The 72,089-nt window shown below is 44.5% G+C and overlaps 1 pseudogene; it reads right to left on the reverse strand.

Moving 5' to 3' along the window:
• Nucleotides 1–11,408: 11,408 nt before the first annotated feature.
• Nucleotides 11,409–41,659, reverse strand: LOC132521559 (alpha-globin transcription factor CP2-like; annotated as a pseudogene).
• Between the last annotated feature and the right edge of the window lie 30,430 nt (nucleotides 41,660–72,089).

The following is a 72,089-nucleotide window of genomic DNA, read 5'->3' on the forward strand; positions in this document are numbered from 1 at the left end:
AGGCACAGGTTCACACCCTCTGAGACTTATCATTATAATGTATTCGGGTTTGACTTCAAACTGCCAGCAGCTTTGCTGGAGGGTTTTTCTGGGTGACCAGAGTGAGTTCTGCCCACTGTCAATGTTAGACTCACAACCCCTGAGAGCATCTCTTAGCTGATGGGTGAGGGGAGTGGGTGTTTAAATACGCCTGGCTTCCTGTGGTGTGTGCTTTCCGGAGGTCCAATCACCCACAGTGGTGGCTTGTTTGAGAGCACACCCGTTAAAGGCAGTCCTCCCTGACTTGCCCCACTTCTCCACTCCCCTGCTGAGGTATCCTGGAGTTACTTCCCAAATAAGCTCCTTGCACTTAAATGCTTATCTCAGGCTGTGCTTCTGGGGGAACCCAAACCAAGACAATTCTTCCTGAGAATGACCGTTCACATCAGCTGAGGTAAAGGAAAACAAGGATAAGGGCTTTTGCACATTCTTGCATTGAAATGTGATTATAATCATGTAAATATTGGCTAATATGGTCATTGTGCTCCACGATTTGTAAAGTCCTTTCAAATATAATCAAGAAAATTACCTTGAGAAGTAGATTTTATTTTCCTAATTTTATAGAACTATTGGAAATTCAGATAAATGAAGTACTTTAACCAAAGCTAAAAGGGAAAGAAAAAGTTTGCAGCCTGTGTAGCTTTGGGGCCAGGCAATGGAGTGTGAGGGATGGAGAACGGGAGTCCCAAGCACTGGGGACTTTGTCACGGGTCCTGTCTCTTAATGTTGCTTCCCGAGTGGACAGAGTTCACCTCTGATCTCTGTTCAGCCTCAGGAACTAAGTTTTGTTGAGAGTTGGTTCAGCATATAAAGTAGGCACATCTTGTATCCCATTCTGCACACCTCAATTCATGAGGTTCTGAAGGACATTTCTCTACATGGATTTACTTCCCTTTGGTCCTGGATTTTAATTTGGAATATACAGTCTCTCTATTAGCTATTAGGGCTGCCGTAACAAAATATTACAGACTGGGTGGTTTAAATGACCGAAGTGTTTTCCCACAGTTTTGGAGGCTAGAAGTCGGAGATCAGTGTGTCAGCAGGTTGTTTGTCCTGAGGTCTCTCTCTTTGGCTTGTAGACGGCCACCTTCTGCTGTGTTCTCACATGTCTGTGTCCTAATCTCCTCTTTTTATAAGAACACCAGTCATATTGCATTAGAGCTCACCCATATTACCTCATGTCACCTTAATTACCTCTTTAAAGGCCAGTCTCCAAAAACAATCCCATTCTGATGTACCGAAGTTAGGACTTCAACATAGAAATTTTGAAGGAATGCAATTCAGCTTATAAACAGTCAGTGTATCAACAGATCAGGGGCCTGGAATTTCAATTCTGTTTGGAAATTGGACCTCACCTTTTCTACCAGCCTTATTGGGTTGGAAGCAACTTAGTAGCATTGCTTCATTAATTCCCTAATTTTTAAAATCTAGCAGATACCGATTATGCATCTCCTATGTGTCAGATCCCATGAATGGAAGAAGAAACATGGTTGATGAAGGGTCATGATATAATTAATGGGAGAGGGAGACCTGGTGATGGAGGGTGATAGAGCTCTATTGGGCCATGTGGAAAGACAAGCCCCTTCCTTTTCTCTTCTCTCTCCACCAGGTCTGTATGATTCCTACATGCAGCCTTCCTCTAAGTGTTCTTGTCCCTGGCCTGCCATATCCCTTCCTGCCACGCAGAACGTTTCAGCCCCTTTTCACCCGTGAGCCAAGGTCAGTAGAAGTGAGGCTCTTACACTGCCAAGAGAAGTCAGAAGTTGGTAGAACTTCTCCCGGGGAGCTGCAGGCAAGGCCCGAGGCCAACAGCCTAATGGGGCTGAGATAAAAACTGGGCAGCAGCATTGGTTGACCTCAGCTTTGGGGCCTGTGAAAGATTCCCTGTTGGGTAGGATGAAAGCTACAACGTTGTTCTGAAAAGGCATGCTGGGCCTAAGCAAAGGCAGCAGGATTTTCTCTCAGGGAGTCTGAAGATTTGATTTCATGTTGGGTGTCAGTTATGCTTAGAGGATGGCAGGAGTTGAGCCCTCTGTGAGGTCAAGAAAATGGAAACGACACTAGGTTTTTCACAAAAGGAATTTAATATGGGGAGTTTTATATACAGGTCTCGGAGGGCAGTAAAGGAGCAGAAAGGAGACACTGAGGTAGGACAGAGGTGAGTATGTAAAAAGCACTGTCCACTGCTAAGGATGGAGGGACAAAGGGAGAGACTGGTGTTTCATAATCCACTGGGTTAGGGTTAGGGTTAGAGAAGGGGCCCTGCACAGCCGGGTGTACCCCAGCTGGAGCTGATGCCTTTGAACCTTAGAAGCTCAGAGGATAGTCTCTGGGATGCTCAGAACTCTGAGCAGAGACCACTGCCTTGTTGGCACCTGGAGGGGTGACAGCATGGTGGGTTCTGTATGTGCCCAAGTGAACCAAATGCTGGAACCACCTCCGCTGCTGAAACGAGGGCCCTTCCTTGGGCAATACTGGCTGGACCAGCCAGCAGAAGGACAGAGCACATCTCTGCTCCCCGACTCCCATCTTCTGGTCTCCCTCTAGCGGCTACCTGTGGGCAGAAGCCAGCTGACAAAGGAAAAGTGCTGTTTGCAGAGTCCCAGTCCTGGTGTCACAAGGTAGAGGGTAGAGGGTAGATTTGGAGGAGAGACCATTCCTGAGTAACTGGCATAGGCCTGGACAAGTCCAGCTCTGGGGCTGAGCAACTTGACTTGTTGCTAAGGCTGAGTCTCTGTTACTCAAGGACCAAGCCAAGGGAGATCAGAACTGCAACCTGAAGGTCAGCCTAGGAAGGAGTTTTCTGGTCCAGTGAGAGGAATAAAGATTTAGGCACCACCTGTTGTGGGTTCCCATGCTACCCTCTGCTCACCCACAGTGTGGAGCTGTGCACAGTTTTCCGTGCCTCTAAGCCCCCATTTCTTCATCTATAGCATGTAATCCTAATGTTCTCCTTTTAGAGACGTGTGTGAAGTGCTAGGCAGAGGGTCTGCCCCCTGTTTTCTGTTTACTTGTTTTCACACTTGTGTGGACAGGGAACGTTGCCTGCAGTTCCAGTTCCACAAGGATCGAGCCATCAGCCACTGCAGCCACTGCCCCAATGGTGCACCCTGAGAGGCATTCAGAATGGAAAGAACCAGGACGCATTCTTTGCTTTGGATATTGGCCCTAGATGGTAAGATGCACATCTAAGCCATAATTTCACTGAGCCCAGACTCTTGCATCTTCCCATACATAGAAAAGCACTAAAATCATTTACTCGAGTTGTGTGATTTTTGCAATTAGCAGTAATTTTTTGATATTCTCGTAGTACAGTTTTTTCTATTTTGCTTTTTTTTTTTTTAGTGAAAACCTCCAATATATTCTGGCTTCTCCCCAACGTCTTCAGAGCAACTCTGCAGAGATACTGAGAGGCTGTCTCCCAGGCTATAGTCCTCAGTAAATCCCCGAATAAAACTGAACTTGCAACTTTTAGGTTGTGTTTTCTTCAGTTGACACTTGCAATGCTATGTAATTAAAATTCAAACTCCGTCTGAGGTCAAAATGGCTTTAGGGTCACAGCCATGGATTTTTGTCCTTGCTGACCAGATGTAGACTTATTGAGCTGGTTTCTGGGTTGTCTTTGTCAGGGACAGGGTTTTCTCTCAGGAGTGACACAGGGGAGGTGCAGAGGGACCGAAGATGGGGCAGTTCTGTTGGGAGACGTCAACCCCTCTCATCACAGTCAAGTGAAATGAGTCCTCAAACAGAATAAGGCAAGACCTCAGAATTTCCTCCGAGTGAAAAGCATGATTTCTCTTCCTTGTTAGCTTGGCTTGTGTCTGCTCCTAAGCTAATTAGCTGTGAAAGGGAAAAAAAAACAAAACCCAAGATATTGCATTTTAATTCTAATTTTTAATTCATGGTTTGAAAGCCCAGCCGGCAGCATTTTTAGCTGTGGTTCTTTCTGAGACGGATTGAATGCAGCCTTGTTTTCCTTCACTACGGGGAACACTTCCTTCTCAGGAACCCCTTCAGACACACGAATGTATACAGATGCACACACTACGCAGAGGTTAGTATAAACAAAATTAGCCCATAAATTTGCAGAGGGTTTTTTTTTTAAAAAGATACACAAAAAGAAATGAGATTTCCTAGCCAGGGCTGCAGTGAGTACTTAAACAGCCTGGACTGCTCTCTCTCTCTCTCTCTTTCTGTCTGTTTAGGTTTTCTTCAAGTGACTCCTTTGTGAGACGTAATTCTTGACAGAAACAGCCTGCATTAAAAAAAACTTAGAATAGCATTTCACCCAAACTTCTCAGGGAAACATTAGTTCCACAAGAGTTTAAGTAAAGTTACACAGAAAAGGGAGTTCTGTGTCCAAATAAACTTGAGTAGAACCCTGTTAATCAGGATGGTAGGATTGTAGGAGACTTTGTATGTTAATGCACTCTGCCAACCACAGAGGGGACTACTGTCTGCAGAATTTACTTCTCAAGGTCATTTGACACCCAACCTCCCTTACTCTTTTTTTTGTTTCCATATATCATCTTTCCACCCAAGTGTTCAATGGGACACCAATTTGAGATCCTTGTTTCGGTGTCTTTTCTTTTGTGATTAGTGTGTGGTTGGTTAGAGTGGGAATGTTTAGGGTTTGTGACCTTGCCCTGGTCCAGGAAATCAGAAGGATGGATGCTAGTTCCATGTGCTGGTTTGTCAGTGCATGTGGACATCCCCAAGAAGAGAAACCGCCCAACTGGGAGCTCACCTTATGTTTTTGTTCTGATACTAGCCCCTGCTTATTAAGAAATGTAGGTTTGGGCTTCTCTGGTAGAATAGTGGTTAAGAATCCACCTGCCAATGCAGGGGACTTGGGTTTGAGCCCTGGTCGGGGAAGATCACACATGCCGTGGAGCACTGAAGCCCGGGTGCCACAACTACTGAGCCTGTGCTGTAGAGCCCACGAGCCGTAACTACTGAGCCTGTGCACCACAGCTACTGAAGCCTGTGTACCTAGATCCCGTGCTCTGCAACAAGAGAAGCCACCGCAATGAGAAGCCTGCACACTGCAAAGAAGAATAGCCCCTGCTCACCACAACTAGAAAAAGCCCGTGCACAGCAACAAAGACTCAACACAGACAGAAATAAATAAAAAATAAATAAAATTAAAAAAAAAAAAAGAAATGTGGGTTGCTCTGAACCTGAGAAAGAGGGTGAGTTGAGGAAAACAGGCTGTGTAGAGAGGAGCTGAAGCCTTTTATATTTTTGTAAAAACTCACATTTTTGAGCTCAGTTGCGCCAGTGCAACCCATATTTCATTCTGCTGGGAGAACTTGGGGGTGGCAGTTAATCTGTAGTTTATTTTATTTTATTGAATTTTTCCAGTTTTATTGAGATAGAATTGACATACAATGTTCTTTCTTTTAAACATCTTTATTGGAGTAAAATTGCTTTACAATGGTGTGTTAGTTTCTGCTGTATAACAAAGTGAATCAGCTATATGTATACATATATCCCCATATCTCCCCATTATTGCATCTCTCTCCCACCCTCACTATCCCACCCCTCTAGGTGGACATAAAGTACGAGCTGACCTCCCTGTGCTATTCAGCTGCTTCCCACTAGCTATCTATTTTACATTTGGTAGTGTATATATGTCCATGCCACTTTCTTACTTCATTCCAGCTTACCCTTCCCACTCCCTGTGTCCTCAAGTCCATTCTCTATGTCTGTGACTTTATTCCTGCCCTGTCCCTAGGCTCTTCAGAACAATTTTTTTTTTTTAGATTCCATATATATGTGTTAGCATACAGTACTTGTTTTTCTCTTTCTGACTTACTTCACTCTGTATGATAGACTCCAAGTCCATCAACCTAACTAAAAGTAACTCAGTTTTGTTTCTTCTTTTAAAATCTATTTTTATTTTTTAAATTTTTATTTATTTATCTTTTTAACATCTTTATTGGAGTATAATTGCTTTACGATGTTGTGTTAGTTTCTGTTTTATAACAAAGTGAATCAGCTATACATATACATATATCCCCATATCTCCTCCCTCTTGCTTCTCCCTCCTACCCTCCCTATCCCACCCCTCTAGGTGGTCACAAAGCACCGAGCTTATCTCCCTGTGCTATGCAGCTGCTTCCCACTAGCTATCTATTTTACATTTGATAGTGTATATATGTCCATGCCACTTTCTCACTTCGTCCCAGCTTACCCTTTCCCCTCCCCATGTCCTCAAGTCCATTCTTTACATCTTTATTCCCATCCTGCCCCTAGGTTCTTCAGGACCACTTTTTTACTTTTTTAGATTCCATATATATGTGTTACCATACGGTATATATTTTTTCTCTTTCTGACTTACTTCACTCTGTATGACAGACTCTAGTTCCATCCACCTCGCTACAAAGAACTCAATTTCGTTTCTTTTTATGGATGAGCAATATTCCATCGTATATATGTGCCACATTTTCTTTATCCAGTTATCTGTTGATGGAGACTTAGGTTGCTTCCATGTCCTGGCTATTGTAAACAGAGCTGCAGTGAACATTGCGGTTCATGACTATTTTTAAATTATGATTTTCTCAGGGTATATGCCTAGTAGTGGGATTGCTGAGTCATATGGTAGTTCAATTTTTAGTTGTTTAAGGAACCTCCTCACTGTTCTCTATAGTGGTTGTATCAATTTACATTCCCACGAATGGTGCAAGAGGGTTCCCTTTTCTCCACACTCTCTCCAGCATTTATTGTTTGCAGATTTTTTGATGATGGCCATTTTTAGGTGATGACTGGTGTGAGGTGATACCTCATTGTAGTTTTGATTTGCATGTCTCTAATGATTAGTGATGTTGAGCATTCTGTCATGTGTTTGTAGGCAATCTGTATATCTTTTTTGAAGAAATGTCTATTTGTGCCTTCTGCCCATTTTTTGATTGGGTTTTTTGGTTTTTTTATATTGAGCTGCATGAACTGCTTGTAAATTTTGGAGATTAATCCTTTGTCAGTTGCTTCATTTGCAAATATTTTCTCCCACTCTGAGGGTTGTCTTTTGGTCTTGTTTATGGTTTCCTTTGCTGTGCAAAAGCTTTTAAGTTTCATTAGGTCCCATTTGTTTATTTTTGTTTTTATTTCCATTTCTCTAGGAGGTGGGTCAAAAAGGATCTTGCTGTGATTTATCTCATAGAGTGTTCTATGTTTTCCTCTAAGAGTTTTATAGTGTCTGGCCTTACATTTAGGTCTTTAATCCATTTTGTGTTTATTTTTGTGTATGGTGTTAGAGAGTGTTCTAATTTCATTCTTTTACATATAGTTGTCCAGTTTTCCCAGCACCACTCATTGAAGAGGCAGTCTTTTCTCCATTGTATATTCTTGACCCTTTTATCAAAAATAAGGTGATCATATATGTGTGGGTTTATTTCTGGGCTCTCTATCCTGTTCCATTGGTCTATATTTCAATGTTTGTGCCAGTACCATACTGTCTTGATGACTGTAGCTTTATAGTATAGTCTGAAGTCAGGAAACCTGATTCCTCCAGCTCCATTTTTCTTTCTCAATATTACTTTGGCTATTCGGGTCTTTTGTGTTTCCATACAAATTGTGAAATTTTTAATTCTAGTTCTGTGAAAAATGCCAGTGGTAGTTTGATAGGGATTGCATTGAATCTGTAGATTGCTTTGGGTAATAGAGTCATTTTCACAATGTTGATTCTTCCAATCCAATAACATGGTATATCTCTCCACCTGTTTGTATCATTTTTAATTTCTTTCATCAGTGTCTTATAGTTTTCTGCATACAAGTCTTTTGTCTCCTTAGGTAGGTTTATTCCTAGGTATTTCTGTGAGATTTTAAAACATTATCATACAAGAATACATAGTTTTCTTTTATATTAAACAAGTAACCATTTCATGCCTGTGATTGTAAGTCCTTTCTCATCTTAATATTTTGTGAAGAAGAACAGAATGCTCTGGGAGTATTTCAAAATGCTTGCTTTCCCCCTCCCTCTGTTGTAAGAGGATTCTTCTCCAAGCTTCACTGTGAGGAGCTGGGAGAGCTCCTGGAGTTAAAACTCATAAAAGTGTGGGACGTGTCCCTCCCTGGAGTATTTAACTCTCAAATGTGCCACCCTGAGCCCCTAGCATTCGTCAGTTGCAGTTTTTTTCCTGCCCAGTGCTGTTTCCCATGGAGGTCTATGTTCCACTAAGTTGTGCCTCTCCGAACGCACCTGTCTTGGAGCAGCAGTTTGCCCATGATTTCAGTTCTTGATGAACCTGAGAGGAACTGTTGATTCTCAATTTGCTCTGCCCTTTTCTCACTGTGAGGGCAGGAGCAGCCACATACAAGCTCCTGACAGGAAGGAAGTCCTCCACTCTTAACGTTTTACACTTTTGTTTTTCTCTTTTTTGTTGATTCCCATAGTGAAATGTTTGTCTATGTTATGGATCTTTTTGCAAAGCAAGTTCTTTTACTGATGCTTCTTTTGGTGGTTGAAATGAATTATTTTTAGTTTTTATGTTTAGTAATTTCCCCCTCTTTCTTTCTTTCAGTTTTATTTCACTACTCTTCTTCTAGCTTTTTGAGTTAGTTTATTTTTTTCCCATTATCTCTTGATTTTACTTTGATGCCTTTGTTCTGCTAACTCCATAGGAACATGGATGATCTGTATGTTACTAGGTCATAAGCCTCTTCAGGGCGAGGATCATGCGTGTTTTCCTCACCACTGTACTTCAAAACACAGCATGAAGCACAAAGAAAGCGCATAATCCACAGTGGTTGGATAAGTGAATGAATAAATGGATGAATGCTAGATTTAGGGTGTTTGTCTTTCTTATTCCATATATTTTCCCTGTTTAAGTTTATTTGGCTGTTTCTTCTTTATTTTTTTTTTTTTTTTTAATGTGGTATGCGGGCCTCTCACTATTGTGGCCTCTCCCGTTGCAGAGCACAGGCTCGGGACGCGCAGGCTCAGAGGCCATGGCTCATGGGCCCAGCCGCTCCGCGGCATGTGGGATCTTCCCGGACCAGGGCACAAACCCATGTCCCCCGCATCGGCAGGCGGACTCTCAACCACTGCGTCACCAGGGAAGCCCTGGCAACATTAAATGTTCTGCATAAAAAAGTGTTGCTTCTTTGATCAAATTGTACTATATATGCAATTTTATATCTTGCTTTGTAAAATTTAATCTGGTTATAATATTTTTTAATAAAGTTTTTAATAATGTTATTACAGATTCATTTCTATTCACTGGATGTATCATATCTTACTTAAATATTAACCTATTGATGTAAATTTGAGGTATTGCCAATTATTTTTGTTATTAAAAGAAATTATGGGAATATTTTTATGCCCGGAATTTTTAAAGTATTATAGAAAGTTTCTTCACAATGAAAACCCTGTAGTGAAGTCTATGGGTCAAAGACATGAATATTTAATCGTTACATTTTAACACATGGTTTTCCAAAAGGGTAGTTCAAAATTTGGTAGCCACCAGCAGTATATGAATGTAATCATCTCTCTGCAGCTTTGCTGATTTGGGGTGCTGTCCATTCCTGTCTCCCATCTCTAGACCAGTGCTCCTTGCACTACACTGTCATGAGTTTTTGTCTCTTTTCAGATCCTTAGAAACTTTCCCCGATTTCTCAAATGCAAAGAAGCTGAGAGACAGAAATATCAAAAATTAAGATAATTCACTTCATTATTTACTTCACTTATTCTTCTACTTAAAATAAATTAAGATTGCTTAAGCCTTTTTAGAGCCACAGAAGTACAAAGGAGAAAATAAGCCCCAAATGGCTCCTTTACGATTGAATGCATTTCACAGGTTGAAGAAGTCAACCGTGCATGGTGGAAGGGAATGGGAAGTGAAAGCCTCCTTTCCCATTTTCCTCTCCTGGAGGTAATGTATCTTTGATTCTTTTTAGAATATATATATATATATATACACTTAGTGATGAATTTAGAATATTTCATAGACTCTAAGATGCTTCGTGCCAGCCCTTTCCTGGCCTTACCAGAAAGTGCCAATGGACGTTCTTTACAGAAACCTCACCACTGTTGCCTGACTGGCAGTGGCTGTGAGAGGTCCTGGCTCTAAGAGAAGAGGCATTTTTTTAAAGAAAGGGTTAGCATGTTCATCACAGAGTCAACAGGGCTAACGGGGTGTATTTATTTCCATATTTTGCAATCTATTATAAAAGGGTCATATTTTTCAGAGCGTTCTGTATCTTGCAGAGGAGTTAAAAAAATTACATCAGGTCACACAATTAGTAATAGGAGGAGCAGGATTTGAAACAGATTCATCTGCTGTGGAATCGCATATTTAAAAAAAAATTTTATCTGCTTTGTTTTTTTGAAGGTTGATTTTAATGAACGAAAATTTCTGTATAAAAACATTTAAACTTTATCAAATGCTTTAAAAATACACATACACACACACACAGGTCCAAATCCAATACAGAATCTTTTGAACATTATCATTTTTCACCTCAGCATAACGTGTAGAGGGATTTCTGGATAAAATTTACATGTGAAAAAAGACCCATAGTCTTACACATGCACACACACAAGAGCACACAATCACAATCAGGAAGAACTAAAGTATATGGTAAGAATGCAAACAGGATGGGAATGAATTTCTTGTAAAGCTTATATAAATGAACGCTACATGAGTAAAAGAAATTTCTAGACCAAGAGAAGATGCAGAGAGGGGGAAGAGAAAGCAGAGGTTAGTCTAACTCATTAATAAATAGTTTGAGAAGGTCATTCAAGAACAGTGAATTTGGGGAGTTATAGATAATCCCTAGTTTTCACCACCTCAAATTCTGTGAATCTGATAACTGATGATGCTTTGAAAGCGTCTATGTTTTCATTTTTTGTAGGTCTTGATTTGTTCATCATTATTTAAGTGTGGTTTGTCCCTTTTGGTGTTAATTCCTCCGTTCTCGCTCAGTGTTATACCCAATTCACCAGAAGAGCCACAGTAAGAAATGATGGCAAGCACAGAGGACCGCAAGGGTGGCAGTCTCATGAATGGCAGTTAATAAGAGCCAGACTGCCTGGGTTTGCATTTCAGTGTCACTAGCAGCTAGCTGCCTGTTACTCAGCAAGCTCCTCGGCCACTCTATGTCTCATTTCCTCATCTTCAATTAGGGATCATTATTACCCACTTCACATAGGGCTATTAAGAGGATTTAAACAAGATAATCCATTTAAAGAATTTATCACACTGCCTGGCACAACTAAATGTGCAAAAAATGTTAGCTGAAGTTACTATTAGTCATAGAATTACAGGGGAATCAAAAGAAGAATTTTCTTCTTTCTCTGTATTTCTCTTTGATGAGGTTTTCAGAGGCAAAAAAGATTGAGGATCTAGTCTTATGAATATAGATGTTTGCTTTTATGTTAGAAAAAAATTACATGGCTCCATATCACAAAATTTAACATCTTTCCATTAAACATCACACAATTCTCATCATCATTATGCCCTACACACACCTTAAATGATGTGGAGTTTCTATTGATATTCATCAACAATAGGGTCCAGAAATTTTAAAAAAGAAATAGTTGCAGAAATGCATGTTGGGCAGTAATCTGTGGGTGCCCTAAAAGCTTGGGCCAACACAGATGCCTGGGATTCTGCCTCCAAGGCCTGGACCCGCCCACACACAGTCAGATGGGTCAGGTTCCTGCAGCCCTTCAAAGCTCCATTTGAGACCCCCTTCAAGAGGGGAGTTCCCAATAGGTGAAAGAAGCAGCAGCCACTGAGGATGGAATGCCCCACACCTACTTCAGTACGATATGATAGCTATCATTGGTTTCTGCTTTCATTGTGTCCAGAATAAAACAGGCTTCTTCCTGAAAGCTCTGTATCATCTCATCACTAATGAGCACACGGATTCCTGTGGGCCCCTGCTTGTGGACCTGGCTGATCTGGCAAGGGGAAACGCTGAAAAGCTGAGCCATTTTTTTCTGTCAGTTCAACATCTGTCAGTTCTTCTAGGTAGATGGTATGGTAAACGAAGAAAGTATTTGGGTCTCCATCCTCATGCTTCTCCTGCTGTTGTTGCTGCTCCCCCAGCTGCAAGGGTTCCTGACAAACATAAATGGTTAGACTTGGGCTCACATCAGGCCTTTTAATGCATTAAAAAGTCTGATTCCATCTGCATGGCCACAGATTCGAATCACATCATCTCTAGTTAGTTTCAACAAATCTGCCCCTGAAAAGTTTGTAAAAAGCCTCGTGAATGTGGAAAAACGGTTTCGATGCAACCACTGCAGAACCTCCTGAGGTGTGGTTGTTGGCAGGAGGTTATCTGTGACTGGAGGGGCCACTGGCTGGTGATTTGGTGAACCATTTCCTTCCCCAAGAGAAAGACTGCTATGGGAACTGTAGAAGCCAGGTGATGGGGAATTATTGACATACGTGATCTCAGGCCATGGAGAACACTCTGTGAGTATAGTTGTCTCATAGGAAGGTTGACACTTCTCCTCCTCATGAGGCGTTCGTTTCTCCATTTTCTCCCTGTCTGTTTTTTGTTTTCTGTCTGCACCTTTGGGCTTGAAGACTTTGATCTGGCAGCTGGCTGAGTGTAAGTGCTCAGTGTATTCCCCATTCTTATTCTCCTTGAAGGTATCAATTTGTACTCGAAATGGCACTCCCTTCTCTCCACCATGTTTCCTCATAGTGAGCTCTGTGCTAATACAATGCACCTGAATAAACACAGATGTCCTCCTTGCAGGGTCCCACAGGAACTCCACTGTATTTAGTTGGTTTGGATTAGCCCTAGGATCGATTATACCCACAGACATTGGGATATCAAGAATGCTATCTCCAGGTGGGTTCCACCTCCAGCCTTCCAGCTGCTGATGTTCAGTGTATTGTAGCCGTCTGTCATGGAACACAACATGGAATACACTCTTCACCAATTTGCCATTAATTTCTGGTAGTTCTCCAAGTTTCCTGTTGTCTAGTATTCGGATTTCATAAGACTGGCCTTGATTGAGATATGTCAGGGTTTCATCATGGAGTTTCACTGCTGGAGAGGTGGCAGCACAAAGCACATATTGAAAAGGGAGGATTTTATTCTCATTGTCTGGAGGCAAACTTGACTCTTCTTGCTTAAAAATGGGCAATGCTAGGACATCACTCATGCTACAGGCACCAGCACGCAGTTGTGGCCGATCCCAGATAATCTAGCATCAGAGTCCTGCACAGCCGGGATTCAGTCACCTCATCCGTCAGAGGCAGCTTCAGAGCCCTGGCTCCTTCCTTTTGCCCCAGGAGACACCGTTTCTAGTACAAAGGCGAGTAGTGTGAGTCTACCCAACGGGGGCAAGACTACAAGACTGTAGAAAACTCCAAACCAAGATCTCCCACGCAATACTCACCAGCTGCCCCCAAGCCACACCCGCACTGCCCGCACAACTAATCTCCCGCACCCTATGCTCCTCGCTCTTGGCTGCCCTGACTTCCAGAATCCCTCCCCCTCCCCCCTCCCCAGCCCTCTGGGGCTGCGCGAGGGTCCTTTGGCTTAACTCTTCCAGACTGCCCAAAGGCAACCCTGGACTCCTCTCACTTCTACTCTTTGGGCTCTCCCCTTGCACTCGTGGTGGGCACTCGCTGCTTTCCAAACAGACCAGCAGCAGCCACCCGCTGCCTACCCTGCGCTCCCACGCCGCTTTCGCAACTTTTCCCCCACCCCTTTCTGCGGGAAACCCCCTCCCCCTCGGGAACCGGTCTCCTTTCCCCTCCCGGCCTCTCTTCCCGTCAGTCCCAAGATCACTTCTGGTAACGCCTTCTCAATCCCATGGCTCTTAGGACCAAATCCAGGTTCCTGCTGAGTTGCCTCCCTGCCCTGTGCAGCCCCCCACGGTCTGGAAGCATGGATGGAGAAAGCTCAGCACTGGCTTGAATCCCAGACTCACCAGGCTCCTCCAGCGACCGCAGCCCCATCACCAAACAATCATGGCACCCTCTTCCTTCACCCTATCTGCTTCCTTTTATTCCCGTTAATGTGACTACTAGAAAACTTTATTTTAATTATTTATTTTAAATTTATTTCATTGAGGTACAGTTGGTTTACAATGTTGTGTTAATTTCTGCTATACAGCAAAGTGATTCAGTTACACATACATATTCATCCTTTTTCATATTCTTTTCCACTATGGTTTATCACAGGATATTGGATATAGTTCCAATAGTGGGGTTTGGGCAAGGGATTGCATGCCTAGTGAAGGAGTGAGCCGTATGCATCATATTTTTGCAAAATGGCCTTCAGTTCTAGGTGTTACAGAAATATTTTACACAAAATGATGAACCCGACAGTTATCTCAAATTTAGAGCTGAGGAACTTTCCTAGGACAAGCTCAGAGGCAGGTGAAGAACTTGGTAGTGGAGTGAGCTTTGGTTGCCGGCAGGAAGAAGGCTGTTGCATTGACTCTGGCCTTGACTCAACGTAAAACATTGAACTAATCGTTCCTCTGTGCCTCAGTTTCCTCATCTGCAAAATGGGAGAAGATGGACTGAAATACGAATATACCTTAAATTAAACAATTCTATGACAGTTTCTTTGAACCTATAGTTTTGTTGGGTAGGAAGAAAAAACTTCATAGAAATTGGTGTTTAGGGATGAAGTTTTTTCAGCTTTGGCTGGTAGCAGTAAGAATTATTCCTACTTAAAACTTTCAAAAGGAGACTTCCCTGGTGGTCCAGGGGTTAAGACTCCATGCTTCTGGAGTTTCTCAGTTTTCCTGGATATTTTCCAGTCTACAGGAGCCGTGTGCCTGACAGGGTCTTGGTGCTCTGGCTGGGTGTGAGGCGTGAGCCTCTGAGGTGGGAGAGTCGAGTTCAGGACATTGGTCCACCAGAGGATTCCCGGCACCACAGAAGATCAAATGGCGAAAGCTCTCCCGGAGATCTCCATCTCAACACTGAGACCCAGCTCCACTCAACGACCAGCAAGCTCCAGTGCTGGAAACCCCATGCCAAACAACTAGCAAGACAGGAACACAACCGCACCCATTAGCAGAGAGGCTGCCTAAAGTCATAACAAGTTCACAGACACCCCAAAACACACCACCAGATACAGTCTTGCCCACGAGAAAGACAGGATCCAGGCTCACCCATCAGAACACACACACAAGTCCCCTCGACGAGGAAGCCTACACAACCCACTGAACCAACCACACCCACTGGGGACAGACACCAAAAACAACAGGAATTATGAACCTGCAGCCTGTGAAAAGGAGACCCCAAACACAGTAAGTTAAGCAAAATAAGAAAACAGAGAAATAAACAGCAGATGAAGGAGCAAGGTAAAAGCCCACCAGACCAAACAAATGAAGAGGAAATAGGGAGTCTACCTGAAAAAGAATTCAGAATAATAATAGTAAAGATGATCCAAAATCTTGGAACTAGAAAGGAGAAAATACAAGAAACATTTAACAAGGACCTAGAAGAACTAAAGAACAAAAAAACAATGATGAACAACACAATAGATGAAATTAAAAATTACCTAGAAGGAATCAATAGCAGAATAACTGAGGCAGAAGAATGGAAATGACCTGGAAGATAAAACAGTGGAAATAACTACTGCAGAGCAGAAAAAAGAAAAAAGAATGAAAAGAATTGAGGACAATCTCAGAGACTTCTTGGACAAAATTAAACACTCCAACATTCAAATTATAGGGGTGCCAGAAGAAGAAGAGGAAAAAAAAAAAAGGACAGAGAAAATATTTGAAGAGATTATAGTTGAAAACTTCCCTAATATGGATAAGGAAAGAGTCAATCAAGTCCAAGGAGCACAGAGAGTCCAATAGAGGATAAAACCAAGGAGAAACATGCCAGACACATATTAATCAAACTATCAAAAATTAAACACAAAGAAAAAATATTAAAAGCAGCAAGGGGAAAGCAGTAAATAATATACAAGTGAATCCCCTAAAGGTTAACAGCTGGTCTTTCAGCAGAAACTCTGCAGGCCAGAAGGGAGTGACAGGACATATTCAAAGTGATGAAAGGGAAAAACCTACAACCAAGATTACTCTACCCAGCAAGGATCTCATTCAGATTCAACGGAGAAATTAAACACTTTACAGATAAGCAAAAGCTAAGAGAATTCAGCACCACAAAACCAGCTGTACAACAAATGCTAAAGGAACTTCTCTAGGCAGGAACACAAGAGAAGGAAAAGACCTACAATAACATACCCAAAACAATCAAGAAAATGGTAATAGGAACATACATATTGATAACTACCTTAAATGTAAATGGATTAAATGCTCTAAACAAAAGACAGAGACTGGCTGAATGGATACAAAAACAAGACCCACACATATGCTGTCTACAAGAGACCCACTCCAGACCTAGGGACTCATACAGACTGAAAGTGAGGGGATGGAAAAAGATATTCCATGCAAATGGAAATCAAAAGAAAGCTGGAGTAGCAATTTTCATATCAGACAAAAGAGACTTTAAAATGAAGACTATTACAAGAGACAAAGAAGGAAACTACATAACAATCAAGGGATCAATCCAAGAGGAAGATATAACAATTATAAATATTTATACACCCAACATAGGAACACTTCAGTACATAAGGCAAATGCTAACAGCCATAAAAGGGGAAATCGACAGTAACACAATCATAGTAGGAGATTTTAACACCCCACTTTCACCAATGGAAAGATCATCCAAAATGAAAATAAACAAGGAAACACAAGCTTTAAATGATAGTTTAAACAAGATGGACTTAATTGATATTTATAGGACATTCCATCCGAAAACAACAGAATACATTTTCTTCTCAAGTGCTCATGGAACATTCTCCAGGAAAGATCATATCTTGGGTCACAAATCAAGTTTTGGTAAATTTAAGAAAATTGAAATCATATCAAGTATCTTTTCCGACCACAATGCTATGAGACTAGATGTCAATTACAGGAAAAAAAATCTGTAAAAAAATATAAACACATGGAGGTAAACAATACACTACTAAATAACCAAGAGATCACTGAAGAAATCAAAGAGCAAATCAAAAAATACCTAGAAACAAATGACAATGCAAACACGATGACCCAAAACCTATGGGATGCAGCAAAAGACGTTCTAAGAGGGAGGCTTATAACAATTCAATCCTACCTCATAAAACAAGAAACATGTCAAATAAACAACCTAACCTTACACCTAAAGCAATTGGAGAAGGAAGAACAAAAAAAAACCCCAAAAGAAGCAGAAGGAAAGAAATAATAAAGATCTGATCAGAAATAAATGAAAAAGAAAAGAAGGGAATGATAGCAAAGATCAATAAAAGTAAAAGCTGGTTCTTTGAGAAGATAAACAAAATTGATAAACCATTAGCCAGACTCATCAAGAAAAAAAGGGAGAAGACTCAAATCAGTAGAATTATAAATGAAAAAGGAAAAGTAACGACTGACACTGCAGAAATACAAAGGATCGTGAGAGATTACTACAAGCAACTATATGCCAATAAAATGGACAACCTGGAAGAAATGGACAAATTCATAGAAAAGCACAACCTTCTGAGACTGAATCAGGAAGAAATAGAGAATATAAATAGACCAATCCCAAGCACTGAAATGGAAACTGTGGTTAAAAATCTTCCAACAAACAAAAGCCCAGGACCAGATGGCTTCATAGGCGAATTCTACTAAACATTTAGAGAAGAGCTAACACCTATACTTCTCAAACTCTATATAAATATAGCACAGGGAGGAACACTTCCAAACTCATTCTATGAGGTCATCGTAACCCTGATACCAAAACCAGACAAAGATGCCACAAAAAAGACAACTAAAGGCCAATATCACTGATGAAAATAGATGCAAAAATCCTCAACAAAATACTAGCAAACAGAATCCAACAGCACATTAAAAGGATCATACACCATGATCAATTGGGGTTTATCCCAGGAATGCAAGGATTCTTCAATATACACAAATCAATCAATGTGTTACACCATACTAACAGATTGAAGGAGAAAAACCATATGATCTTCTCAACAGATGCAGAAAAAGCTTTTGAGAAAATTCAACACAGATTTATGATAAAACCCTCCAGAACGTAGGCATAGAGGGAACCTACCTCAGCATAATAAAGGCCATATATGAGAAACCCACAGCCAACATCATTCTCAATGTTGAAAACCTGAAACCATTTCCACTAGGGTCAGGAACAAGACAAGGTTGCCCACTCTTACCACTCTTATTCAACATAGTTTTGGAAGTTTTAGCCACAGCAATCAGAGAAGAAAAGGAAATAAAAGGAATCCAAATCGGAAAAGAAGAAGTAAAGCTGTCACTGTTTGCAGATGACATGATACTATACATAGAGAATCCTAAAGATGCTACCAGAAAACTACTAGAGCTAAACAATGAATTTGGTAAAGTAGCAGGATACAAAATTAATGCACAGAAATCTCTTGCATTCCTATACACTAATGGTGAAAAATCTGAAAGATAAATTAAGGAAACACTCCCATTTACCATTGCAACAAAAAGAATAAAATACCTAGGAGTAAACCACCTAAGGAGACAAAAGACCTGTATGTAGACAACTATAAGACCCTGGTGAAAAAAATTAAAGATGATACAAACAGGTGGAGAGATATGCCAGGTTCTTCGATTGGAAGAATCAACATTGTGAAAATGAGTATACTAGCCAAAGCAATCTACAGATTCAGTGCAATCCGTATCAAACTACCAATGGCACTTTTCACAGAACTAGAACAAAAAATTTCACAATTTGTATGGAAACACAAAAGACTCCGAATAGCCAAAGCAATCTTGAGAAAGAAAAATGGAGCTAGAGGAATCAGGCTCCTGGACTTCAGACTATACTACAAAGCTACAGTAATCAAAAGAGTATGGTACTGGCACAAAAACAGAAATATAGATAAATGGAACAGGACAGAAAGCCCAGAGATAAACCCATGTATCTATTGTCAACTAATCCATGACAAAGGAGGTAATAATATACAATAGAGAAAAGACAGCCTCTTCAATAATTGGTGCTGGGAAAACTGGACAAATACGTGTAAAAGAATGAAATTAGAACACTCCCTAACACCATACACAAAAATAAACTCAAAATGGATTAAAGATGTAAATATAAGGCCAGACACCATCAAACTCTTAGAGGAAAACATAGGCAGAACACTCCATGACATAAATCACAGCAAGATCCTTTTTGACCCACCTCCTAGAGAAATGGAAATAAAAACAAAAATAAAGAAATGGGACCTAATGAAACTTAAAAGCTTTTGCATAGCAAAGGAAACCATAAACAAGACAAAAAGACAACCCTCAGAATGGGAGAAAATATTTGCAAATGAAGCAACTGACAAAGGATTAATCTCCAAAATTTATAAGCAGCTCATGCAGCTGAATATCAATAAAATAAAGAACCCAATCCACAAGTGGAAGAAGACCTAAATAGACTTTTCTCCAAAGAAGGTATACAGATTGCCAACAAACACATGAAAGGATTCTCAACATCACTAATCATTAGAGACATGCAAATCTAAACTACAATGAGGTATCACCTCACACCGGTCAGAATGGCCATCATCAAAAAATCTAGAAACAATATATGCTGGAGAGGATGTGGAGAAAAGGGAACCCTCTAGCACTGTTGGTGGGAATGTAAATTGATACAGCCACTATGGAGAACAGTATGGAGGGTCCTCAAAAAAGTAAAAATAGAACTACCATATGACCCAGCAGTCCCACTACTGGGCATATACCCTGAGAAAACCATAATTCAAAAAGAGTGATCTACCACAATGTTCATTGCAGCTGTATTTAGAATAGCCAGGACATGGAAACAACCTAAGTGTTCTACGACAGATGAATGGATAAAGAAGATGTGATACATACATATAATGGAATATTCCTCAGTCATTAAAGGAAATGAAATTGAGTTATTTGTAGCGAGGTGGATGGACGTAGAGACTGTCATACAGAATGAAGTAAGTCAGAAAGAGAAAAACAACTACCGTATGCTAATACATATATATGGAATCTAAAAAAAAAAAAAAAGTTCTGAAGAACCTAGGGGCAGTACAGGAATAAAGACGCAGACATAGAGAATGGAGTTGAGGACACGGGAAGGGGGAAGGGTAAACTGGGATGAAGTGAGAGTGTGGCATTGACATATATACACTACCAAATGTAAAATCGATAGCTAGTGGGAAGAAGCCACATAGCAGTGGGAGATTGGCTCTGTGCTTTTTGTCCGCTTAGAGGGGTGGGATAGGGAGGGTGGGAGGGAGACGCAAGCGGGAGCAGATATTGGGATGTATGTCTATGTACAGCTGATTCACTTTGTTATACAGCAGAAACTAACACACCATTGTAAAGCAACTATACTCCAATAAACATGATAAAAAACAAAACAAAACACTGTGCTTCCTTTGCAGGGGCATGGGTTTGATTCCTTGTTCTGGAACTAAGATTCTGCAAGCTGCGCAGTGTGGCAAAAAAAAAAAAAAAAAAAAGAAAAAAAAAGAAAAACTCTCAAAAGGAAATACATGGCCATTCTGCCTCATTTTTTCAAGACCTCAGGGTGACTGACAGCAAAAATGTGAGCAATGATGCAGAGGTCTGAGGTCAGAGTGGGCTCATTTATAACAGAAATAACAATATATTTCCTTCCCCTCGTCTCTGATGATGGAAATTCTTACTTGCAGATGAATCTCCTGAAAGGAGAAAGACCTGTCCTCATGGGGCTCACATTCCACCAGGGAGACAATAAATAAACCTACAACACATACGTTGTTATGCCAAGTAGTGATGCTATAAAGTTCTTAAGGAGGATGAGGCAGGCTGAAGACCTAAAGTGAGCAAATTGAGGTTAAGTGGCTATTTTAGATAGGATGTTGGGGAAGCCTCTCAGATGAGGCAACATTTATGTAAAGGGAGACCATTTTTTCTAGGATGAGGAGTAACAAGAATGAAGACCCTGAAGGAGAAATGAACTTGGTATGTTCAAGAAACAACAAGAAGACCCAAGTATCAGGGCAGAGGTTAGTGGGTGTTGAACCCAGACCACTTGGGAGGCCCAAGTGGTCCCATAGACCTTGCTGGTCACAGCAGGAAGTTTGAATTTTATTATGATTGTACTGGGAAGCCATTCGAAGATTTAAGAGGAAATAAAACATATTTTGATTTATGTTTAAATCTAGTTGCCCTGTGAAGAGTTAACTTTAGGGGCAAGGGTTGGGGCAGAGAGAGCCGCTTCTTGCAGAGAGTCGCCCTAGAGGAAGTGGTAAGATGCTTAGGGCTGGCTGGATTCTAGATGTGTTTTGAAAGAGGAGCCCAGGGGAGTGATCGTCAGGTGGGGTGTGAGGGGCGAGGGAAAGAGAAGGGACAAGAGTGACAGAGAGTCTTCAGACAGAGAAAGACAAGCATCATATGATATTGCTTACATGTGGAATCTAAAAAGATGATCCAAATGCACTTATTTACAAAACAGAAGTAGAGTCACAGATGTGGAAAACAAACTTATGGTCACCAGGGGGTGAGGGGGAGAGGGAAAAATTGGGAGACTGGGATTGACATATACACACTACTGTATATAAAACAGATAACTAATAAGAACCTACTGTATAGCACAGGGAACTCTACTCAATACGGAATAATAACCTATATGGGAAAAGAATCTAAAAAAGAGTGGATATATGTATATGTAGAACTGATTCACTTTGCTGTATACCTGAAACTAACACAACATTGTAAATGAACTATACCCCAATAAAAATAAAAATAAATAAAAAGTGACAGAGATTCTTGTCTCTGCAGCTGGATGAACGGACATCCATTTACTGGAGCCTGGGGTGGAGGGGCAGGTTCATTTGGGACCTACCTGTTACATGTCCAAGGGGAGACGTTGGGTGTGAATTCGGAGCTCAGGGCTGGGGTATGGACTAGAGAATACTTGGAATATTTAGGCACCAGCAACAATTATGTGCATGTTATGAAGGCCATGGGACCAGATGAGGTGTGAGGCAGCCCTGTAGTGAGCTGTGCTGGGGGGGTCACATCCCTGCCACACTTGGGGTGGACCCAGGTTTGGAGAAGTTATAGGGGGAGGGGGACCCTGCCTTAGTCTAAACTCTCTGCTGGGCCTCAATCCCTGTCTTTCCAGAGACCTCTGACCTCTGGAAATTACTGGGCAAGGGTAACATTAGTAAGACAAATCCTTTCTTCCTCAAGCCTTGTTAAACTCTATTACCTTTCGATTAGAACTAAAGGTAAAGAGAGGTGGGTGACGGCATTCCAGACCTCTACCACCCTCATGCCCTGACTGGAAACTCTCCTTGAGAATAAATCCAAGTGTGCTGTGTGAGATGTAATACATCATGTTGGGAGACGGAGCTCCTTCCGGTGATCGTCACACTTGGATTTCATAGACACAGGCCTTGCTGGTGGCAGGATTTAGGCCGCAGGGCCATGCATTCCATGGAGACCTTTAACCTGTTCGAGTGGCTTCCGGTTATGCTGTGAATTCAGCTGGGATTGCAAGTGCAGCTACACAGAAGAATTTGCAACCCACAAGTTACCTCCTTCACCCTGGTCCATGGCTCACCTATACACGTCATCCTTGTCACCAGGCAACAAAGGTGACACTTCTTCTAGCTGTTCTTTGATGTTGGAAGGAATCACTGGACCTCCATCTGTCTGCTGGGACCTCTTTGGGCCTCATTTCTCTCTGTACTTCTTCTCCTCCATCTTCAAAAAATTGCCTTCTGGGATGAACTTGACAGTACTTAGGACATAACAGGCACCCAAGGCAAATTTGTTGAATAAATGAATACCCAATAATTTTATAGGGGAGTCAAGTTTACACTGGCTTTGCTTTTCCAAATAAATGAAAAATCTTTGAAAGAAAATTCCAGCCTTCAACTTACTATTTCCTGGGACCAAGAATTTCAAAGGAGTTGCCTATGATGCAATTTGCTGAATTCAATTCAATTACTTAACAAATATTTATTGATCGCCCTTGTGCCAAGCACTCTTCTAGGTACAGAGATATAACAGTGGATAAGACAAGTCCTTACCTTCCCAGAGTTTACATTTTGGTGAGAGCAGACAGATGATAAATAGGTAAGCAGATAAAAATATAATATCAAGTCAGGTAGTTGGAATACTACAAAGAAAAACAAAGCAGAGTGAGGGAACAGGGTCTGGTGAAGGTGCATTATTGGATGCGCTTTGCCAGGAAGGCCTTCTGCAGAGGCAACTTTTGGGCTGAGAACTGAATGAAATGAGGATTAGTCATATGAAGGTCTGCGGTGGGGCTAGTCAGAAGGAACTGCAGTGTGAAGGCTCTGAGCTGGGAACAGGGTGTCCTTCCTAGACAGCCTGTAAGGAGGTCACTGTGGCTGGAGCTGAGTGGGAGCTGCCAGAGGGCTTGCAGCCCTTCACAAGAGCTCTGATATTATTCCATGGGAACTGGGGAGCCGATGGCTTTTGAGTAGAGGAATGACATCATCTGACTTAGGTTTTCAAAGGATCCGTCTTACTGCTGTGTGGATAGTGGATCTTAGAGGACAAGAGTGGGAGTGAGGAGACCAGTCAGAAAGCCTTGCAGTGAGAGATGGAGATGGGTTAGGGTGGTAGCAGAGGAGGAGATGAGAATGGTCAGATCTCAGACATATTCTGAGCCTCTGGGATGTGCTAATGGATTTGATGTGGGATGAGGGAGAGAGAGATGAGTCAAAGGTACCTCTAAGAGCGTAAGCCTGAGTCACTGGCTGCGCGGGATGAGAAGGAAACACAGGTGGGAGCAGATGGGTGGTCAGTGGTGAGGGTGGGCAGAGTGCTGGAGATATGGGCTGGGGAATGACCTGTATGTAGATGGTACTTAAAGTCATGGGTCTGGATCAGGTCCTGGAGGAAGTGTGTTAGCGATGGGGAGGAAAAGCTGTCCACACAGGCAGCAGGGGTTGGGCACGACACTGTTTTTCTTCTTTTTGTCCTCCTAAGAGGGAAATAACTAGCTTAGAATTCCTGCTTAATTGGGGCTAAATGGTCACATGGCAAAAGCACTTCCCCCATCAAACAGGGTAAGGTGCCTCTGTTATCTCCTCAGACCAGACAGGGACAATCAAAGAGCTGAGTGTGACTCACATGTTTATCAGCAGCTTTTCTTCCATAAAATCCCTCATGCCTGTCTTTTTGTCCTTTCTTTCCTCTTTTGCTTTTTTAACCTGTGCTGGCAAAATATACAGTGGGGACAAAATCAAAGTACACAATATTTTTCTTCTCCCAAGAAGAATGCTTGTCTTTATAGATCTGCTTTTGGAGGAGGATAAAGAAGAAAATGTCACTATCCTCCCAGGCAGGTCCCAAAAAACACATTGTGTATTATCTCTGGCTGCCCCAGAGGAGAGGCAGTGCACCAGACCCTCCCTCAGGAAGCTCTGGGCTCAGGGAGAGTGTTTTCTGTCTGTCTGTTTTTCTAACAGCAGATTTGAAAGACTCTGAGGACCTCCTTACTATGAGTTTAGTTATGGAAACCAGGTGTTTACCGAGTGTTTGTAATTCAAGGGGAAGGAACAAGAGCCCTAAAGGCACAGTGTGCCCCCTAAGTGCCAAATACCCTCATAGGATTTTCACGGGGGTGTAAGGATAGATTCAAGTGTTCCCGGAGGGTGCTGGTCATGACTGGGCTACTGTTCCCTTGAAGAAATGCCCCCAGGGACCCACTGAGTGCTTCTCTGGGAAGAAGATCAGTTCTATCCTGGGAACCAGGATAGAGCACCAGGCAGGATTCCCAGGTCTCTAGTGGGCACAAGTAGCCTGAGCCTCAGTGCCCTCCTGGTGGAGGTCCCAGCTGAGACAGACCCAGAGAGCACTCCTGAGGTCTCTTCAGCATCATTTCCATCATGTTTAATTTCCCAGACTCCTGCATTCTCCATGGCACCAGGGAATGTCATTTTGTTTTGACAGAAGGTAGGGTGTATGGCAAATCATGCAAAGATTCTTAAAGTTCCAGGAGGATAAGCTAGGGTTTATTGGTGAAGTGAGCTGGTTGATCTATCTCTTACCCAGCTTTCCCATAATGACTTTTCAATGTTTTCTCCAACCAATGAAAGATCTCTCCTAAAATGCTTGCTTAAACCCAGCTCACCAGTGGATAGTCTTTCTTGCTTTAAACCTGCACTGTCCAATATGGTAGCCAGCTAGCTATGCACTTGAAATGTGGCTAATAAGAATCGAGATGTTTTGTAAGTGTAAACTACATACCAGATTTTGAAGGCTTAATATGGTGAAAAAGGTAAAATATCTCAGCAATAATTTTTAATGTTTATTTATTAACATTTGATCACATATTAGAATGATAATATTTGGGATAGATTAGGTTAAATAAAATATATTATTCAAATCAACCTCACCTGTACTTTTAAAATAAGGTGGATACTAGAAAATTTAAAATTACATGCATGGTTTGCATTATATTTATTATTAGACAGTGCTGCTCTAAAGAGCAAAAAAAGGTCATTCCCTGGGAGTCCACAGCTGACTTGCCTTAGGGAATGAAGTTTCTAAGGTGAAAACTTGACCTGTTTCAGTGGTCCCACGTTAAAGCTCAGTCTCTGTAGCATGATGTCCATGGCCTGCTCTGACCTGGCATTTTCTGCCTTCCAGCTGCCATGGAGTGAATATGTGCCTCCAAAATTCATTGGCTCTTGCCTTAGCCCCATGGTGATGGTATTTGGAGGTGGAACCTTTGGGAGGTAATTAGGTTTACATAATGTCATGAGGGTGGGGCTCTCATGAATGGGATTAGTGTACTTACAAGAGAATTCATAGAGCTCCCTTGCCCTTTTTGAAATGTGAGGACACAGGGAGAAGATGGTTATCAATGAACCAGGAAGCCCTTACTAGACATTGAATCTGCTGGTACCTTGATCTTGGACTTCCCAGCCTCCAGAACTGTAAGAAATACATTTCTATTGTTTATAAGCCACCCACTCTAGAGTATTTTTGCTATAGCAGGCCAAATGGACTAAGACACCAGCTTCATCTCCTGCACTGCCTTCTTTAAACTCCATCCCCATTGAACAGGAGCCTTGAGCCACCATATAGATTCACAGGTCTGCACCTTTGCCTCCTCCTGCTGCTTCTTTCCCTGACTTTATCATCCACCCAGCACTCCCTCATTCTTGCACGCACACACACACTCCAGCCAGGGAACTTTTCATTAAGCCTGTGAAGCATCTTCTCTTCCAGAATATCAAAACAACAGCAACAACAATGATGACAACAATCACCACAATAATAACTATGATGACAACCTTCTATTGCTTATCTGTTCTTGGTGTCCAAGACATCTTATACTCGAATCTCCATTCTGAAGGCCATCCCTGGTATCTTAAAATGTCTAAATGGCTTACCCCTTGAGTCTACTCTCCTCAATATAAGGAGATAGGAACATTCTCCCCTGATTTTCTGGAAGAGCAGAAAGGAGCCAAATCCTTTGCTGTGCAGCAGACTCAGATTAATATCATGGGAGCAGGCAATGGAAGCAGTGTTTTGGGGCTCCTTCTCTATGCAAGGCACCAACTGTTTTTTTCAGATTCATGTTTCATTAAATCCTCAAAACAGCCACCTGGGCAGGTTTTACTACACACATTTTACAGACAAGGAAACTGAAGCTTGTGAGGTTAAATGACTTGATCAATGGCCCTAGGAAGTCGTTGGGTTGGGATTAAACATACAAGTGTGCTCAGGGTTCTTGTAGATGTGCTTTTTAAATTTAGATCTCCTTTCCTTCTGTTATATTGCCAGCTGTTGCCACCTGCTGCTGGGGTCATGGATAACATTGTCAGCTTCATGCTTTTCACTGGCAACTTGCTGCTTTTTATTTGTTCTAAGCAGGAAGATAAGATACACTAGCTTCTTCTCCTACATTTCAAAGTCTGAGACAGATTCCCAGGAAGGCCTGGGGCTCTTGCTCTGTGTCTGTTCCATCACTGGGTGTTTAAAGAAACCCAGGCTGTCAGGAGCAGTGGATTAAATCTCCACAATCATCTTGAAGTACCCTGCATCTGTGGAATACATGAATAGACAATGAATCATCCCAAAATTGAGGAGGTGGACTTTGGGAGCAACTATAAACTTGGGTTTGCTGTATGCGACTGACTAGTTTATGATTTATATGTTTATCTTAGTTTAGTTTTTAGCACTTGTTATCATTGGTGGATTTGTTTATTGGTTTGGTTGCTTTCTTCTTTTTTTATTACTTTTTAATTTTAATAATATTAAAACAATTTTTTAAAATAAATTTATAATTTTTTTCTTTGTTTATTTATTTTTTTCTCCCTTTTCTTCTGAGCCATGTGGCTGACAGGGTCTTGGTGCTCTGGCCAGTTGTCAAGCCTGAGCCTCAGAGGTGGGAGAGCAAAGTTCAGGACATTGGACCACCAGAGACCTCCCCGCCCAACGTAATATCAATCAACGAGAGCTCTCCCAGAGATCTCCATCTCAATGCCAAGACCCAGCTCCACTCAATGACCAGCAAGCTACAATGCTGGAAATCCCATACCAAACAACTAGCAAGACAGGAACTCAACCACGCCCATTAGCAGAGAGGCTGCCTAAAATCATAATAACTTCACAAACACCCCAACACACACCACCAGACGTGGTCCTGCCCACCAGAAAGAGAAGATCCAGCCTCATCCACCAGAACACGCACACCAGTCCCCACCACCAGGAAGCCTACACAACCCACTGAACAAACCTAAACCACTGGGGGCAGACACCAAAAACAACGGGAACTACAAACCTGCAGCCTGCAAAAAGGAGACCTCAAACACAGTTAAGTTAAGCAAAATGAGAAGACAGAGAAATACACAGCAGATGAAGGAGCAATGTAAAAACCCACCAGACCAAACAAATGAAGAGGAAATAAGCAGTCTACCTGAAAAAGAATTCAGAGTAATGATAGTAAAGATGATAAAAAATCTTGAAAATAGAATGGAGAAAATACAAGAAACGTTTAACAAGGACCTAGAAGAACTAAAGAGCAAACAAACAATGATGAACAACACAATAAATGAAATTAAAAATTCTCTAGAAGGAATCAGTAGCAGAATAACTGAGGCAGAAGAACGGATAAGTGACCTGGAAGATAGAATAGTGTAAATAAATACCGTAGAGCAGAATAAAGAAGAAAGAATGAAAAGAATGGAGGACAGTCTCAGAGACCTCTGGGACAACATTAAACACACCAACATTCGAATTATAGGGGTCCCAGAAGAAGAAGAGAAAAAGTAAGGTACTTAGAAAATATTTAAAGAGATTATAGTGGAAAACTTCCCTAATATGGGAAAGTAAATAGTCAATTAAGTCCAAGCAGCACAGAGAGTCTCGTACAGGATAAATCCAAGGAGAAACACGCCAAGACACATATTAATCAAACTATCAAAAATTAAATACAGAGAAATCCAGGCTGTTCACGCATAGGCACTGGGCAGCAAATACTCTTTATCCACCTGGGTCACTGCTCTGGGTTTCATATTCACCTAGGACCCCACTCCCTCTTGGCAGCTCCAATGATTGGTCCCTATTCGTGTCTGTCTGGTATGTTTATCGGCTGCCTTTATCTCTTGGCTCCTGGCATCCCCTACAGGCTGAACTTATTATGATTATTATTATAACACTTTCATGAAATCTATCCTCTTACCAAGTTTTCAAGTGTACATTACAGTATTGTTAATTACAGACACAATGTAGTCCAGTAGAGCTCTAGAACTTATTCATCTTGCATAACTGAAACTTTGTACTTGTTAAATAGCAACTCCCATTTCCCCCTCCTCCAGCTTCTGGCAACCACCATCCCATCTTCTGCTTCTATGTGTTTAACTTTCTGGGTACCTCAGATAAATGGAATCGTGCAGTGTTTGTCCTTTTGTGACTGACTTATTTCACTTAGCATAATGTCTCAGTTTCATGCATGCTGTCACATAAGGCAGGATTTCCTTCTTTTTAAAGGTTGTATAATATTTCATTATATATGTACATGTGCATGTATATATATTTATAACAGATTTTTATCCATTCATCCATTGATGAACATAGGTTGTTTCCATATCTTGGCTACTGTGACTAATGCTGAAATGGATATGAGGGTACAAACATCTCTTTGAGATCCTGATTTCAGTTCTTTTGGATAAATACCCAGAAATAGGATTGCTGGATCATATGGCAGTTATATTTTTACCTTTCTGAGGCATCTCTACACTGTTTTCCATAGTGGATGTGCTACTTTACATTCCTACCAAGAGCACGCAAGCATCCTGATTTCTTTTTGTCTTCATCAACACTTGTCATCTTATGTTTTTTGACAATAGCCATGCTAACAGGTGTGAAGTGATATCTCATCGTGGCTTTGATTTTCATTTCCCTGATGGTTAGTGATATTGAGCATCTTTCTATGTACTGTTGGCCATCTGTATGTCTTCTTTTGAGAAATGAACTTTGGATTTGGTGACGTGCACACCCCCCTCTTTCGCTTACCGTTAGCCTCTAGCATATAAATTCTATAATGCCACCTACCTCCAGAGCTTTGAAGAAGTGAGAGTTTTGCTGTCCTTTCCCCACTCCTCCCAAGACCCACAGGTCTCCTACTCAGTGGACTAGATCCTTAGACTTCCTGGGGTAGGTGGGGCAATCAGGAACCTTATATTAATGTTCACTTTCTTGGCTTCTTAAGGTCCAGGGTTTTTTGCCTCTTAACTCTAGTTGGATTCTAGAGACATAAAGTTGTCTGAAGTTTGAGGTATTACTGTGTATAGTTGTGGCTAGATTTTGGAATGTAAATACATGCATATTTGGTTGAACAATATAAGTACATTTGAAGCTTCAAAGGTATTTGCTTATGTGGGTTTATGTGTATGAACATATTATTTATTTATTATTTTTTGTGGTATGCGGGCCTCTCACTGTTGTGGCCTCTCCCGTTGCGGAGCACAGGCTCCGGACGCACAGGCTCAGCAGCCATGGCTCACGGGCCTAGCCGCTCCGCGGCATGTGGGATCTTCCCGGACTGGGGCACGAACCCGTGTCCCCTGCATCGGCAGGCGGACTCTCAACCACTGCGTCACCAGGGAAGCCCTGAACATATTTTTTGATGTCATTATTCTTTAATAACTAATGATTCCAAGGAAGAATCAGTTACCATATGCCTTGGTTGTTGGTATGGGGCTTGCAAAGAAATTCTGTAACTTGTGCTCAAACTATTAGACTAAAGCCATAGAAATGGGTACGGGAAGAGTTGCTTGAAAATGACCCCAGTCCCACAGTGGTGGTAGGGCACTGAAGAAATAAGGTTCTTTATCTTTCAGACAAACTTAATCCCTGTGACCTTGCTTGCTTCCCCAAGTCACATCTTTCTCTGGGTGACCAATAAAAGCAAGTCACAGCATCCAGTTCTTTCTGTGGGGAGTTTCCCAGGATGCCCCTGCTTCGTTTTTGCCCTGTCTTTTCCTCTGTGTCCCATTGTGGGTGGCCTGCCTTCTGCCTCCAGCTTTTCTTATGGTTTCGGTCTTGATCTTGCCTGTGAACTGGGTGAAGGAACTCAGGAGTCTTGGCTGAACTTTTGGTTTTCTGCAACACCTGTCCTTCCTGGAGAGCAGGAGAGCACGCATGAGGGTGATGGGAACTCGAGGAGGGGGTGGGGGGGGAAGAGGACTCTGAAGGGGTCAACGCAAAGGGGGGCTGGAGAACTTGAACTTGTATTTTGTTTACATTTCCTTTTTGCCCTGTGTGCAAATAAAAATCACACCATCTAGCATAATTCCTTTGTCAGGTGGGGCAAGGATAAATGGATTTAATTTCTATTTTTGGACATTGCTCTGTTTTGGTAGCTCTTTTATCTGAATCCCTTGATCATCTAGAATAGTTTGGCAGTGTTGCATTTCAGAGCAAAGTGAGGAACAGATAAATAATTGAGAAAAAATAAGATTCTATTCTGAAGAAATAGGTAGCTGTTTTTCAGCTCTAAGAAGAGAGAAGGGCTGCAGTCATATATTCACATTACTTGACACAAATAGGAGGATTTATTTTCTCCATACACTCTCTCGTTGAGCCACTCCCAGTAATGCAGAAAAGGAACCACAGAGCTGATGAGCTTGGGAGTGATGAGGCTCTCTGGAGTTGTTGCAAAGCACAAAAAAACATGCAGAGCCATTTAATTTTTGCTTTCCCTTTGCCAGGAAGAAAAAGAAAAAGTGGGCAAATCAAAATGTCTTCAAAATCCAATTTGGCTTTTTCCAGTGGGATCATTGCTCTTCTCTATCTGGTTTTTCCAGTTAAACACTAATAATGCACATTCTAAGGCATGATCTGTGAGTACAATTTACTTCCGAATTCAAGCCTCCTTCTTAAGACTATTTGCTGTAATAGATAGACTGGAATAATATCGGGATTAAATAAAAGAGGTGCTTCAGAGAAAACAAATACACCAGTGAAAACTCCACTGGAGAAACATTGTTTACTTGTCTCCTCGCATCCAAATTCAGCAAATATTTTCTAGAGGATTTCAGCTTCCAGAAAAAAGAAAAAACTGACCCATCAGTCGTAGCTACTGTTTATTGGGTGTACCGGACACTGAACTAGACACGTTACATTCATGATCACATTTAACGCTCATAACCACACCACTGACTGGCTGTTATTATACCCATTGCACAGGTTGAGAGTCTGGTTCCTAAGACCTCTGTGCTCCCTTCTTCTTCAAAAGACTCCGCTAAGAAACCCCAGTGTCAATGGTTGGTTTTCTTCCTTTCTTATGATGGTTGATATCACTCCTCATGCTCTAATGACCATCATGTTTTGTCAGTTGAACAATGGATCAATCAATAATGAGTTCCTTTTTTCCTCAGCCCAGGATTTCCTTGGAAGGCAGCTCACAGCAGATAGCCCAGACTAGTGGGTAAGTGAGGGATTCATTTCACAAGGGATGTTCAGGTCAATAAAAGATGGGTCACACCTTTGCAGAGCAATGCTCTGTGCTTCCTTGCAGCCTTTCCTGATACAGCCCGCTCATCAAGCACTGTGAGTTCATTTGGCATTTCTGCATGATGTTTGTGCCATCCGTTTAATCACCATGGAATTATTCTCCATTTGTTTTGGGTCTACACTATTCCTCTCACCTACCCTTTTGGTTTTTTTTTTAGCTTCCTATGCATTTCCTGGGGTGCTTAGTACTCAAAAAGAACACAGTGGTTATTCCTTATTCAACACTATTTTTTGAGCTTCTTCTATGTGTGAGCCATGGTGGCAGATGATGAAAATAAAAAGGTGAATTAAGATATACTCGGGCTTCCCTGGTGGCTCAGTGGTTGAGGGTCTGCCTGCCGATGCAGGGGATGTGGGTTCGTGCCCCGGTCCGGGAGGATCCCGCATGCCGCGGAGCGGCTGGGCCTGTGGGCCATGGCCGCTGGGCCTGCGCGTCCGGAGCCTGTGCTCTGCAACGGGAGGGGCCACAGCAGTGAGAGGCCCGTGTACCGCTAAAAAAAAAAAAAAAAAAAGATATACTCTCTGTCCTCAAAGAGCTCACACTTAGATGCAGGAGATAAACGTCTAAGTAGCCATTTAGAAAACAACATGGCAGTTGTAGGGATGAGAGAGAAATTCAGACGTTAAATCGGAGCTCAACTATTTGGCAGGTCAGGGAAGACTTATTGGAGGAGGAGGTGCTTGGGTTGAATCTCAATTCAGGATAGGTAGGATTAATCAGTTAAAGGGAGTGAGAGTAGAAGGAATGGCAAGCAACAGCATGGTGTATTTGGGAAACTACAAGCTTGGAGTGGCTAAGGTATGCGTTGAAAAGTAGGGGATTTCGGGAGATGAGACCAGTGAATGGACCCCTTAAAGAACTTGCACTCTGGTTATGGGGAACCTTTAAAGTGTTTTAAGCTGGAGACTTCAATGTTTATATGTGCATTTAGATAGAAAACCCAGTGGGTGAAGATAGGTAATTTATTACTGTTTTCTTATTTAACCCACAGACAAACACGCTGCAAAAGTCAAGGAGAAGTGGAATATTGGCTGCACGATCACCCTTCTTGTCCTGTCCAGAGGGCACTGTGTGTGTGTCCTCCAGGGGCTGTCAGTTGAGCCGTCCCAGCCACGCCTCCTCTGTGGCAGTGGCCTCATGGATTGGTGGCTTCTTTACTCTTGATGGAAGAGGTGGATTAGGATGTTGGTGGAGACAGAGAAAAGTAGGTGGGTGGATCAAGAACTATTAAGAGATTAAAGCCAATAGACTTAACTAAATGCCCACTGACAGATGAATGGATAAAGAAGATGTGGTACGTATATACAGTGGAAAATTACTCAGCCATAAAAAGGAATGAAATTGTGTCATTTGTAGAGACGTGGATGAACCTAGAGACTGTCATACAGAGTAAATAAGTCAGAAAGAGAAAAACAAATATTGTATATTAACGCGTATTTGTGGAATCTAGAATAATGGTACAGATGAACCAGTCTGAAAGGCAGAAATAGAGACACAGATGTAGAGACCAAACATATGGACACCAGGGGGGAAAGCTGGGGGTGGTAGTGGGATGAATTGGGAGATTGGAATTGACATATATACACTAATATGTATAAACTAGATAACTAATAAGAATGTGCTGTATAAAAACAAACAAACAAACAAAAACAATAGGTTTGGTCATTTCTTGCTTGAACAACAGGGTGATTTTTGTGATGTAAGAAAAAGAACTGACTCTCTAGGGTCACAGATATCAAGGATCATACTCCAGCTCTGACAGTCACTAACTGTTTAATCTTGGGCAAGGCACCCCAACCTCTCTGAGCCCCAACTTACTCCTCTGTAAGGATGAGTAATAAGGTCCATCCAACAGGGCTGTGGTGAGGATGCTTCTGGCAGAGTTCCTGGCCCATGGTAGATGCTCAGTGAGCATTAACTCTCTCCCTCCATAACTATCAAATGTTTCATTGATTTCTGAACTAAAGCAGTCTTATTTCCTCCCAATATTTCAAGTGGGGTGGGGCAGGAAGTTAGCCCTGGGAGTGGTGCAGTTCAATTAATCCTAGCTCCTAGCATGTGTCGGGATTTGTGCTAGGAGCTATGCCCTCAAAACTAAATTTGATTCTTGTATTTACTCTGAATGCAGGTGCACAATTTTACAGATGAGGAAACTGGGTCCACAGAGATTGGACGTCTTGCCTATGATCCTGTGGAGAGAAAGGTTCAAATCCAGGATCTTATCAAAGCTTATCCTTTTCATTACACCAAGCTTCCTACTAAGTACCAAGAATTTTAACGGGCCCTGGAAAGCTGCAGAGTTGAATAACACATAGTGTCATTCCCTGAGAAGTGCATGGATTAATAGGACAAGCGGGACAGATATTTGTAGAGTTCTAGAAAACAGTGTGGAAGTACTGATACAAAGTGAGGTGTGCTCAGAATGCCATGGGAGCCACGTGGGGAGGGGCAGCCAAGGGTGGGGGGACTGTCTGGGGGCTTTTGGTTTCCTTGGAGTCTATTATCTGTGGTCTGGGGATGAGATGCTAATCATTAGATGAAACTGCAGGGCCAAGTCCATGGAGAAGCTTCTGTGGCAGAAACATTGGCCACATCTACAAAGACTTCCTCCCTGTGCCCTTCTGGTCTGTGGGTAAAGTCATTGGAAGCCACTTTGGAAGATTTATGCCTCATTGAGAAGGACATGGCTCTGTGTGGTTTCCATCCATCTGCTTGGTCTCCAAGATGAGCTTTCTTTTGAACAGGGTGAGCAGCCCATTTCCCTGCCACCTGCCAGTGTTCACTGTGCCACGGTGGCTTATTACTTCTGCTATCAACTGCCAAGGAGAAGTGTGCCTGCTTTGAACAGGAGCTCATAGAAGTTAATACTCGGGGAGGGGAGGCCAAGCCAAGAATCCAAGTGGAAACATTTACCGTCAGCACAGTTACAAACTTTGTTCTCATGCCTCGTGCCCTGATGTCCAGCATGGCTACCACCCCCCATCCACCCATATTCTCCATCCGTGTCTTCATGCTGCATCTACTGGGCATGGATTCTGTCTCACTGCCTCAGTCAAAGTCATTGCCGAGCAGGGTTCGCCACTATTGAGGAACCATCGACAGCATGGAGACACCAGAACCTCTGAATTTTCTGCTGTGAAAAAGGAATAGCTTCAATCTAGTTCGCTTTAGTTTAGTTCATTCCCATGAACCTTTCTTGGGCACCACCAAGGGCTACAGAGAAGAATGACATGGTCCCTGGCTCAAGGAGCTAATGAGGAGTTCCACATGTTTGTGTGTGTGTGATGGAATGATGAACAATTATAAGTGAGATGGGATGTGTCCTATGCTGGGCAGAAGTGTAGGGCAATGAGGTAGCCCAGGGGAGGGACATAGATGCCTCACTATAGGTGTGGAGCCAGGGGTTGGAAAGGGGTGGATGGACATGGGATTTGCATTTAGGAAAAAAAAAATCACTCTGATTGCACTAGTCACAGCAGTTCCAGAGTAGAAGTCTACTGTAGCAGTCCAGGGAAGAGATGGATCAGGATGTTGACAGAGACAGAGAAAAGCTGGGGTCTCAAGAACTGTTAAGACCACAGTAGGTGGGCTTCCCTGGTGGCGCAGTGGTTGAGAGTCCGCCTGCCGATGCAGGGGACACCGGTTTGTGCCCCGGTCCGGGAGGATCCCGCGTGCCGCGGAGCGGCTGGGCCCGCGAGCCATGGCCGCTGAGCCTGCGCGTCCGGAGCCTGCGCTCCGGAGCCTGTGCTCCGCAATGGGAGAGGCCACAACAGTGAGAGGCCCACGTACCGCAAAAAAAAAAAAAAAAAAAAAAAAAAAAAAGACCACAGTAAGCTTGGTCATCCATTTACTATTGTGAGCGTGGGAGAGGCAGGTGCCAGGACAACACCGACATTCCTGGCTCAAACAACAGGCAGGTTAGTGATGCTGCTGAGTGAGATCTGATTCTTGGAAGAGATCAGAATAGGGGGTTGGAGAGGAAGACCAAAATTTTGGGTTTTGATCCTTTGAGTGTGAGATGCTCTGGGATTATTCAAGGGGAGGTGTTAATTAGGAAGTTTTACACAAAACCTGGAACTGAGAAACGAAGATAGTGTTTTTCTTTTTTTTTTTTTTTTTGCAGTACACGGGCCTCTCACTGCTGTGGCCTCTCCCGTTGCGGAGCACAGGCTCCGGACGCGCAGGCTCAGCGGCCATGGCTCACGGGCCCAGCTGCTCCGCGGCATGTGGGATCTTCCCAGACCGGGGCATGAACCCGTGTCCCCTGCATCGGCAGGTGGACTCTCAACCACTGCGCCACCAGGGAAGCCCGACAGTGTTTTTTTTTAACCATTAAGAAAAATTGAAGTATAGCTAATTTACAATGTTGTGTTAGTTTCAGGTGTACAGCAAAGTGATTCATATATATATATATATATATATAAAACTTGTTGGTTATCTATTTTATGCATAGCAGTTTGTATCAGTTAATCCCAAACTCCTAATTTATCCCTCCCCGCCGTCCCCTTTGGTAACCATAGTTTGTTTTCCATGTCTGTGAGTCTATTTCTGTTTTTGTAAATAAGTTCGTTTGTATCATTCTTTTTTTAGATTCCACATATAAGTGGTGTCATATGATATTTGTCTTTCTCTGTCTGACTTACTTCATTCAGTGTGATAATCTCTAGGCCCATCCATGTTGCTGCAAATGACATTATTTCATTCTTTTTTAAGGTTGAGTAATATTCCATTGTATATATGTACCACATCTTCCTTATCCATTCCTCTGTCGATGGACATTTAGGTTGTTTCCATGGCCGCTATTGTAAATAGTGCTACTATGAACATTGGGGTGTGTGTATCTTTTCAAATTATAGTTTTGTCCAGATGTATGCCCAGGAGTGGGATTGCTGGATCATATGGTAGTTCTAGTTTTGGTTTTTTAAGGAACCTTCATACTGTTCTCCATAGTGGCTGCACCAGTTTACATTCCCACCAACAGTGCAGGAGGGTTCCCTTTTCTCCACACCCTCTCCAGCATTTATTATTTGTAGACTTTTTAATGATAGGCTTTCTGACTGGTGTGAGGTGATACCTCATTGTAGTTTTGATTTGCCTTTCTCTAATAATAAGAAATATTGAGCATCTTCTCGTGCACTTGTTGGCCATCTGTATGGGAAACAGTGTTGATTAAGAAGAGAAGGACTGATTGGGACTAAGTTTTGAGGAATTCCACTACTTATGGGCTGGAGGAGGAGGATAAACCCACAAAAGAGACAGAGGTGGTACAGCTAGAGAGGAAGAAAGAGCAGCAGCAGGTTTTTAGGTCATAAAAGCCCATGGAAAAGTATTTCAGTAAAAGGAAAGGGTCAACAGTATTAAATGCTACTGAAAGGCCAATTGAGACAAGGCCTAGAAAGTGTCCACTGAACGTGGCTGTATGGACTTCAGCGGAGACATTAGCAAGAACTAGTTCAATGGAATGATGGCATGAGATCCAGGTCAGAATGGGTTGTGGAGTATGGGGTGTGTGTGTGTGTGTGTGTGTGAAGAAGTGGCAGCAGTGGCCACTTTAAAGTTTGAGAGGTGGGGGATGAGTAGCACCTGGACCTAGACTCTGGTGCTGATGGTGGGCAAATGCATCAAAGCAGGGAAGGATTAGAGAGAGATTGGGAATGTTGGAAAGAAAAAAAATGATAGCAAAAATTTCCGAAGGTGGTAGGTAGCCGTGGTATCCAAAGATCAGATAGAGAGATGGTTGTGTCAGCTCCTCTCCTGTCCTAGGAGTGAAGGATGACGGGATGGATGCTCTTGCAGGCAGGTCTCTATGCCTGGTTGCAGGAGTCTCCTGTCTGATAGCATTTATTTTCTCTGTAAAGTAGGAGGCAAGATCATCTGAAGAGAGTGAAGAATGTGGATATGTATCTGGGACAGAAGCTTGAGAAGAGCAGATAGATTTCATAAAAAATAATGTGGAAACAGATGATGGTGTAGGTTTGCTTGGCAGGGTTGTGGGCTCACTTGAGGCTGGGGGGTCTGCGTAGCAGATCTGAGAGGCCCCAGTTGGCTTTTCCTGCTTGGACAGAGGCATGGAGTTAGCAGCCAGTTGTGTTTTCCCAGGCTTGGGTTTTATCTGGATGGTGCAAACAAAAGGAAGCAGATGGGCCAGGTAGCTTAGGGTATGGGCAAAAATGTCATTAAAATCATGGACCATAGAGACTAAGATAAATCGGTAAATGAAGAAAGGAGAGTGCTGATGACCTGGGAGGAGCTAGAGTTTAAGAACTCAGTGTGAGAGTGGTTGTGTGAGCAAGATAGAAAGTGGAGGAGATGGTGGCTGGAGGGGTGTGGTGGAGGGGAAAGAAGATCACTGGAGATGAGTAGGTCAACAGACTGAATAAGGGACCACCTGCTGGGTCATCCATGTAGATGCGGACATCACCAGGATGATGGCAAAGCCTGGCGTGGAAAAAATAACATGCACTAGCCTTCAGTGGATGAAAGACAAGAGCAGCTAAAAGGAGGAGGAGGACAGACCCTGTGGTATTAACTCAGAAAAACTTGCAACAAATGGCCCTTAACCTCACTTTGAAGGGCATCAGTACATCATTGTAAGCATCCTGAAAACATCTATTCACACATTCATTCAGCATCTATTGACTGTTGATGATTTCGCGTTGTTGAGCATCCTCTCTTTGCCAGGCACATTGCTAAAAACTGGGGTAACAGGTGAATGAGACACATTTCCCAGAGATCTAACTATTCAGTAGAAGACACAGAGGCGAAGACAGGAACCTACAATGCCATGTATCATGCTATTTCTGAAGCAGAGGAAGAATTTTCATCATGGTCCAGTGGAGTGAGGAATGAATTCTTATTGGAGATGGTGAACAAGATGTTCCAGAAGAGAGGCTTATTTGGGCTGGAAGTTAGAGAGCCAGAAGTCCAATATCAAGGTATCGAGAGGTTTGGTTCCTTCTGGAGACTGAGGGAGAATCCACTGCATGCCTCTCTCCCAGCTTCTGGTGACTTCTGGCAATCCTTGGCTTTCCCTGGTCTACAGTTACATAACTCCAATCTCTGCCTCTGCCATCACATGGCCTACTCTCCTCTGTCGCTCTGTGTGTCACATCTATCTCTTCTTTCTCTTAGAAGGGCTACAGTCACTGGATTCAGGGCTCACTCTAAATCCAGGACGATCTCATCTAGAAATCTTTAATTCTATCTGCAAAAACTCCATTTCTTTATAAGACCACATTCACAGGTACCAGGGGTTAGGACTCGGGTATATCTTTTTTAAGGCCACTGTTCAACCTACTATACCCTCCCTGTAATTGGCATCAATTTCTACCCACGCTCTGACACTTGGATGTCTTTCCTTTTTCTGAATACCCGAGTCCTTTCGTGTAACTTTTCCAGTGTCCAGCTTCTATGGTCCTGGGGTCTACCTTCCATCTTTTTAGTGTTATCTCCCCCAAAAGCTGAAGACCTGCTCCCAAGCCACATGCTGTGCTGTGCCACTCGGCTGCCTTGGCACTGACTCCTGGCTGTTGAAGATTTTCTGCCCTGAGGTGGCCACTGGCCTGTGACAGTCTCTCCAAATGCACACAGGCTCAAATGCACTCTGTTGAAGGTTCCAGCAGCTTACCCTATATGTCAGACCCCCTCCAGACTCCATTTTCTCCCACCATCCAGAACCTGGATGCCTGCTGGGTCCTGGGGCTTATATTTTCCATCCTGGGTCTAGGAACCCGGCCTCTGCCTCTCTGATCAATAGCTTCTCCCTCATACGTCTTTGAGATGTCTTGGTTTTTTATTCTGGCTATGACATTCGCAGCCTGGCAGCAGCTCTAGCCTAACCCCATCCCAACCCTAGATCCTAGAACCCTTCTGACCTGGCTGTTGTCTTGAATGCACACCTGTGTACAGGTGAGATAGAACTTATCCCACACCTGCTGTATCTTCTGTCCCAGGTCCCATGTCCTTCTGGTTCCCTTTTTCTGATGATGTCACCAGAAAAGGCCTCAGGAGAATGAGGACAACCCAGGTCTCACTTTCGGAAGATCCAATGAGGTGATTGCCTTGCTCCTGAAGAGTTCACTAGGCAGGCACTGTCTCATTTCAGTGTGTGGGGACTTCATCGCTGCTACTTACTAGATGTCTGACCTTGGGAGAGTGAATTGCCTTCTCTGCTTCAGCCTCCTCATCTGTAAAGTGGGGACAATAAAAGAACATTCTTCTAGAGCTCTGTTGGTTTGAGGTTTGGCCTGATGAGGGTCAGGATAAGAGATGACTCCAGGGAGGATTATAATTGTATGTTTTGCAGGGATGCCCCTGAGGACATTGACCTCTGTACACCACGCAGGGTCTCCTCAATGTGAACTTGGGAGAAATTGCTGTCAGATCACATAGCTGGATAAAGCTGGGGCTCACTTGTGAAAGCAATTTGTTCTGTATTAATCACATCAGAAAACTCAAGACACCTCTCGTTTTTCTTTGTACCTTGGCAGCTAGGGAGCTCAGAGCCAAATTTGTGCCCTTTCTCTAACGTGTGGCTGGAGCCATATGGTCTGTTTCCCATGCACTAAATGTTTCTTCGGTTATGTTACTCTCACTTTGGTAATGGATATGTTTGGAATTGCAGCCCTGCTCACACTAGCTGGTGGCAGACCACCACCACCAAGCTGTGACTTGGAATAATGTTATCCACTGAGTTGTGTGCTCCCTGCCCCAGTCCTCAATTCATATGTTGAATGCCTATCCTCAGTGTGATGGTATTTGGAAATGGGTTCTTTGGGAGGTAATTTCATTTAGATGAGGTCTTGAGATGCTTATGATAAGATTAGTTCCCTTACAAGAAGACACACCATAAAGTTTGCTTCCTTTCAGTCTCCCTACTCATAGGCACGGAGGAAAGGCCATGGAAGATGCAGTGAGAAGTCATCTGCCCGCAGCCCAAGGAGAGAGGTCTCACCAGACACTGACCATGCCGGCACCTTGATCTTGGACTTTCAATCTCCAGAACTGTGAGAAAACAAAATCTTGTTGTTGAAGCCCGCCCCCGCCCCCCGCCAGTCTGTGGCTTTTTGTTATGGCAGCCCAAGATAAGACACCCACATCCAACCTCAACTAATTTCTGGGTAAATGGCAGCCAACTGTGACAAACTGGACCAAAGATGACTTCTCCCTAGGAATCTGGAGTTGGACCAAGAGAGAGTCAGCATCTCCCCAGGTGGCTTGAGCCCTAAGGGGTAGACTTGGGGGCTGCAGATAACTAAGTGGATGGGCAGGAGGCATGCCAGACTTCTGAGAAATAAGAGAGGATCAGGTGCATGAGATAAACAGAGCTGAAGGACAGTCAGCTGATACTTTCTGGGATCCAGAAAGAAGCTTTGTTACTGGCACTTTCTTTCCTGGGACCCAGTTTACTTTCTAGCTCTTGGGTTCCACAGATTAAATCTTAAGCATATATTTTTTAATTGCAACATTTCTTTTTTTTTTTCCTTATAAAAGTAGCTTGAATTCATTTCTGTTACTTGCAAACAAACAAATTCTCCAGTAAGCCCTTTGCTCTGATCCTTCACCTTGTCACTATTTACGTTTTGGTGCTGCACCATCTTTCGTGACGTGCCTCAGAATCCTCTGTGGGCACGGGGGGATTGTGAATAACTGAAAAGAATTCGGATAGTCTCTTCTGTAGCTGGGTAGGAGCTGAGGCAGGTTATGAAGGCTCCTGGATGTCACAGACAACAAGACGGGGCCTGGGGGAAGTCCATACCACAGAGAGATGAGTGGTTGACCCAGAGTGTCTTTAGTTATAGGAGTATCTCTTCTGCCACAAAGAAAAATTATTTTGGCATGGCATGGCTTGTTTTGAAAGCATGTTAGCTTTTTCCTAGTTTGCTCTTGCTTTGCCAGGAGTTGTAGATCAGTGAGTTATTTGTGCTTATTTCTCGGAACTCACCCAGAATAGTCTCAATTATGGCTCCAAACAATGGTGATTGCTGTTATTGAGGATTTAGGGAAGGGCTTATGTTTCTAAACATCTTTTTATGAGTCTCCATTTCTATGGTAACCGAGATAGGCTGCTCAGTACACATGAGCACTTCTTTGGGAAAACCTGATAGAAGAAAACCTGAATTTACAGAAGAGATAAAGAAGAGGTGAGCTATTCACCTGGTCTTATAGAGGATTCACAGAAAGCTGCTCCCTTGGAGCACTTGGTGCCTTCTCTGTTCTCCATAAAGATCATGAACAATGTCTTACACAGAATAGACTCTAAATGAGAATTTTGTTGATTGATTGATGAGCCACTTGGGAAGAAGAGAAATGTGAAGCTAGGGTGATGGTTTGCTGCTGCCAATTGGAGATAAAACAGAAAGGAACAGAAAGCATCCTGAGAAGACAGCCATAGTCAGTGGGGAATAGAACTCTATTTTAAAAAATGTGATTTGCATACAGTTTTTAGGAAACTTCTTGCTGCATAAACCAAGGTGTACAGGCATTTTTCTCATCAATGTGCCTGAGGTCCAAGGGATGGCCCCTTGCCCTGGGTCCCAGCACTAATCAAAGGAGGTAAGCACCCACCATGCCTCAGTGCCGGGACCCAGCATTTTTGCAGAGAGGAGCTACTTGTCATTGTCTAAGTTTCAAGTTGCCATGGGGGAGAAGCTGCATTTTGCAAACCTGAGACCTTAAATAGCGTGGGGAGCAGAGCCTGCCAGACTCATCTTCCTCCTAGGGACCTGCACTGGTAAGGCTCCTTGGTTGCAAAGAGCAGAGCAAAGGGCCCTGGACTGACGGAGCTGGTTTGAACAAGAAAGGGGAATTTAGGATAAAGAAACAGAAGTACTTTCTGGACTCCAAGGGCAGGAATGCAGCTGGGCTTCAGACAGGGCGGACCCAGGAGGTGAGAAGGCGTGAAGGATGCAGGCAGCACCCTTGCTCCATCCTTTTCTCTTGAAGCCTGGCTTTATCCACCTCTGCATGCACAGTGGGGGCCTGGTGGGCGAGGAGGTCACCGACAGCTCACAGACTACTCCCCGCACCCCAAACGGGGTCAGCTCCAACCCTGGGGGCAAGCCTGAGAGGGTGTGTCTTGTAGCAACTAGTTAGCTCTGAGAAATGTAGTTAAGTCAAGAGCTCCCAGTAGATCACTTTGATTCAATATGAACTCACCCAATATCCCTTGTGGGCCTGTCTCTGTGACAGGTGTAAGGGGATAAAATAAGTAAGAACTGGCCTTAGCCTTGTTAGTTCATTGTCTGGCTGAGAAGATAGATTGGTAAAGAGATGCAGAATGGAAATTGCCAGGATGGGGACAATCACAGCTTTTGGGGGGCGGTTCAAAGGAGGGGTGTATGCATTTATTCACTCAACAAACATTCATGAGTACTTCCCATGGCCAGGAACTGCTCCGAGGGCCTGGAAGTGCAGCAGTGTCCATGGCAGACAGGGTCTCTGCCCTCAGGGGAGAGGAAGGAAAGAACCCTGGAAATAAGTAGGTCAGGAAAACGAGTAAAAGGCCATCACGGAGTCATCCACATGGGTGCTGACATCACCCAGGATGATGGCAAAGCCTAGGGTAGAAAAAATAACATGCACCAGACTCCCGTGAATGATCAAGAGTCAAGGGGGGTGGGACACGAAGCCCAAAGAGTGGGGCAGGGGCCAGATCATAAGGATCTTGGAAGGCCTCGTGGGCTGTGATGAGATCTTGGATTTTATTTTAAGCACAGCTGGAAGATGCTGAGTGAGGCTGGATAGCCAGGGGTGAGGGAGGAAGCAGGGAGGGCAGAGGGGGCGTGGTGGCTGAGTTAGTGGTGGTCGGGCCTGGGAGAGAAGGACCCAGATTAGGAGGGAGAACCCCTGGGTCTTGCAAATGGGTTGGATGTAGGGAGCGAAGAAAAGAAAGAACCCAGGATTAATTCTTAGGCTTTGAATCAAGCAGCTGGGGAAATTGGGGTGCCATGTACCAAGAAGGGGAAAACTAAGCGAGAAAAAACATTTGTGGGATCGAGGGTTCTGTCACATCCTTTTAAGTGTGAGGTTCCTCTCGGACGTCCAAGTACAGATGTGGGGCAGACAGAGGCAGTCTGGTGCTCCAGAGCAGCGCCGCCCAATGGAAATACAACGTGAGCCACAAATGTGAGTCACCTAGGTGCTTTTTAAATTCACTAGAAGCTCCTTAAAGAGGTAAAAGAGAACGATGTGCAATGATTTAAGTATACATTGTATTTAATCCAATATATCCCCAGTATTATAATTTTAATAGCAATCAAAATGAAACAGATATTTTTCATTTTGGGGGATGAGTTCATCTAAATCTGGTGCTATTTCCCCTTTCAGCACACCACAAGGTGGCACACCTAGCCACCTGTCAAGAACTCAGGGGCCACGTGTGCCTCATGGTGCTACTGTCTTGGAGGTGCAGACAGGGAGAAAGTTGAGGGCTGTAGACCTGCATTTTGAGGTCATTATCACAGAGGAGACAGCTGAGGCACGGGGTTACCTAGGGATACCTAGGGAGCGCAGATGGGGAGGGTGGCTCAAGGGTGCACTCCAGGGCACTCCAGAATGGACAGCTTGGGTAGAGAGCAGGGGAGACCTGGAAACAGTGAGGGACTTGGCATGCGAGGAGTCAAAGAGTGAGGAAGGGGAAGAGGGCTTCCAAGTGTCCGGGACAGCAGGGGCAGGAAGGGCCGTGGAGGGGTCTGGAAGGTGGTGGGCTTTTCTAGAGCAGGGAGAGGATGGGAAGGGGCAGGTGCTGGAGCCCTGCGGGTCCCGTGCCCCTGCTGAGGCCTGGGATCTTCCTTCCCTGGGTCAGGGGTCTGGGACACATTTGCAACCACACACACTGCACACTCCCTGGTCACTCTGGGGTCAGTGTGCTGCCTGCCAGGGCTAGTCCCTGCTTTCTTCCCTATTCAGAAACGCAGAGTGAGACAGGGTCACAGTCTCACAGGTTTAGTTGTTCTATATTATAAAAAAAACTTTGTTTCTTTTTCTTTTTTTTTTTTTTTGTGGTATGCAGGCCTCTCACCGCTGTGGCCTCTCCCGTTGCGGAGCACAGGCTCCGGACGCGCAGGCTCAGCGACCATGGCTCATGGGCCCAGCCGCTCCACGGCATGTGGGATCTTCCCGGACTGGGGCACGAACCTGTGTCCCCTGCATTGACGGGTGGACTCTCAACCACTGGGCCACCAGGGAAGCCCTGTTTCTTTTTTTTAAACATTATGTTTTAATTTTATTGAAGTATAGTTGATTTACAATGTCACGCTTTTCTCAGGTGTACAGCACACTGATTCATTTATATATATATTTTTTCTTTTTCAGATTCTTTTCCCTTATAGGTTATTACAAAATATTGAGTAGAGTTCCCTGTACTATATGGTAGGTCCTTTTTGGTCATCTATTTTGTATATAGTAGTGTGTATCTGTCAATCCCAAACTCCTACTTTATCCCTCCCCAGCCTCTCCCCTTTGGTAACCCATAAGTTTGTTTTCTATGTCTGTGGGTCTATGTTTGAAAAACTTCATTTCTGAATTTTCATTTCTATTAATAATGGATCTCTGGGGGCACACCCCATAGGTGATGGCAATGTATTGGGGCATCCCAAGGCAGCAGATGAGAACTTCTGCTTTGGGTCGTGGGGAAGCCCTGAAGAGTTTTAAGCTGGAAAGAGGCAGCACTATATTTGCATTTGAGAGAGACAGCCTGGCAGCCCTGCAAAAGGTGGGTCTCCACCTGTTGGCTGTGGACCCCTGTCCTAGCCAACTCTGCCCTCTCTTATCCTCTGCCAGGTTTCATCTTTTCCTTTCACCTTCCATAATGAGCCGATCAAAAGCTGCTCCTTGCTCGATGGCTTGGGATTGCTGTGCAGTCTTCTTTGCAGGCAGATTGGTAAACAACACCGACTTTGTTGAACTTGTGCCTCACAAATTACGCAGGGAATTGGGGCAGGGCTTGAACTGAACGAGGAGGCGTGAGGTCAGCATCTCTCTTCCTAATCAGCCCCGAAGAAGAGACACTCCCCAGGCAGCCACGGGCGCCAGTGCCCAGGTGAGACCTGGACACTCAGGTAGTTGACGACCTGGGAGAGATGCCGGGGAGGTGTTGTGGTAGTGGTGCCCGGACTTGGTCTTCTCTGCTGACGTCCGAATCTCACTGCTGCCACCATGCCCATAGGCTGTAGGCTGCTCAGGTGAAACCTGAGATGTTGAGGTCAAGGTCATGGGCTCCAGCTCCATGCCTTTACTCTTTTATTCACTTGAGTGAGAAGTATATTGAGGGCTCACTCTATGTCAGGTGCTGTTTATGCAGTGGTTAAAAAAAGCGAGTCCCTGCTCTCACTCAGTGTAAGCAGGGTCTAGCAGAGGAGGCATGTGTTGTACAAACACACCAATATGTATATTATTTTAATTAAGTAAATTTGTTTTGTTTTTTGAAAAATTTTTTTTAAATTGAAGTATAGGTGATTTAAAATGTTGTGTTAGTTTCGGCTGGACAGCAGAGTGATATATATATATATATATATATATATATATATATATATATATTCTTTTGCAGAATCTTTTCCCTTATAAGGTATTACAAAATATTGAGTAGAGCTCCCTGTGCTGTACAGTAGGTCCTTGTCACTTATCTATATTATATACAGTCATGTGTATCTGTTAATCCCCAAATCCTAATTTTTCCCTCCCCCACCTCCTTTCCCCTGTGGTAACCATAAATTGCTTTCTGTGCCTATGGGTCTATTTCTGTTTTGTAAATAAGTTCATTTGTGTCTTTTAAATTGTTCTTTTAGATTCCACATATAAGTGATATATGGTATCTGTCTTTCTCTGTCTGGCTTACTTCACTTAGTATGATAATCTCTAGGTCCATCCATGTTGCTGCAAATGGCATTCTTTCATTCTTTTTTATGGCTGAGTAATAGTCCATGGTTCATATATGCCACATCTTCATTATCCATTCATCTGTCCACGGACATTTAGGTTGTTTCTATGTCCCGACTATCGGAAACCGTGCTGCTATGAACGTTGGGGTGCATATAACTTTTTGAATTATAGTTTTCTCTGCATATATGTCTGGGAATGGGATCACTGGACCATATGGTAACTCTATAAATAGATTATTTTAACTTATAAGTGTCATGAAAGGAAAGTACCCACTGGCATTAGAAAGAACTGCAGGGGTATCTACAGCTGTTTGGAGAAAGTGATGTTCAGGCTGGTTAAGGCCACTTACTACTCCTTGACCCCAGAGCTCACAACTGGCTCTGCTGGCCCTGAGGCTTCAGGTGACTGGTAGAAGGAAGGCCAGGCAGGAACAGATGAGCGGCACGATGGACAGGGTGAGTCACTGCACTGGGACTCAGAAGACCCAGGTGAGCCCTTGTGTGGGGCACTTAAACGCCCCAAGCTTTCATTTCTAAGCAGAAAAATCCCCAGTGGAATTACATCTGGGCTATCAGACAAGGCTTAGCTGATGAACGTGCTTTGAAAATCATGTCACGCTGCATACATATAACATGTTAACATTTATGCAAACGACATGTTTTGTGCCAGTTCCACGCCAGGTGCTCGGGGGGCAGATTCAGTGGTTTGTGAGACACGGCCCTCAGCCACAGGCCTCTTAGTCTAACGGGCCTGAGAGAGAAGCAGAAGGCAGGAGCTGTGTGTTGAATATCCCCTCCTGCACCGTCCATGGGCTGAGATGACCAGTGATGCTCTGGGAACGCCAATCAGACTGTGATTCCTGCTTGTTTTTAAATCGAAATACAATTGATGTGCAGTGTTGTGTTAGTTTCAGTGTACAGCGCAGTGATTCAGTTTTTTCTGCAGATTCCATTCCATTACAGGTTATTATAAGATGTTGGGTATGATTCCCTGTGTTATAGAGTACATCCTTGATGCTTATCTATTTTATGTATAGTATCTGTTAATCCCATACCCCTAATTTGTCCCTCCCCCCTCCCTCTCCCTTTGGTAATTGTAAGTTTGTTTTCTCTATCGGTGAGTCTATTTCTGCTTTGCTTACACATTCATTTGTATTATTTTTAATTAAAGCCTTCAGTGCCCCCCTTGGCCCCGTGAGGAAGGCGGTGCTCTTGCCTCGCTGACATGCCTGTGGGCTGTCATCTCCTGCGGCTGCCCCTCTGAGCGCACCTCTGCCTTCCTGCTCCTGTGTCCACACACATCTCTCCCTCCTTTCCAATTCGCCTTTACACTCAGGTCTTTTTTTCTGTGGAGCTCCGCTCACCTATCCTGTTACCCACCCCTCTCTCCCCAAGTGCTGTTGTCCACTCTCTTCTCTGTGCTAAATCAATTTCTCACGTGTAGCTTCCTTTTTGTATGTGGCAGGCTCTCCTCTGAATAGTTCTTTATGTCTGTAAAAAGGACTCTTTAGTTGCCAGTATCTGAAATCTAATCAAACCAGACTAAATTTTTAAAAAGTGATTGTGATTGTTGTGGTTGTTCTCTCAGGGGACTCATGAAACTAAGACATTCAAGAAATGAAACGCTTCAGGAGCCGCTGGATCCAGGTGTGTGTCATCAGGAAGGTGACCCTTTTGCCTCTCGATTGGCTGGATTTTCCCCCGTCAGGCTTTATTCTCAGGCAGCTGCCCCCTGGGGTGCTGAATGCGGCCGCTGGCAGCTCCAGGTTCTGTTATGAGGAGAAGGCACTTCTTTTCCAGTAGTTTCAGCTAAAGTCTGGACTGAGTCGCATGCCCTTCCCTGAGCTAACCGTGTAGCTGGTGGTGTGGGTGCTCTGACTGGCCAGGCATGGGGCCCCGTGCCCTGGACGTCCAGACGGCCAGCTCCAGCTGGAACTACGTGAGCTCAGAAGTCAGGTTCTTCAGAGGAAAAACCCAGGCACTATTGGTGGAAGAAGGGATTCTGGACAAGCACATATCAAAAACGTCCGCTTTGGTCTCAGCTACAAACTACTTACTTGGTAAGATCTTTGAGGACCAAAGCTGTGTCTTACTGTTCTTGGTATCCTCACTGGCTCTTCCGGGGCTGAAACACAACACTCAGGACATGTTTAACAAACAAATATGTGCAGAGGAGCAAGAAACGTCGGGATTGGGGAGGCCACGCACATCTTTGTGGATGGAGTGGGCAGGAAGGTGGGCGTTGACCAATGGTGGAAACTGTAGAAACTGCTGAAAGAGGAATGATGAAGAAGGGTTGGCAGGACTTGGGGACAGATTATCTCGAGAAGCTGTGAGGGAACCAAAGGTCTAGGGTTTCCTTTCTGAGTAACTGGGAGGAAGATGGACCGCTGCCTGGGAAGCGGTCATTTATCCTTGCATCCCCTTCCCCTTGGGGCGTCCCAGCGGGGAGGCTCAGCTGGTGTTTATAAATCAGGGGCTGGAGCTCAAGAGAGAGTTCATCACTGGCCCTAAAAACCTGAGCCTTTTCTAGGAGAAACTGTGAGCACAAATGTGCCCTCTAAGAAACAGAGCTCGGGGACAGAATTGCCCGGGCTGCGATCCGGGGACCGGCCCTCCACGGGAGGGTGAGCTGGAGGATGAAGCCCGGCCGGTGACCATGGCACGGCCAGATGGAAGGGGAACAGGCAGAAGCAAGAGGGATACCCACCCAGGGGAGGAAAGGCTCGCGGCGGAGGAGGTAAGAATGCCAGTCAAAGGGATTAGCTCAAGAAAAGACCTTTACGTGTAGCGCTTAAAGGGCCACAGGTGACCTTCAGGAAGGGGGATGAAAGGGCAGTAGGGAGGATGATAGGTCAGGAGGCAGGTTCCAGGGAGCTGAGAGACAGGACAGGATGAACCCAGGACAGCTCCCTCCTGGACACGGACCAGCAGAATCCTTCCCTTAAAATACAGTTCTCCCAGCCCCGTGGGCCTGGGGATCATGCTTCCTTGAACGCAGCGTATCACCCTTTCGGGTCTCAGTTTCCCTACTTCTAAAGTTTGGATTGAAATAGCTGCTCATAAACTTAACATTACATTTACAAGTGGCTTTGAACTCAGAGCAAAGGGTGGGGAAATAAGATTTTTTTCGCTGACATACTTCTCCTTTTGAAGGTAATGAGTGAGGATGGGAATTCGCATTGGAAATCAATATTTTAGAAGTCTTAATGGCAGCATGACAATTGCACATTTGTGGCTTTCAAAAGGGCAGATCTGTGCAAATCAGAAGAGATGGAGCAAAATCAGTAATTTCACGTCTTGCTTGAGAAAGAGGATTCATAGAGAATTTTAACAAGGAATGAAGTTACTGCGAGGGACTCCCGTTCGTGTTAGTTTTCTTTTCTTTTTAAGACTCTTGGTAACAGATTCAGGGTGCAGCTGTTGAAAAGAGGGCTCATTAATTAAAAAGCTGCAGTGACTTTCCCTGGTCTATAGAAATGAATTCTCATTTCTCACGGAGACATTTAAAGTCCTGTACCATCGGAGCCCAACTTCATTTCACGTTTCCTTGGGGATAAAAAACCATTGCCCTTTGGACATTACTGGCCCTCATTGCCGGTCCATTCCAACATTTATTCATCCCCTGAGTGGTAACGGGTCCCTACTATGTGCCAGGCCTTGTTTTAGGTGAGGGGATATGGTGGTGAATAAAATCACACCCTGTCCTCTGTCGAGCCCACAGCATTGGGCTCAGACAGCTGGATTAGAATTTAGACTCAGGTATGTGCCAAACGTGTGATTCTGGGGAAATCTTTTCTCCTTTCTGAGCCTCCTTTTTCTTTTCTATAAAGTGAGGTAAGAATACTGATTCTTAGATTTATTGCGGATGAATGAGAAAATACATGCCATGAGCTTGACATGTACTGGAACAGAGATGGTTCCGGTTTACTTTAGCTTCATCATTGCTAATAAGGTCCGCTCTGTCCAGAATGTCTGTCTTCATCAGCCTTGCTGGTTGGCCTGGACACAGAACCACTGAAGCCACACTGTCCCTGTGAGAATGCATTTCCCCAGTTAGCTCCTCTGGCAAGTGGGGAGCTCTAGATTTATTAAGCAGGGGACACAAAAGACTTTGGAGAAAGTGAGAGGGATGGTGTGATTGGAGCTGGGGTTCCTGTTAGGTAGCCATTGCGATAATCACACGAGAAGTGGCCAGGAAGGAAGGAGTGATGTAGTTGTGAAAATCTAGAAGTGATACGTGATATGAACAGGGAGGGAGAGGTTTTGAACCTGGGAGAAAAGCGGTACTGGTGATTGGAAATGCGGGCCTTGAGAAAGGGGAGCTGGTTATAGGGGGAGAAGGTAGAGTTTAATTTTATCCAAGAACTCTAGACTGCTCTCTTGGTAATTTGGGGCCATCAAGGTATGGGGCGGAGGACAGGTTATTCCAATCCTCCTTAGCTCGTGACCCAAGCGACGTGAGCACCCAGCACCAGGCATGTGAGATTCAGAGGCCTGTTGGCTTGGGCCAAGTGGCTGAAGAAGGAGGTAAGGCATGCATGGCCTGGGGCCCCGATCACTCCTCCTGGGCATGAGGTGGAGTGTTCTCATGGCCTAAGAGCTCCCTCAGGATGGATGTCACTGCACAGGTGGCATGGCCATATGGCAGTGTGGACCACAGGCTCTCTGCTCTCTGGGTCCTAGCTCTGCTTGACTATGAAAAGAGGGACACCCAGGTTTTGAGGTTTTGAATACGTAGTAGCAGGGCTCTATTCCTCAAGTCCTTGCCTTGCTGCTTTGGCCGGAAGGTAGCCTGCTTGTCCCCTGTGTCCCTTGGTGGCCACACTGGGACCGGGAATTATCTCTCAATGACTTATTTACTCAAAGGCTCTGTTACCACAAGCCTCTTTTTGGCTCATCTCCTTTAGGTTGCTTTGCGAGATACACATGATAATACCTGGCACCACACCACCAGTCAGGTCGGCAACTGCTGAGCAGCGTGTGATGTAACTCTCACCCTCTTGTCAACATTCCTCCTGTCACCAGCACCCGAATGCTGTCTTCTCTAGTCTTCATTCCACAAAGCAAGGTGATCACAAAATGACTTTAAGGTTTCGAACAGCAAAATGGATAAAGGTGATGGTGCTGTAAGAGGGCAAACATCCAGCACGCAGCTGAGAACAGGGACCTGGAATGTGGGAACGAGACTGTGGCTCCTGGTTCAGCTCTGGCAGGTTTCATCTTAGCTGAAGTTGGGGGAGAGAATGAACTCTTCAGAGGGAGGTGAGAAGGGCAGAGGCGGGAGGGAGAGCAGCGGAACTGAGAAGGAAGGGAAGGAGAGAGGCAGGGTTTATTAGGAAACTTAACCCTAATGCTCAACCTAACCCCAACCCTAACCCTAGCCATAACTCCAACCCAAACTTAACCCTAACCCTAACCCTGTTCTCGACTGCTGTGGGACCAGGGATATAAGCATCAAGGCTGACAAAAGCTATTAGATCTTGGGACTAAAGAGCTGTGACCAAGGAGAAAGGCTCAGAGATGGACCACAAGAGGTTCAGTTGAGAGCTGGGGATGTGGAAGTAGAGATGGCATCTTGCGAAGCAGCCTCAGAATCAGGTTTTTGATTGGAGCAGCACAGGATCAAGAGACCCCAGACGACCAGAGCTGGACCCCTGGAATCCGCAGCTGGAGTCGAGGGACTTCTGAACTTCTTGGTGTGTGAAGAAGCACTTTGCGACTATTTAAGCCCATTTAAGTCAAGGATTTTCTGTTTCTTGCAGCCAAACACATCTTAGTGGTTTTCACTATCTACCAGAATGTAAACTCCAGGAAGGCAGGAATCTCAGTATCTTGTTCGTTCTTAAATACCCAGGGCCTAGAAGAGTGGCCAGTGTATGTGGATAAATATTCATTGAATGCAATATCTTCAAGAAAGTGGTTCGAATACTATTATTAGTAAAGACGGATGGAAGTTTTTAGGTAAGAAAACAGGTACATGCCTCTGGGAGCTTCTCCAAAATCAGTTTTCCTGTAAGGGACTCAGGATGAGTGGGCGGAGGGCCTAGTGCCATTTGGCTGCAAAACGTCATCTACAGATACCATCATCCAGTGTCACTTTTCTTGAACCGAAAGCCCAGAACAATGGTTCTCTATGAAAATCACTTGGGAGTTTTTCTAAACTACACGTGCCTCTTTGAACTGCTTAACTGCAAAAAAAGACATTTCTGAGACAACTGAGGAAATCTGATTATGGGTTAGGTCTGCAGCATCCAATAGAAATCTAATGCAAACCACATAAATAATTTAAAGTTTTATAGTAGTCACATTACAAAAAAGGAAAAACAAACGGGAAATTAAATTTAATAATATTGTTTTACTTCAACAAATACCTCCAAAATGGTATCATTTCAATGTGTAACATATAAGAAACTATTAATGAAGTAATTTATATCCTTCTTTCCATGGGTGAATGTGGCTGAGCCGTATATCCTTCTTTCCATGGGTGAATGTGGCTGAGCCGTGAAATTTGAGTTGCCAGGAAATGGGTGTAATGAAGGGCAGCCTCTAATCCTGGCTTGACCACTACTGTGCTGTGTGTGCACTGGCAGTTTCCCTCTCTGGGCCTTCATTGCTTCCTCTATAAAAAGTCTCTATGCATGTAGTAACCTGAAGCTTCAAAACAGGTATGTGAAGTAGGTATTACTCACCCACTCTACCTGTGAGGATGCTGAGGCTCAAAGAAGTTGAGGACCTTGCTCGGGTCTCATAGCTGTGAAGGTGGAATCAATACTGAACTCAGGTATCCCTGACACTGTAGAGGGCTCTTTCCACTTTGTTGCCCTTTCAAACCCTCTCTCTTTTGGACCAGAAACCTCCCAGAAAGTCATACCACCTTTCCACCTCAGTCTAGGATCCTGGCCAGGGTTGCAAGACTCTCCTCCCCAGCCTTACAGACAGAAGCCAGTGGAGATCTGGGAGACGTGTGTCGGGGGATAGCAAAGGCCCACTTGTTTTTTCTAAAAATACACGGACTAATGCAATGTCTAAACAGCCCTGCCTTAGAATACAAAGGCATTATTTGCTCTTGAAAACAAAGGGGGTTAGGGCTCTGCTTGATATTTACAGTGAAGACTCTGCTTGCTGTCAGCAAGACTGCCCTCACCAGCATCCCCTCAACTTCTGGGCACTGAGAGGGATACCCCAACCCCAAATCCCTTTAATCTGGGGGTGGGCTTTCGTGTTATGCTTAGCAGCAATACCAAGGGAAATTCAAAGTCAAAATTAGCTTGAGGGTTGTTGGTACAAATAAATTCTTCTCAATGGAGTGAGTGAAGCATAGTAATTTAGCAACCGACGACCATTTTCTCAATAATAACCAAAGTAATAATTCATAATTAGAAGAGGTGTGATAAAGGATTGCATTTAAACCAGATGCAAAACATTCACCCCCCCCATGCCCACTCCTCACTTTTATTCATTCTTGCTGACTAATTTAAATATTTCTTATTTCCTTTTCTCCTGCAAAAAGATGAAAAGGGCTATTTTTCCCTTGAGTAAAATGAGTGCAATTTTCTTCTAGCAGGCTCACCCACAGTTCACTGTTGACTTACCACAAAGGCCAATTAATAGACAATCGCCATTATTTGCTAATCTCACGTGCCTTATGAGTGACTGTGAGTTGAAATGGAGTCGATCGGAGAGGGGCCATCCCCGGGCCGGCTTCTCCCAAGAAGAACAATGCCCACCTCAGGGGGATTCTAGAGACCCTGGCGCTGGTCCCTCATCAGCCCACTGTATCCCTGCTCTGCCCTCGTTGCTTTTGTGTGTGTGTGTGTGTGTGTGTGTGTTTGCGGTACGCGGGCCTCTCACTGTTGTGGCCTCTCCCGCTGCGGAGCACAGGCTCCGGACGCGCAGGCTCAGCGGCCATGGCTCACGGGCCCAGCCGCTCAGCGGCTTGTGGGATCTTCCCGGACCAGGGCACGAACCCATGTCCCCTGCATCGTCAGGCGGACTCTCAACCACTGTGCCACCAGGGAAGCCCTGCCCTTGTTGCTTTGATGGAGACTTGAGGAGTATGGCCACCCAAGCTTTGAAGGTGACTAATTAAGCTCCTGCTGCCTGTGCCCTGAACTTCCTGGGGTGAGCCTCTGGATGAAGAAGCTTCTCATGGGTGGTGAGGCTCTGAGCAGAAGGAGAGTGTGCAGAAGCACTTAATGCTTCTTCTAATTTCTCAGACAACTTGGAGGCACCGAAGGCAGAGCGTCCTGGGAATTTATTCTCACTGTTAATGGAGATAATTTGAGAAAAGCACTTTCAGCTGTCTGTGCTCATGGCCCCTTCCGCTTTGCACTGCCTACACCCAATTAACTAATCATTTTTATAGCAACGTAGCCTTAAAAGAGAACAAGCTGTGTGATGAAATATAGGAGGAAGCAAGGACTCTGGGTTCTCTGCCGTCCTAGTTACAGAGTGAGAGAGAGAACAGTCCTGGCTGACTCTCACAGATCCACCTTCTTCAAGGGAGAAACTGGGGGCAGGGGTGAACCTGAGAGGAGCAGTCGGTGCTGTATCCTCCAGGACAGAACCAACTGGATGTGGGGATGGAGAGGAGGGGACCGAGGTGAGATCCCCTAACTGTCTCCCTAGTACACACTCTATCGATGTCCATCGAAGGGCGCCGATGGAAGGGTGTACAGGAGGGGAAGGGTCATCCTTTCTGGTAATCAAGCTGAGAGAACAGATCCAGGAGAGGACTTAGGTGTGAACTCTTTAAGTCTCTGTGGTTGAAATCAGCAGTGACTTCAAAAGTAGAAGAGTTTTAGGGGCTTCCCTGGTGGCGCAGTGGTTGAGAGTCCGCCTGCCAATGCAGGGGACATGGGTTCATGCCCCGGTCTGGGAGGATCCTACATGCCGTGGAGAGGCTGGGCCCGTGAGCCATGGTCGCTGAGCCTGCACGTCTGGAGCCTGTGCTCTGCAACAGGAGAGGCCACAATAGTGAGAGGCCCGTGTACTGCAAAAAAAAAAAAAAAAAGCAGAAGAGTTTTGGACCCAAGTATATCTCCCCACTAGGGGATACGGATACTGCACCTGTAACCACACCATTTGGAGTTCCAGGCAGAATGCAAATACTCCTGGGAGGATCCAGTACCTTTAGCCAGGATCCTTATGCACACAGCAAGTTCTGATCAAGGCACAGTAGAGTGGACTCAGGATAGGTTTCAGGAGGAACAGACAACAAGGAAATAGACAAGGAGATACATGGTACACACATGTTCTGTAAGTGTGTTTAAGTGCTGTAGAGAAAAATGCAGCAAAGCAAGAGAACAGGGAGAGCAGGGGGTGGGGTGTTACTTTATATTGCATGATTGGGAAGGTCTTTTGGAAAAGGTGACTTTTTAAAAATATATAAAGTTATTTATTTATTTATGGCTGCATTGGGTCTTCATTGCTGTGCACGGGCTTTCTCTAGTTGTAGAGAGCGGGGGCTACTCTTTGTTGAGGTACATGGGCTTCTCACTGTGGTGGCTTCTCTTGTTGCAGAGCATGGGCTCTAGGCATACGGGCTTCAGTAGTTGTGGCACGCGGGCTCAGCAGTTGAAACGCACAGGCTTAGTTGCTCCGCGGCATGTGGGATCTTGCCGAACCAGAGCTCGAACCCGTGTCCCCTGCATTGGCAGGCGGATTCTTAACCACCGTGCCACCAGGGAAGTCCCAAAAGGTTACATCTGAGGAACAACCAGAAGGAAGTAAGAGAGTGAGCTATGTGGACATCGGGAAAAAGCATGGAGGAGGGAGGAATAGCAAGTGAAACAGCCTGAAGACAGGGATATACTTGGCTTGCTTGAGCAATAACAGGAAAGTCCATGTAGTTGAAATAGAGGATGTGAGAGGGAGTGCTGCAGCGAAGATGGTCAGACAGTTAGTCAGTGGCCCCGTGGGCCACTGTAAAGAGTTTGCTTAAGTTATTCCTGTTATGGGAAAGATAGGAGTGATGTGAGTGCTCTGATGGTTGGGGTGTGCACAGACCTCAAGGGACAAAGGAGAAAAAAGATGAGTAATCAGGTTCCTGCATCCATCTAGGCTAGAGAAAATATGTCCTTGCACCAGGATGGCAGTGGGAGACATGGTGGGTGATTTCCACACGATTTCAATGGAAGGTCCAGCAGAAATCCCTGGCAGATTAGATACAGGGTGTCTGAGAGAGTGAATAGTGTGGTGGGGCTCCAGTGCTCTTGGCTGCAACAGCTGGTAGGATGGAAATGCCATTTTCAAGATGGGGAGGATGGTGCGAGGAAGAGCCTGGGGCTGGATTCCTGTTAGATACCCAGATGGAGAAGCCCAAGGGCCGGTTAGATATCCCAGTTTGGAGCTCAATGGAGAGAGCAAGCTGGGGATATAAGTTTGGGAGATAATAGCTTGATAAGTGGTGAGACTGGAAGGGATCACTTAGTGAGCAGGTGTAGACAGAGAGCAAAGGGAGTCTGAGGACAGAGAGAGCACTTCACTGGAGGCAGGGAAGAAAGTGTGCTCGGAAACAGAGCAAAGGAGTCGTAAATACTGCTGGAAGGTCGGGCAAGAGGAGGACCTTGAATTGATCCTTGGGTTCAGCAACGTAGAGGCGATGGTGCCCTTGACCAGAGCAGTCTCCATGGAGTGCTGGGCAAAAGCCCAAGTAGACAGTCATCCCGAGAGAGCCAGAGGGGAAATGGGGATAGTTTTAGAAACCCACTTTTGCTATAAAAGGGGAACAGAATAGTTGAAGGTAGCCAGAGGCTTCTTTCAAAAGATGTGTGGTTACTAATTTTTTAAGGTGATGGAAATAATGTCACGTCTATATACTGATAGAAATGAGCCATTGGAGAGTAAAACAACTGATGATGTTGGGAACAATGATGGACTAATACCCTTGGGTAGGTAAGAGGGGCTGTGATTTACTGCCACATCAGAAGACCAGCTGTAGCAGGAACCCAGCCTCCCCGGAACAGGAGGAAAGCAGAAGGCATATGGGTGCAGAAGTGGATGGTGGCTGGGAGCCTGTGACATGTCTTGCTGGCTTCTACCTACTAGTGACATGGGAAGCAGCAGAGAAGGCGGGGCTGCAAGTCTGAGGTGAGAGCTGTGGTTCCCCAAGTCGGTGGAGGGTGAATGGACCAGGGAGGGCAGTAACCATCGTGAACTTGAAGTGAGACTGGTGGGTGTGTTTTTGTCCAGACATATTCAGCCGGCTGCTGGGATGTGGGTACAGAGATGTGGACAGAGGATTTACTGAGGGTCAGGTTTTGCCGGGTAAAAAACGATGGAGGGGAACATGGGCAAGGAGTTTGAGAATGTAAGCATGGGAGTGATTATAAGAAGGCATGAGGTGGTCGAGGGACAGTGAGTAGATCAATTAAATCAATGAATTGAAAGTCCTGTTGGTGCGGAAGCATTGTGGGAACAAAAAAAAGGACACATTCAGAAAAAGTTTGAGAATATAGGGGATTTTGCTGAAAACTGGCCTGGAGATGTAATATAGGGGAATACTCTAGAGTGGGGATGGGTTGTGGAGAGTAGGGTCTGTGTTCAGCTGAGAGCACAGAAAGAGCTGGATGGGGTCAGACCTGTGTTGTGGGGTCTTTGAGAGACTCGGGCTACCCAGAGAGGTGTGATGGGGTGGGTGCTGGGGGGTCCAGATCGTGGTGGCAACAAGTGTGACTGTTGGGTGGGAAGAAGGGGGATGGATTGGCTTCATGCCACATAGGGTTGAGGTGGTGTCCTCTTCACTCCTTTTGAAACGGAGCAGGACGCTATGGTCCTTCCCACCCCCATATTCTCTGCCTGCCTTTGGTCTGTAGAAAAACTTTAGTCCAAGGATAAATTTAATCAGAGAGGTGAGAAAATGCAGAACCACAGGAAAACAGTCAAACAAGACCAAAGTCAAAACAAAGACCAAAAAACTTGGTCATTAAACCAAGTCAAGGGCCTTTAATTCCTTCTCAAGGGCTGCAGATAATATTCTGAGCCATACGCTGGGAGCTGTCTTGTAGATACTGGAACCGCCACCAGGTGGACGAAGTTAACTACGTGCTGACCAGCCTGTAGCTATGACCTAAGCTGCCATAACCCCGAGAATTGGCCTCAAGGAAATAAGAACAAACCAACCCTGGAACTGAAGATTAACTGTACTTAAAACAACCAAAATAAGGCTGGTCAGACCACTGCATGACCAATTTCAAGATGACGGTCAGAGCTGACTGTTTCTGCATGTAGCCCCCTCCCTCTGCCTGTGCACCCCTGAAACTTCCCTTTGAAAGCTCTTGCCCCCTGATTGTCAGTGGGGAGTCGGCCTTTGGACACAAGTCTACCCTTCTCACCCCACCCCGGCCCAGTTGCCGGCCTCCAAAAGCAAACTTTCCTTTCCGCCAACCTTGCATCTTGAGTATTGTCTTTCAAAAGGCAAGCAGCCAGACCTCACTTTCGTTAACATTTTCATGGGTGGTGTGGGAACTGGGTGGAATTACTGGGGACATAGACTTCTGAGGATCCTTCTTCCTTAATTAATCAAAGATTGTCCAACTGCATACTGGGCATCTGCCTTGGAATATTCCATTAAATACAGTGGTTGCCAACCCAAATCTATTGTCACCCCTATAGATCTTTTTTCATACTGTGATTTTTCGGGGAAAAGCTCCCACCATCAACCTGTTCCCAATAGGAGACCCGAATCCCCTCCTTGCCTTCTCTCTCTCCCCGAGCCCTTCTGATGAGACCACCTGCAGGATCTGAATCTGCCAGCCTGTTGCCCCCAGCCCCCCAGTGGCTGTGTTCCAGGCCACCCTGTCTCTGATCTGGCTGACTGCAGGAGCTGCCCACTGCTTTTCTCCCTTCCACCCTCGCTCTGCTACAAACGTTTCTTTCAGCTAGGTGAGCATCTGAGAATGTAGCTTGGTTAGAGTCCAACATGTCCACTTGGACCCTTGCTGGGTTCCCAGAGCTGAACACGGTGCTTAACTCCTGGAAGGCAATCCAACAGTATTTACCGATGGGTTGATTCCCAGCTGCAGACACCATGGGCTCCTTCACTGGATGTGACAAGCCCAACTCACACTAATGAGCAAATCAGATCATTCATTGGCTCCTAGGACTGAGACGTCTAGAATAAAATTTGACTATGTCTCCAGAGCTACAGTAGGTTCTTTTCCTGAGTAAGCAGTTTGGCTTCTTTCAGCCACATATTATTTTTCTAATTAATTTTATTATTATTATAATCATTATGATTATTTTTATTTTATATTGGAGTATAGTTGATTTCCAATGTTGTGTTAGTTTCAGGTGTACAGCAAAGTGACTCAGTTATACATATATGCATCTATCCTTTTTCAGATTCTTTTCCCATATAGGTTATTACAGAATATTGAGTAGAGTTCCCTGTGCTACCCAGGAGGTCTTTGTGGGTTACTTATTTTATATATAATAGTGTGTATATGTTAATCCCAAAGACCTGATTTATCCCCCTCCCTTTGGTAACCATAAATTTGTTTTCTATGTCTGTGAGTCTGTTTCTGTTTTGTAAATGAGTTCATTTGTATGTCAGCCATGTCTCATCAGCTTACTGATCCCCGCAGGAAAGTAAAGACTTTTTTGGTAGCTCTAGGGGAAGGCTTCAGGGAGGATCCTGGCTCACCAGACTTGTCCACCTCTGGGAAGAGTGGGCACTGGCACTTCCTGGCAGAGAAGGGGGGTTCTGGAGGGTGCTGGGCTGTTCCTCCCTGTCCCCCAGCCCCCATTGGGCAGTTGTCAAGAAAGCAGATGGGAGATCTGGAGAAAGGAGTTAATACACGGCAGAGGTTTTATCTGCAAGTTCTATTTTCCTTGGATTGCTGAGCCCATGAAAGGTGGCCCACATCTTTATGGAGGAGGTGAGGGAATACTCGTCAGAGGGTATTTGATAAACGTGAAAAACCAAGCGTAGGACGGTGTGTTATTTTGACTGATGACAGCATGTTCATATTGTTGTCAAAAACGTATTAGGAAGATACAAAACAACAGCATCTCTCTCTTTTTTTTTTTTTTTTTCGGTACACGGGCCTCTACCCGCTGCGGCCTCTCCCTTTGCAGAGCACAGGCTCCGGACGCGCAGGCTCAGTGGCCATGGCTCGCGGGCCCAGCCACTTCGTGGCATGTGGGATCTTCCCGGACCGGGGCACGAACCCGTGTCCCCTGCATCGGCAGGCGGACTCTCAACCACTGCGCCACCAGGGAAACCCACAGCATCTCTTAATAATGAAAATAAAGTAGGTTCAATTAAAATGCTTGCTGCTGTTCTGCAAGCGCAGGACCACACGACATAAAGCAAAGGTTCTTACGATCCTCAGAAAAAAGAACAATGAATCTGTTAGCAAAACAATTTGCAAACTACCCGTTAGTCCAAAAGCATACCTGAGAATTCTGTCGCCAGGCCTCTAATGGGCCATGAAACTTGAATTCGATAAGAAATGATTTAATCGTCAAGCGGGTGAACTGGGTAGACGCCGGCTTCCTTACTCTCTCATCATGGAGTTTATTTTTTGGAGGCTGTTTGTGTAAATACTATTTGTTTTACTGAAGTTGAAAGAAGCTTTGTGTGAAAATGGTATCTTGCTTCACCGAAGGTGCTGGTGCCGGCTGACCTCCTGTCTGTCTCCCCCGCTGTTCTCTGCCACCCTCTCTTCCCCCCAAGGGGTCCCAGAAACCTCAGCTCCCAGAGCTGTGATTCCTGGGTGTGAGCAGTGAGTCAGCTAGTCTGGGGAATTCTGAGAGCTCGTCCATTAGATTCCTGCTTGCCAATCCATTAATTTTGTTGTTCTAGGCCTGTTGGGAGCCCTGTTGCCACTTGTAAGAATAACATCACTGCTGATGCTTTAGGCATCTGTTACCTGGGCGGCTCTTTTGTAGACACTCCATCTCCACAGCGGTGCTGGCCTTTGTGTGCCTGTGTGTCACAGTTTTACGACTGACTTAGTGGGAGGGAGTGGGCATCTTCCTCAAGGGTGGGTCACATCCTCCGACACCCACCGAGGGCTGAGGCCCCACTTTCCCCCTCCTAGGAACACTCAGCATATCCTCTGATATGGAAGAACGTGGAAAATCCTTCCTGAGCATTTTACAAAGAATCGGAGGATTCTGTTCAGGACACTGTGGTTTGGGATTTTCTTCTGATGGTTTGGCATCTCTTGCTGTTACCCACGAGATGCACATCCAGGAACCTGGGCCTGGGTGGTGGCTTGCTGTCCGCTGGAGGGATTTGGAATCTTGTGCCTGGAGGAGGCTGGTCGGAGAGGGAGGAGGACAGGTGGTGGGCATTGTTGAGCAGGTCAGGTGAGACTTATGTGCCCACCTCTGGGTATTTGGGTGCTTGATCAGAATGTGCAGGCCCAGCTGCCATCTAATCGGCTAGGAGGATGCTTCTCCCCTTCCAGCTCTGATGTGTCTTTCTGCCCAGTGATCAGACAGCTCAGGGGAGCTGGGGATCCATGTGATATGGTAGGGAAGGTAAGGCCTTTGGAACTCAGTCCAGATTCTTATCAGCTCGGTGACATTTGAAAATTGACTTAACCCCTCTGAGCCAATATTTCCTCATTTTAAAATGTGGATAAGAAGACTTAATTCTTCATCCTATGTTCATAGCAGCACTATTTACAATAGCCAAGACATGGAAACAACCTAAGTGTCCATAGACAGATGAATGGATAAAGAAGACGTGGTATATATACACAATGGAATATTACTCAGCCATAAAAGAGAATGAAAGAATGCCATTTGCTGCAACATGGATGGACCTAGAGATGATCATACTAAGTGAAGGAAGTCAGACAGAGAAAGACAAATATCATATGATATCACTTATGTGTTGAATCTAAAATACGACACAAACGAATCTATGAAACAGGAACAGACTCACAGACATAGAGAACAGACTGGTGGTTGCCAAGGAGGAGGGGGTGGAGGAGGGATGGAGTGGGAGTTTGGGATTAGCAGATGCAAACTATTATATATAGAATGGATAAACAACAAGGTCCTACTGTATAGCACAGGGAACTCTATTCAATATACTGTGATGAATCATCATGGAAAATAATATGAAAAAGAGGAAGACTTGTGTCTCTGGTCTGTTGTAAAGATTCAATCAGCTGAGATAAAATACATGGCTCTTGGCATAAGGCCTGTAGCATAGCGGGCATTCCAGTCAGGAAGCTATTGTCTTCCAGCTCGGGATCCACCCTTCTTGGCTCTGTGATGTTGAGGCTGGCTTTCTGCAAGCTGTGCTTCTGCCTTGCCAGCTGCTCCCTGTTCGTCTCTACCAGCAGGAGGCACTAAAGAGAGGCGGGAGGCAGGAGGAGGGAAAGGGGCCTTGCTCCTCCACGTGTAGCACAGTTTCAAGTCTCCAGCTTTCCCCAGCCCTCCCGGCACTAGCCTCAGGGTCTCCCTTCCAGGTACCAGCCTCAGCAGGACGGCTCCCTGCATTTATCTGCCACACCACCTTCTGGGTGTGGGGTTCCTCCACACTTCCTGATTCTGAGGATCCAAGCTTTTCTCCAGGTGACGGATGCTTCCTGTGGTCCAGAGCATCCTGGCTCCCTCCCGCTCCTTTTGTGCAGAAAAGAGTGAATATACCAAACATTCCAGACCTGATGGCTGTCCTTAGGAAGGCCTGCTGGCAAGGCTGGCCCTTGGCTGGCATCTGGGAACTTGGATTTCAGGAGGATTCCCACTGTTCCTTAAATGATGGAGCAGCTTCCTGTGCCTGTCCTGTCTCTGCACAAATAATGTGGTTTCTGTTGAACCTCAGTTTCCCTCTTGGAGTCTGGGATTTTGGCAGGTGCTAGGCAGAGGATGACCAGCCCCCAGTAGAAACCCTGGGCACTGGATCTCTGATGAGCTTCCCTGGCAGACAGCATTTCACAGGTGCTGTCACAGCTCCTTCCTGGGGGATTTAGCAATGTTCTGTGTGACTCCCCTGGGGGAGGACTCTGGAAGTTGGTGCCTGGCATTCACCCCATGTGCCCTTTCCCTTTGCTTACTGTGCTTTGCATCCTGTCGCTGTAACACATCACAGCTGTGAGGAGGACTGTCTGCTGAGGCTTGGGAGTCCTTCTAGGGACTCAGTCCTAGGGACCCTGACACCCCTTTTATACTTTCAGTTCTCCAACACCCTTTTCAGCAATTTGAAAATTTTTTTTATTGAAGTATAGTTGATTTACAATGTTGTGTTAGTTTCAGGTGTACAGCAAAGTGATTCATTAAATAAATGTATATATGTGGATATACATATATATATACCTATATATATATATATATGATTCTTTGTAGGTTATTAGAAGATATTGAATATAGTTCCTTGTGCTATACAGTAGGACCTTGTTGTGTATCTATTTTATACATAGTCATGTGTATATGTTAATCCCAACCTTCTTATTTATCTGCCACACCACCTTCCCCTTTGGTAACTACAAGTTTGGTTTCTAAGACTGTGAGTCTGTTTTTGTTTTGTAAATTAGTTCATTTTTATCAATTTTTAGATCTGATCTATAAGTAATATCATATGGTGTTTGTCTTTCTCTGTCTGACTCACATCACCTAGTAGATAAACTCTAGGTCCATCCGTGTTGCTGCAAATGGCATTATTTTGTTCTTTTCTATGGCTGAGTAATATTCCATTGTGTCTATATGTACCACATCTTCGTTATCCATTCCTCTGTCGATGGACATTTACTTTGTTTCCATGTCTTGGCTGTTGTGAATAGAGCAGAGCTCCTTGTTTAAAGACAAGGCCAGGTGCCCTTGAGGAAGGACCTTGCTGCACTGCCACAGATACATCCTGTAAAGCTTCCTCTGAGCTGTCCCCAGAAGACCCTGGATCTGTTGACTAGGGTGACTGTGCTCAGGTCAATGGACAAAGAAAATAGCCAGACCTCTAGTGCATTACTCTGTGCTGGCTTTTTATGATGTTAATTCCTGGGGAGCCCTGAAGGCTGTGGTCCACTGGTCAGGTTCATGGACCCACCCTGTGGCAATTTCCCATCCCTGAATGCATGCTCTGAATAGACATGATCAGCAATGACCAGAATCTCCACATTGGCCTTAGGCCCATGGAATGAGGGCTATGACAGCAGAAAATATTTAATCCCTTGGGACACCCCCTCCTGACCTGGATAGAAACCCAAAGCCACACTCTACCCTAAGGGAGCTGCCAGCCTCAGGGACCAGGGACAAAGAGTAGAAGGGCCATATGTTCATGTGTCCACGTGAGCTTGTCCATTGGCTGCCTTTCAACTGGACTGGACCGTCAGGCACAGATTCTCAAGGACAAGCTAGAGCTGAGTGTGAAGGGTGTGGGCTTGGAATGGGAAAACCTGTGTTTGCATCTCAGCTCTACCACTGAACAGGTGTGTGACCTGGGATGTGGTCTCAGCTAGAATGAAGCCCCAGTTTCTTCATGGAAAAGGCCAAGAGCCTGGTAGGTGAAAGATTCCTGGAGTCGGACCGTCTGCACTCAGCTGTGGCTCCCCCACTTACCTGGGAGCTGTGTGAACTTTGAAGTTACTTAACCTCTCTGTGCCTCCGTTTCCATCTCTCTCAGGAGATATTTTAATGTCTACTTATTGGCTTCTTGTGAGCATTCCGTGATGTCATGGTTGCAGTACACTGGTACAAAACAAGTGCTGGAAAATAAATGCTATTATTATTATATTAATTATTTAGGAGAAGAAGCAGTTTGGCACATGGCTAAGGCTGATGTGAACAGAGGTGAGAAGTGACCCATTTGTATCTAAGGCCTGGCCAGTGTTGCTTTATTCCCCAAACCAACCAACCAACCAACCCACAAAGGAATAGCAAAAAGTCCCATCCTATTTATCCAAATGATTATGCAGATCCAGTTCATTGCATGGTGCAGGGTGAGTGGGGCAGAGGTGTGAGGGGTGGCTGCAGACAGAGGGGGGGTGGCGAAAGGGAGATTTATCTCCCATAAGGCGCTTGAAGACAGAAAGCCATGTGGCCACCTGTTGGATTAAGTTACATTTCAAGCTCATCTCAATGTCCTTCCCTCAGACATGAACTGCCCCTGGGCTGAAAGGCTCCTCAGGGTGCCTGTGATGATCTTGACATTCTCCACCAAGTTCAAGCACGGATATGGGGCTTCCACAGTACTTGTTTGAAGGAAGATACCTAACATTTACTCAGCCCATCCTAGGCACCAAACACTGCGTGGGTGGTCTTACCTATAACTGGCTTCTCACAACCAGGGTGGAAACACTCATATCACCTGTAAAAGAGAAAGCTAAAAACAGCGGTAGCAGGGGCAGCAACGGGCAGAATTTATTGAGGGTTGCTATGTGCCGACACCGTGCTAAGCCTTTTACATGTATTGAGTTACTTAAACCTGGCAGGGAACCCGTGGGAGTAGCATTGTCTTTATTCCCATTTCGTAGATGAGAAAACTGAGGTGCAGAGAACTTATATAGATGGGCCCAGTAAGTCTGATTCTAAAGCCTGTGCTTTCCCACCTTAATTTGATTTCACCCAACAGAGAAGAGTTCACACGAGTCCCACCCATGCTGAGACGTGGGGCTGCGGTGGGGAGGTGGTGAGTGGTGGGCCTGTTGTCTTTCCAAAGAGGGGAATGGAAGGAATTTACCTTCTCCCTAAAACTCAAGCAAAAGAGGTTGAGATCCTGCTGTGTGCCTGGCCCTTGGCATCCTCCGCATCCCTGTCCTTAGACTGACATCTCACGGGCATGGGGTGTTTCAGCCTCTTCTCTCCCATCACCCCATCCTTCATGTACCAACTGTGTGGCTATTTCCCGCTGACCTGGCTGCTGAAATGGGCCAGGCACTACCCTCAACTACACTCGACCCCTCCCTTCCTCAGCTCCATCGACTCCAAAGTTGCTGGAGCAACTTTATTCCTCCCGTTTATCAACGAAGATATTGCAGTGTGAGTAAACTGTCTGAGATCTCTTAACTGGAAGGCTGAGGCTTATTTCCATGCCTTTGGGCTTTGAAGACAAGTTCTTTTTCCAGTCTCCATATCTGGCCCCTGTAGACAATAATTTGAGGGCCTTTTCTAAAATACCCTATGTCTCCAATTGACCCCCAAGTTCTTCCCTTAGAACTGGCAGAGGTGTGTTGAGGTGACACACTGGGAAGGCTCTGAGGACAGAAACTGCCTGTCTTAGTCACCATTCAATTCCAAACCTGGTGCTGAACACAGAGAAAGCTCCCAACAATATTTAACCAGAGAGAAAACATCACTCATATCCTTTTATCCAGGAAGAGGCAGGGCAGGTGCACCCCCTTCCTGTGGGTAGGTTATGAGGTCCAGGAGAGATGAGGGCCTGGCTCCTGGTGTGGAGAGCACAGAGAGATGAAGACACAGCACAGGAAGGGGTTATGCCTGGTCATTAATTATGAAACAATTCCATTGTTCCCTGGTCCCCACACTGTAAGCCACGTCTGTGCCCATGGGACCCCATGACTGAATCCAGGATGCTTTTTCTTGTTCTCTCAGAGAAACACTGACATTGCCACCCACTGATGGCAACTGCACATCACCTCCAATGACACTACCTTCCAGGACATTCTCCCCCTCCCCTGATTCTGCCGCCAGGCCCGACTCATCCTGTGACAACTGCAATTACCAAACTCATTTTCCTGGTTAGCCTGAAAGAGTCAAATCAAGTCTCTGTCTGGGTGCCTTTTTTTAAACTGGCCATGGTGTTAGTTTATTTATTCCCTTCCTTAACACAAATGGCTTCTAAAACGAGGAGTTTAATTTTGCAGCCCACTGGTCCATCACGTGCATCATGGTGGCTGCATCATGCTGTCTCTTGTCAGTGCTGTCAGGAGACCAGAGCTGCCGAGGGGTATCTGGAAGCGGGGAGGGATGTGTCACTGAAGGAGAAGATTCCTGTCGCTGCTACCTTTAAAATAATGACGACCACTCACACACAACTCTCTGTGGATTCCTCTGTGGTCTGCTGGGGTGAGGGCTGGAATTCGTGGAGGGAGACCTCCAGAGAGGCTGGGCGTAGCCTTGTCTCTGCTCTGCCACTGGTCAGCCTGGTGACACTGGGCATCACTTTCCTCATGCGATAAAGAGAGATTTTGACGGGATAATGTCTAAGATTCTTCCCTTTCCTGTTGGCTTTGATATAATTTTCCACACGCCAGGAACTCTGCCAAAGGCATGAAGATGAGAAATAAAGCACTGTCTTATTTTCAAAGGTTATAGATTAAGGACACACATAAAAGTAAATATATAAACAAGGTAATAAGTTACGTGCTATCATAGAGTGATGTGCGCTCTGAGGATGTATCTAAAGGAATGACGAGTTCTGCCTGGAAGGATGAGTTCTGCCTGGAAGGATCGTGTGAACGGGATGGAGTAGGGGTAGGGGAGGGAAGATGGGAAGGATACAGGAAAGCAAGGATAATTAGGCTGGGCCTGGATGTGTGGGGAAACATTTCTCGGACACTTCTCGGGGCTGGGGAAGAGGGTTGACAAGCTTCAAGAAAGGGAAGCAGGCCTGTGGCAGGCAGCTAAATACTTCCTGCCAAATGCCTAAGTACCCCCTCAAGCTGAAGCTTTGTGATTTGGGGGGAACTTGAAGACTTGCCTTTAGACAACAGCAAAGGCCCTTTTGTTATTAGAAAGCCTGTGCTCTAGGGTCACACTGGGTGCTATCCCAGGGGCTTTCCTGAAGGGCAGATAGTAAATGTTTCAGGCTTTGTGGGCCCTACGGTCTCTGTTGAAACTACTCAGCTCTGCCGTTGCTGTGCTAAAGGAATCATGGACAGAACATCCATTGTTGGACATGGTTGCATGTCCATAGAACTTTATTTACAAAAACAGGTTGTGGGCCAGACTTGACCCATGGGCTGGAGTTTGCTGCCCCCTGGAGGACAGGTAGAGCTGAGATATAATTTTTAAAATTCAATAGTTCTATGGCTGGTGCTGTTTTATGACACCATTTCTTTTTTTTTAAATTTATTTTATTGAAGTATAGTTGATTTACAATGTTGTGTTAGCTTCAAGTGTCCAGCAAAGAGGTTCAGTTTATATATATATTCTCTTTCAGATTCTTTTCCATTGCAGGTTATTACAAGATGTTGAGTATAGTTCCCTGTGCTATACAGTAGGTCCTTATTGTTCACCTATTTTATATATAGTCATGTGTATAGGTTAATCTCAAACTCCTAATTTATCCCTCCTCACCTTTTTCCCTTTGGTAACCATGAGTTTGTGTTCTACGTCTGTGAGTCTGTTCCTGTTTTGTAAAAAAGTTTGTGTCATATTTTAGATTCCACATATGAGTGATATCACATGGTATTTGTCTTTCTCTGTCTGACTTACTTCACTTAGTATGACAATCTCTAGGTCCATGCATGTTGTTGCAAATGGCATGATTTCATTCCTTTTTATGGCTGAGTAGTATTCCATTGTATGTAGGTACCACATCCATTATGACACCTCTTCTTAAAACTGCACATGGCATGGATCTTTGCGTGGTGGGTCTGGCCTTCAGTGGGTAACTAGTGGCATCTGCATAGGACTCTGACAAAGAAGATGCTGTCTTGGGGGCAGTGAGGACCCAGATCACTGCATGATCATGTGACTGGCAAGACTTCCTGACTTTCTTTGGAACCTCCTCCTCCACTCCTGCTCCCCCTGCAAGCGAGCTGCCTTTCCCGCCCCCATCCCTGCCATCTCCCTGTGGGGGACCTATCTCCTCCATGTCCCCAAATATCCCTTTTGACTGAGTCCTGGCCTCATGCCAAACACTGCAATAGGGGTTTGATGATAAATAAGGCTTGGACTTGGCTGTCCTTCCACAAATCACTTCTCCTTTCTGGTCTCTGGTCTGAAGAAGTTGGTCTGAGGGATGTCTGGCTTCCTGGCTGCTCTTGCATACTAGGGCTGTGCTGTGTAGCTAGTTACGCACGTGAAAGCTTGGTAGACTCTTAGTATTTCTCCCAGTAGGAAAAGATTACTGAAGAGTCAGAGCTTCAACCGCAGCCGAGTATCCACTCGGTGCCAGATCAGGAGATTCCTCCTTACCAGGCCCTCAGTCCACCTGTTCGGGATGCTGCCTGGGATGTGGACTCTGAGAGGAGTTGGTGGGATGCTGTCCTGCTGGCCTGGAGTGATGTGTCTGAATGTCCATCTCTCCCTCTGGATCTGAGCTCCTGGGACAGGGATGAGATCTAGTTTCTCATGTCATCTCCAGCAGTGGGTACAGTCCTAGCACATAACAGGGGATCAGTAAAGCCTTGTTGAATTGAAAGCTTTATGGCAATGTTTGATATTTGTTTGGAGGCTTAGAGGAGACCCCAAGGTAAAAAAGCCTATTTTTTAAAAAAATTGGGGTATAGTTGATTTACAGTGCATTAGTTTCAAGTGTACAGCAAAGTGATTCAGTTTTATATATATTATATAATATATATTATATATATATTCTTTTTCAGATTCTTTTCCATTATAGGTTATTACAGGATATGGAGTATAGTTCCCTGTGCTATACAGTGGGTCCTTATTGTTTATCTATTTTATATATAGTAGTTTGTATCTATCAACCCCAAACTCCTAATTTATCCCTCCCCACTACAGGAGGCCTCTTTTTGACAGGGGAAATTATTTTTTGGGGAACGATGAACATTTGTAAGCACTTATTCTGTGCTGGGGCTTGGTCCTGATTTAATTTTTAAAATGGTACATATAATTTCTATTTCACAAATGATTGATTATATCAAATCAATAGGCCAAGCCAACTGCTTTTTATTTTATTTCATTTATTATTATTTTTTTTTGCGGTACGCTGGCCTCTCACTGTTGTGGCCTCTCCCGTTGCGGAGCACAGGCTCCGGACGCGCAGGCTCAGTGGCCATGGCTCACGGGCCCAGCCGCTCCACGACATGTGGGATCTTCCCGGACCGGGGCACGAACACGTGTCCCCTGCATCGGCAGGCGGACTGTCAACCACTGCGCCACCAGGGAAGCCCCAACTGCTTTTTATTGATAGAATATATTGATTGTATGTGTCAGGTAATATGCTATTCTGTATATTTCCATTTCCATTTAATTCTCACTATAACACAGCACAGTTTATTTAGTACCTTCATTTCACAGGTGAGCACACTGAGCCCTGGCCGAAGGTCACCTAGGTAGGAAGTGGCATAGTCTGACTCCAAGGCCTGTACTCTGATGTGTCAGGTTTGCCTGGGAGTTTCCTGGAAATCAGGGCCAAAAACTTGATGGGTTACAGAGTTTTGGTTGTGAGAATCTGTCCTGGAAGGATCTGTCTTTAGGATAAAAAGCCTCAATGACACTTTCACAACATAGAGAGGAATCAGTTTAGATATAGTAGTTTGTATACAGGCTCTTGTTTTTAAAAATTAAAAAAAAATTTATTGGAGTACAATTGTACATGATGTACAATTTTACATAAGTTATAGGTGTACAACATGGTGATTCACAATTTTTAAAGGTTATACTCTATTTATAGTTATTTTATACATAATAGTTTATAGCTTATTTTATTTAGTTAGCTTTTATTGGAGTATAGTTGCTTTACAATGTGTTAGTTTCTACTGTACAGCAAAGTGAATCAGCTATACGTATACATATATCCCCTCCTTTTTGGATTTCCTTCGCATTTAGGTCAACACAGAGCACTGAGTAGAGTTCCCTGTGCTATACAGTAGTTCTCATTAGTTATCTATGTAGCTTATTTTTTAATTTTATTTTTATTTTTTGTGGTACGCAGGCCTCTCACTGTTGCGGCCTCTCCTGTTGCAGAGCACAGGCTCGGGACGCACAGGCTCAGCGGCCATGGCTCACGGTCCCAGCTGCTCTGCGGCATGTGGGATCTTCCCGGACCGGGGCACGAACCCGTGTCCCCTGCATCGGCAGGTGGACTCTCAACCACTGCGCCACTAGGGAAGCCCTCTATGTAGCTTATTTTATACATAATAATTTGTACTTCCTAATCCCCTACCCCTATCGTGTCTGTCCCCTCTTCTCTCTTCCTACTGGTAACCACTAGTTTGTTCTCTATGTCTGTGAGTCTTCTTCTTCTTGGTTATATTCACTAGTTTGTTGTATTTTTTAGATTCCACATATAAGTGATATCTCTTAAAAGATACTA

This window comes from Lagenorhynchus albirostris, chromosome 6 (genome assembly GCF_949774975.1).
Source record: "Lagenorhynchus albirostris chromosome 6, mLagAlb1.1, whole genome shotgun sequence".
Taxonomy (NCBI): Eukaryota; Metazoa; Chordata; class Mammalia; order Artiodactyla; family Delphinidae; genus Lagenorhynchus; species Lagenorhynchus albirostris.